Source organism: Hypanus sabinus, chromosome 7, assembly GCF_030144855.1.
Source record: "Hypanus sabinus isolate sHypSab1 chromosome 7, sHypSab1.hap1, whole genome shotgun sequence".
Taxonomy (NCBI): Eukaryota; Metazoa; Chordata; class Chondrichthyes; order Myliobatiformes; family Dasyatidae; genus Hypanus; species Hypanus sabinus.
In genome coordinates this window covers 164,993,476-165,048,368 of record NC_082712.1, presented here as the reverse complement: position 1 = coordinate 165,048,368, position 54,893 = coordinate 164,993,476, and the positions used below count along the sequence as shown (strand labels likewise).

The 54,893-nt window shown below is 41.3% G+C and overlaps 1 protein-coding gene and 1 long non-coding RNA gene across 4 annotated transcripts; one reads left to right on the top strand and one right to left on the bottom strand.

Annotated features, from left to right (window-relative positions):
- Nucleotides 1-19,618: 19,618 nt before the first annotated feature.
- On the bottom strand, nucleotides 19,619-43,197 carry LOC132397365 (L-lactate dehydrogenase A chain-like). Of its 2 annotated transcripts, XM_059976041.1 has the most exons (9): nucleotides 42,981-43,117; nucleotides 42,500-42,804; nucleotides 39,046-39,210; nucleotides 37,544-37,658; nucleotides 31,321-31,494; nucleotides 30,622-30,795; nucleotides 28,537-28,642; nucleotides 27,229-27,352; nucleotides 19,620-21,064 (listed from the first exon to the last, which is right to left on the bottom strand). In XM_059976041.1, exons 3-9 carry the CDS (start codon nucleotides 39,169-39,171, stop codon nucleotides 20,900-20,902), a joined length of 984 nt encoding a protein of 327 aa, XP_059832024.1. In that variant the 5' UTR covers nucleotides 39,172-39,210; nucleotides 42,500-42,804; nucleotides 42,981-43,117; the 3' UTR covers nucleotides 19,620-20,899. The 2 variants fall into 2 exon arrangements, with proteins under 2 accessions (XP_059832025.1, XP_059832024.1); XM_059976042.1 differs by lacking the exon at nucleotides 42,500-42,804 and having other exon boundaries at nucleotides 19,619-21,064; nucleotides 42,981-43,197.
- On the top strand, nucleotides 39,223-43,413 carry LOC132397366 (uncharacterized). 2 transcript variants are annotated; one of them, XR_009513345.1, is made up of 3 exons: nucleotides 39,223-41,731; nucleotides 42,011-42,102; nucleotides 42,970-43,413. It is a non-coding gene; the product is annotated as an uncharacterized LOC132397366 (long non-coding RNA). The 2 variants fall into 2 exon arrangements; XR_009513346.1 differs by having other exon boundaries at nucleotides 42,001-42,102.
- The last annotated feature ends 11,480 nt before the right edge of the window (nucleotides 43,414-54,893 follow it).

The following is a 54,893-nucleotide window of genomic DNA, read 5'->3' as shown; positions in this document are numbered from 1 at the left end:
ATAGGCTGAAAAAATCCATTTGATTTATATTATTCCTATCCTTCTAATTTGAAGATTGCATCTTCCGACCTTTGAACCTGTTATCTTTATTTGGAATTGTTTGCCTAAACCAATTCTGCCAATGTACTTAATAATCTTCCACCATAAATTGAAATCTTGAGTCAACAACTCAAACAAAAATTTGTGTTACATTTTATGACATAGATTAACAAGTTACTTTGCAAGTGTACTTTATTGCTAATAATATCCATGGAGACCAGAAGTACAACCAGTAATTTAGATGAAACCTGATGACTACCTCTAAAATAACATTGCCTTTATATTCAGTATTCAAGCACTCTGAAGTTGCAACACAGTGTAGTGTTTGTATATTCATTACAGCGGATTTGTTGACTTTGTGGTAGTTGTATTGATTTATCTACTCTAGCTTTTTTTCTGAGCAATTGTTTGAGAGTGCCCTCAGTGGATTTTTATTAACACTTAATCTAATTTTAACTATATTCAGCCACAAACACATGAATAGGAAAGGCGTAAATTTCTCCATTTCCCATTCTGGCTCCCTTCTTACCCCTTCTCCTCACATAGGTGTCCATTACTTCCCTCAGGTGCCTCTCCTCCTTCCTTTTCTCCCATGGTCCAATCTCTTCTCCTCTCAGATTCCCTTCTTCTTCAGCCCTTTACCTCTTCAACCTATCACATCTCAGCTTCTCACTTCAACACTCCCCTTCCTCCCCCTCACCCGATTTCACCCTGCCAGCTTGTTCTCTTTCACCTCCCTCCCCCCCACCCCAACTTCTTATTCTGTCTTCTTTCCCCCTTCCTCTCTTGTCCTGCTGAAGGGTCTAGGTCCGAAACATTGACTGTTCATTTCTCTGCATGGATGCCGCTTGACCTGCTGCGCTTCTCCATCATTTTGAGTTTGTTCCTTTGGATTCTGGCCGTCTGTGAAATCTTTTATGCATATAATTGAGAAGGAGCAGCTGATATCCTGGCAAGTATTAATTCCTCAATCGATAATACCAACATATTTTCTGGCCAATATTATGTTGCTTTTGAGAGCTTCCCATGCACCAACTGGCTGCTTTGTTCCCAGTATTTCAATCGGAACCACTTAAGTGATTTATCCCCTTCCTTTCCCGTCCTGAAGAAGGGTCACGGCCCGAAACATCAACTGTTCATTCTTTTCTATAGATGCTGAGTCCCTTCAGTATTTTGTATGTGTCGCAATTAAATGCAAGTCTTTCTTAATTAATTTTAATAAGTTCTGTGTACAATATACATAGTGAGCTTATTTTGGTGAGAGAACTCTGAACATGAAGCAAGCATGTCCGTACATTCAGATGGGATGATGTCATAGAGTGAACAAGAGCCCGCCAATGTGATGTACCTACCCTTGTCATGAAGCAACTAACCCTTCCAAAAATTAAAGCTAACATCGTTTAGTAAATTGAAATCTCAGTGATAAAAGTTGCAAATTGGATCATTGTTCTGTACTAATTTTCATTCTTCCTTCAGAATGCTTGGAACATCCTGCCAGGGGTGGTGGAGTGGCAGATACATCAGAGACATTTTAGAAGCTCTTAGATGGGCACATGGATGATAGAACAATGAAGGAAGGAATGGTTAGATTAAACTTAAAGTAGATTAAAATGTGAGCACAACATTGTGGGCTGAAGGACCTGTACTGTGCTGTAATGTTCTATGTTCTAGAGCAGAGGTTCCCAGACTGGAGTCCACAGACCTGTTGCTTAATGATATTGGTCCATTGTATTAAAAAGATTGGGAACCCCTGTTCTAGAGGCTATAGTTAATGACCAGTTCAATAACTAATGATGATTTTTGTGACCCTTCAGCCACCTTACTGAGGTGTCTTGGACAATGTTCACAAAGAAGCTCTTGTTATCCAGAGGCCAAAACTGGCAGACATATCAATTTCCTTTTGCTTGGCAATAGTTCCCAAACAAGCAAGAGATTTGTAAAGGTGTTCAGCAGCGCCCGGAGGTGGATCAATGTTCACAGTTTCTGAGTACCAGGTTAGACTGAAAAAGGCCAAAGGGCTATGAGATGCGATTTGAGGTCAAGATCGCTTAGAGCTGGCATGGGAGAATAGGACACAGGGAGATTGGGAGTATTTGAGGTGTGTGTGTGAATTGCTGAATAGTTGGGGTATGGAGGAGTGAACTCATGTAGAATTGCAGTAGCTGAAAGAATAGCTACATGTAGGTCACTTGCACTGTTTGGCTATTGTGGAGTTGCTTCAGCCGAGAAAGAGGTTGTCTTTGCTGTTCCAGATCCTGGAGGAGTAACCACTTTAGGGGTTCATTACCTCTGTTCACAATTCATCCATGACTAACGTTTCTGCTCTTGCACTTCAACAAACCGTAGACCCTGCACCTTCCTATCATGGCACGGAAAGTAACTCTTCACCTGCCAAGTCTGTAAGACGTAGGAGCAGAATTAGGCCATTCAGCCCATCGAGTCTGCTCTGCCATTCCATCATGATTGATTTATTATCTCCCTCAACCCCATTCTCCTGCCTTCTCCCATAACCTTTCATGCCCTTTCTAATCAAGAACCTATCAATTTCCACTTTAAATACAACTGCCTGTGGCAATAGATTCCACAGATTCACCACCCTCCAGCTAAAGAAATCCCTCCTCATCTCTGCTCTAAAGGAACAACCTGAGGCTGTGTCATTTGATACCAACCATCAAGGACCCATCTGTACCAGATCCATTTGCCAGCACCTGCTCCATAAACTTCCATGCCTTTTTGATTCAAGTGTGTTTCAAGGAACTAAATAGTTTGAAAAGGTCTGATGATTCAGTTGCTGAACCCAGTCGTACAGGCAAAAAAAAAAGCTATTATTGTCAGATAATCACTTAAGAACAGAACATACCAATTAACCTCATGCTTCAAGCCAATGATGATTAGACACAAGAGGTTTATTTTGGTTTGTGAGAAAGGGAGTGGTTTCCATTGTTATTTTTGAGACATTTCAACTGCTTGAGAGAATTGTGCAAGTTTTCTTTACCATATCTAGTTACTCATGATTATTATCCATTAAGATAATAAGAACATGAGAAATAGGAGCAGGAGTAGGCCGTCCAGCCCGTCGAGCCTGTTCTGCCATCAATTAGATCATGGTTGATCTGGCCATGGACTCATCTCCACCTACTTGCCTTTTCCCCATAATCCTTAATTGCTCTACTATGCAAAAATCTACCCAACCTTGTCTTAAATATATTTACTGAGGTAGCTTCCATTGCTTCACTGGGCAGAGAATTCCACAGTTACACGATTCTCTCAGATAAGCAATTTCTTCTTATCTCTGTCCTAAATCTACTCCCCCAAATCTTGAGGTTATGTCCCCTACTTCTAGACTCCATACCAGTGGAAACAACTTTTCTGCCTCTACCTTATCTATCCCTTTCATAGTTTTATGTTTCTATTAGATCCCCTCTCATTCTTCTGAATTTCAGCAAGTACAGTCCCAGGCGACTCAATCTTTCCATATAGTCTAACCCTCTCTCCTCAGTCTATTTCTCTGGATCTTTTATATTGAAGTAATTCTAATCCCAATCTCTAAATTGCCTACATGGGAAGATGCTACTGTTTTGGAAAATAAAAATGCAGTAAAACACTGAATGTACTTGGACCCAGCCGTGATTGGAGACTAATTTTCCTGAAGTGTCACTCAAAAAAAATACACAAAGGACTTTGAACACCAAAGTTATATTTAATGTTTTTGATTGTACTCAATCTTTTTTTCAATACAATTGTCTTTCTTTCCTCAAACACAAATGTAACTAATTTTTTTTGAAGGTTCACACACTCATTCCTGAAATGCATCAGCAAAGATTTATCTTCCCCATCCCTGAGTTTATGCAATTAACTGTGCAAGCACAAATCTGAAAAATGTACAATGCTAAGTTTTTTGACAGTAGGCCAAAATGAAACACCAGTTATCAATATCTAGTCATGATAAATGAAAACATTTTCATACAACATAGAAGAGCATAGCAGAGGAACAAGCACTTTGGCCCATAATATTGTACTGACCCAACTAAATGAATCCCTCTGGCTATTCTAAATGAATATCCCTTCGTTACCTGAGCATTCATCTCTCTAAGAGCCTCTTCAACAGCTGTATCATACTTGCCTTCACTACCATCCCGGCAACATATTCCAGGCACCCACTACACTCCCATCAACAAGTGGCTCATAGAATCACAGCAGCACTGAAACAAGCCCCACTGCCCACCACACCCATGCCGACCTTTTTACCTGCACTAATCCCACTTGCCCAGATTGGAAATATTCCTTTCCCATTTAAGTGTCCGTCTTAATGTTCAAAGTGCAAACTAAATTATCAAAGTTTGTAATATGTTCCCATTGTATCTAATTTCCAGCACCTCTTCTGACAGCACGTTCCCAATATCAGCCACAGTGTGCAAGAAAATACTTAACCCTTAGCTCCTCTTCGCCTCACCTTAAATCTGTGCCCTTCTGTTTTTGATACCCTTATCATGGGGGGAGAAAGACTTTGACCATCTCCCCTTCTGTTCCTCTTGGAATTTTGTATATCAGGTCACCTCTCAGTCTCCTTTGCTTCTGGGAAAGCCAGCTGAATCAATTTCTCTTCTTAACTCAAATCCCCCAAACCAGGTGGCATCTTGGTGAATCACATCTTTCCTTTCGTGTGATGACCAGAACTATACATAATGCTCAACATGTGGCCTTACCAGTGTTTTGTTAAGTTGCAACATAATGTTCCAACTCTTGTATTCAATGCCCTGACCTATGAAGGTAAACATTCTAATAATTAATTAGAAATGGACAGCATCAGAATTTAATTACTCTATAACCATTGGGTATATTATGAAAGTGCTCTAGAACGTCAGTCACCTATTAATTTAATTTTCACCCATGAAATATAATAGAAAACCAACATTGGTGATGTTGTTATTGACAAGGAAGGTTGGACAAGGATGTAGATCAAATGGAAAGTTGGGCAGAGCGTTGGCAGGTGGAATTTACCCTAGTCTAATATTAGATGATGCACGTTGGGAAGTTAAACAGACCCACCAACCTACACGATCATTAATGGCAACTATGGACTTGGACCGCATGTCTCTCTATTTATCTACATTCCTTAACATTCTAACTATACATGTCCTGGGCTCGAGAGGCACAATGCATTTTGTATTGGCATCACTTCCTGTACGCAGGTTTTTTAAAAATATCATTTCCTGCACAGGTAATTTGGATTTGAAGCACAGGGTGGAAAGGCATCCATCTGCACCATCTCTTTATTTGCCCTTGAAAGAGCAATGCCCTTTCACAAAAAGACCTGAAGGAAACTTCCACCTCAGGTGACTTTTGAGAAAGTACTAACTCACTGCATTGTTTTACACCTACACACTGCAAGTGCAGCAGAGTGAAAAGGTAACTCATCTTCTCTAAGGCACTGCCCGTGGACTGGAGACATGTCTGAATGCCATAGACCATTATGTGGGCTTGTGACCCAAGCAAAGTTGATTGCCAAGACCTGGAAGTGAGGTGAACCATGCTGTCACAATAGTCAAATGAGTGCACAGCATCTGGTAGGCAGCATCTGACAGCAGCCTCTCAGTCTAACCAAAGGCGCTTTATTCTTTGTTAAATCTGTTTTTTTAATCATAAGTCTATACTGGACTCCAATAACTGTGAGTACAGCAGGCCTACCAGAGCATTGAGCTGCTCATTGTTTGGAGTAGCTGGCTGACAGTTCAGAGAAGGTGAGGCCGGCCCCTGGCTGTGGGAGGACTGTGGCTGGGGCACGATGGGAGAGTGGCAATGGGATAGGTGCTGCGGCAGTCCAGGTGAGGAGGAGACAACGGAGGTAACTTAGTGTGGTGTCTGTGCCTGGTTGGGGTAGCCTCTCCCGCTGGTGCTGTCTTCCAGTGTTAGATCGGTAGGATTACAGGCTAGACTGCCGAGAATCATCAATTTGCGAGACTTAACACTCAGGGCCTCGGACTAAAAGTGTGTTTTCTTGTGTGACTATGTTCTTTTCTCCCCTCTCATTATTTTGAATGCGCGTGTACGTTTTTGCACCTTGGCCCCAGAGGAATGCTGTCGCATTCAGCTGTATCCATGAATGACAATTAATCAAAATTTAATTTCATTAACATAATTGCAGTATGAGCCCATGTGAGAGCTGAAGTGGGAAGAATGAAAGAGGCTTATGCTAAAGTCAAAGTTGAAATGCAAATAGAGAAAACTCGTATAGACATGGAGAGAGCATGTGTAGAGGCTATATTAAATGAACTCAAGGAAATACGTGAAGCTGAGGCAGCCTCAGCAGAGGTGTACGAAGCAGCAGCTGATTTAGACAGTGGTGAATCTATCAGTAGAATCAGTCATACTTTGCCATAACAACCGATGCATCTTACCAAAGAATACATCCAAGTACATTTTGGCTATAAAAGAGTGTTCCAGCTCTACAAGGAGAGGCTGTCCACACCACACAGTCAAAATACCTTCCACATAGTCCAGGTAATGACAATTAAGGTCACAGCAGCAAAGATCCACAACACCCCCATTTTGTAATTCTACCATGGTGAATTGCTACCTGCATCTATCTCAGGATACTCATTTGGCAAACCAGTTTCCACAATGCTCCCATTCAGGAGCTGCAGGTGCATGAGAGTGGGCTTGGTATCTGGCTAGTCGAGACCTGGTCACAGCAGGACTAAAAGCGTTCGACAGCCAGTCACCCAGTTATCAAGCTTTTGCAATGCCACGGAAGGACTACGTCTCAAACCTGGAGAAGAGCTGGACCTTCTCTGTAAGTGGCTTGATGGGAAGTCACTGAAAGAAGGGTTAGTGTAGTTGTTTGGGCTTTACGTTGAAATATAGTCTTGCCAACTTTTATTCTGATTGAGCTGCCAGCTTTAATTCTAATGGTGCCACCTTTAAATTTGAAAGTCAGTTGGACCATGTGAGAAGATCAGACATTTTGTTTCAACGGGGTTTTTCCAATCAGACTGAAGCAGATTTATACAATCCTGTGTTGGCTGGGCCAAATAGCCTAATTCTATTCCTATATCTTCGACTCCCATCCAATCCATAATGTACTGGTTAGGCACAGGAGTACATTCAGCCAGAGACTCATTCCACCGAGATGCAACACTGAGCGTCATAGGAAGTCATTCCTGCCTGTGGCCATCAAACTTTACAACTCCTCCCTCGGAGTGTCAGACACCCTGAGCCAATAGGCTGGTCCTGGACTTACTTCCACTTGGCATGATTAATTTATTATTATTTAATTATTTATGGTTTTCTATTGCTATATTTCTTCACTATTCTTGGTTGGTGTGGCTGTAACAAAACTCAATTTCCCTCAGTATCAATAAAGTATGTCTGTCTGTCTGTGTGTTTACCTCTCATACTCAGCCCTTTGGAAAAAGACAGCAACCAGTGTTAGTGTGGTGACCCACTTCCCAGTGAATACGTGCCCCCTACAGCATTCCCGCCCAGGGAGGGCAGGATCAGGAAGGCTTTAAAGCGACGCCGCAAAGTTTGAATAAATCTCTTTTGCAACTGCAACTCACCGACTGCGTGTCGTTATTTCAACCCTGTGTGTAGCACCCCGCTACAATTGGTGACCCCAACGGCCCAAACGATATTTGGGCCGAAGATGAACGACGCCACATCTGTTCATGCAGTTTCGTTAAAACTGCCAAGCTTCTGGACGCTGCGACCTCACCTATGGTTCCAGCAAGCAGAAGCCCAATTCCACATTCGGCAGATAACCTCGGAGGACACACATTGCTACTATGTGATGAGCTCCCTCAACCAGGAGACAGCCGCCCATGTTGAGTTTATACAGTCACCCCCGGTGGACGGCAAATACACAGAATTCAAAGCCCTGCTCATAAGGACTTTCGGACTCTCATGGCGCGAGTGAGCTGCCCGCTTACTGCACCTGGATGGCTTGGGGGACAGGCCACCATCGGCTTTGATGAACGAGATGCTCTCCCTGGCCAGAGGACACAAGCCCTGCTTCATATTTGAGCAGGCATTCTTGGAGCAGCTGCCCGAGAACATACGCCTGCTGCTGTCCGACGCGGATTTCAGCGACCACTGGAGGTGGTGGCCCAGGCGGACGTGCTGTGGAAAGCCAAGAAGGAGAGTGGGGCGTCCGTTGCACAGATCACCTGGCCACGCTCCCAGCAGCAGACCAGTCCAAGCCCGGCCGCAGAGCCCGCTATCCCCAGAGGCAAGGGTGAGGAGACCAACAAACAATGATGCATCTACCACCAGCGGTGGGGCGCAGAAGCCTGCCGCTGTCGCCCGCCCTGCAAGTTCCCAGGAAACGCCAGGGCCAGCTGCCACTAATGGCTACAGTGACTGGCCATCGGGATAGCCTCCTGTATGTGTGGGACAAGCAGTTGGGACGCCGCTTTTTGGTCGACACCGGAGCCGAGATCAGTGTCTTACCTCCGACGAGTTACGACACCCACAACAGAGAACCGAGTCCCACCCTGAGGGCCGCGAACGGCAGCACAGTAAGGACCTACGGTGCGGCTACAGTTCAGCTCCAGCCGGTTCACGTGGGACTTCACACTGGCTGCCGTAGCCCAACCGCTCCTGGGAGCGGATTATTTGCAAGCACACAGCCTGCTGGTCGACCTGCCCAGGAAGAGACTGGTCCACGCCGAGACCTTTCAAGTGTTCTCCCTGGGTGAAGCCCAGTTGCCGGCCCCACACCTAGACTCCATCACGCTGTCTGACAACGACTTCACCAGAGTCCTGGCGGATTTCCGATCGGTTCTGGCACCGCAGTTCACGGCAGCCATGCCCAGACACGGCATACAGCACCATAAGGACCACCCCTCCTCATAGCCAGCAGCAGTCGTCAGGATCATCTGTCCCACCTCCGTCAACTCTGTGCCTGACTGAGTGAATACGGTCTAACAATCAACCCGGCAAAATGCCAGTTTGGACTCGACACCATCGACTTCCTGGGCCACAGGATTACTAAAGACAGGGCAACCCCTCTTCCCACTAAGGTAGACGCGGTCCGCCATTTCCCGACCCAACACAATCAAAGGCCTTCAGGAATTGGTGAGTATGGTGAATTTCTACCACCGCTTCCTCCCTTCAGCTGCCCGAATCATGCGCCCCCTGTTCGCCCTGATATCGGGCAAGGGCAAGGACATTACCTGGGACGAGGAGTCTGCGACTGCTTTCATTAAAACCAAAGAAGCCTTAGCAAACGCCGTGATGCTGGCGCACCCCAGAACAGATGTCCCTACCGCCCTCATAGTGGACGCATCTAACACGGCATTCGTTGGGTTGCTGGAACAACTCATCTAGGGTCGCTGGCAACCCCTGGCGTTTTTCAGCAAACACCTACGACCACCCGAGCTCAAATACAGTGCTTTTGACCAGGAACTGTTGGTGCTATACCTGGCAATCTGGCATTTCAGGTACTTCTTAGAAGGTAGGCCCTTCACTGCGTTCAGGACCACAAACCTCTTACCTTTCGTTCACGAAAGCATCCGACCCCTGGTCGTCCCGCCAGCAGCGACATCTGTCCTACATCTCCGAATACACGACGGATGTCTGGCATGTCTCGGGAAAGGACAATGTCATGGCGGACATCCTCTCGCACCCTAACATCCAAGCCCTGTCCCAGGGGATAGACTATGAAGCACTGGCGGAGGCGCAGCTGGCAGATGAGGAGATTCCGAGTTACAGAACCACAGTCTCCGGTTTGCAGCTCCAGGACCTCCCCATAGGCCCAGGTGAGAGGACCCTGCTCTGTGACGTCACCACCGGCCAACCCCGTCCTGTCATGCCGGCAGCCTGGCGGCGGCACGTTTTCAACTCCATTCACAACTTAGAGCACCCCTCCATCAGGACAACCATCCGGATGGTGGCCAACAGGTTCGTTTCACACAGACTCTGCAAGCAGGTCAGTGAATGGGCCAAAACATGCATGCACTGCCAAACAGCCAAGGTGCAGCGGCACACCAAAGCCCTGCCGCAGCAGTTCCAACCCACCCGCCGGCGTTTCGACCACATTCATGTGGATATCGTGGGCCCCCTACCAGTGTCACGCGGAGCGCGGCACCTCCTCACTATCGTGGACCAGTTCACAAGATGGCCAGAGACAGTCCCGCTCACCGACACCACCTCCGAATCTTGCACCTGGGCACTGATTGCTACCTGGGTATCTTGCTTTGGTGTACCAGCCCACATTACCTCCGACAGAGGCGCCCAGTTCACCTCCAGCCTGTGGTCAGCTACGGCCAGCCTTTTGGGGACTCAGCTGCACCACACAACTGCCTACCACCCACAGTCGAATGGCCTGGAGGAGCGTTTCCACCATCACCTGAAGTCAGCTCTCATGGCCCGGCTCAAGGGGCCTAACTGGGTTGACGAGCTTCCCTGGGTCCTGCTCAGAATCCGCACGGCACCCAAAGAAGATCTGCACGCCTCGTCGGCCGAGTTGGTGTACGGTGCACCTCTGGTCGTCCCAGGAGAGTTCATACCAGCATCAGGGGGGCAAGAGGAAGAACCCGCAGCAGTCCTGGGCAGACTACACGAGAGGCTCGGTAACCTGGCCCCCATACCCACTTTGCAGCATGGGCAGAACCCGACCTGCGTACCCAAAGACCTGCAAAATTGTAAGTTCATTTTTAAATGACAGGGCAGACATCGGACACCGCTACAGCGGGCCTATGAGGGACCATTTACGGTGATCAGAAACAACGGGTCCACATTCGTGCTGGACATTGGGGGGAGAGAGGAAGTTTTCACGGTGGACCGACTCAAACCAGCCCATGTGGACTTGGCGCAGCCAGATGAGATTCCGGCACCGCGGAGCAGAGGCAGACCTCCCAAACAGAGTCCGACTGGGTGTATTGCTGGTTCTAGGGGGGAGGGTGGGTTATATGGCGACCCACTTCCCAGCACACTCGAACTGGCTCACAAAGTGGCGCGCGCCAGCACTGAGGCCTGTCCCAAAGAGGGGGCCAATGCTTCACCAGCAAGGGGAAAACCCCATGCGTGGGACGGGACTGTGAATACACGCCCGCTACAGCATTCCCGCCCGGGGAGGGCGGGATCAGGAAGGATTTAAAGCGAGGCCGCGAAGTTTGAATAAATCTCTTTTGCAACTGCAACTCACCGACTTTGTGTCGTTATTTCAGCGCTGCGTGTAGCACACCGCTACATTAGAGTGATTTTGGGGTTTAGGTCGCCTACATTTAGCAAATGGCTTTGGCCACCAGTCTTCTGTTCCTTGACAATGTACTGTGGATTGAGTTTGTAACAATGCATTTCCTAAAAGCTGTGAATACCAGTCCAGATGCTGCTAGTGCCTGCAGGATGGATGTGAACCAGGTGGTGTGAAGTTTGTACGTAGCTTCAAAAGAAAGCATTGTCTATACTTAGCAAATATGAAATTGTCCTTTGTGTTTAGCAAATATTGAGCCCCACACTGGGCCCGAAGACCTTTCCACCGAAAGTGCCTCCGTATGATGCCTGCCGAACCTTGTCTTGTCGAATAAAGAAGCTGCTTTGTATCTACCAGTAAATCTCTCTCCACTGATTTCATTCATGCAACAACATTTGGTGTCAGAAGTGGGATAACTTCATGACCAGCAATCGTGTGGCCAGCAATCTTAGCAGTCTAAGTGGGTGAGTATTTTCTAAAACAGCACTCACAATTGGATCTGTTTGGGTCAGTGATACACGAGAACACGAGGTATCACGAACGCAGAGAGCAGAACTGGTAGATATAAAAGTGGTGTGTGCTTGTGCATGTGTGTTTATGTAAGTGAGGAATCTTTGAGTGTTAACATGGTGAGATGGAGCCACCAGTTGCGAAAGGTGGTTACTGACGGTTCAGGACGCCAGAGTGTATACTTGTTCGGGGAGCTGCATCTTAGTGTAGTACATTTTGCAAGTGTGATGCAAAGGAATACAGCAGGCACCAGGAGTTCAGATGCTCAAAAGTGGCAGATTGCAGAGTACATACTCTGCGGTTTGAAGTATCTGCTGTTTAACTGGTACCCATCTTTTATATTTTGCGTAGTGTGGGAATTAGTGTAGAGAAATTTCAGGGAGAGGTTTTACCCAGATATACCTGTCAGGATGGCACCTATTGAGGTCAGGCAACGCCAGGGTGAGAGCCCTGATGATCCGAGCCAGCCCTTGACAATGATTACAGCCATTCATAAGCCCTTTACCCTCAGGGAGAAACAAAGCATTTTGTCAGAGTTGTTCTCACAAAGTCGCATGTGGGAATTCAGAATTCTGGTGTAATCGCGAGGAAAGGGTTGAAATTCACCAGATGCACCCTACAGATACACACGTGTTGGTAAAAGCAAAGTGCCCAAGGAATATGTGGGACAGGATGGCCCAGGGGGTGCAGGATGGTACCTGGGCAACTATCCGGAATGCCAGCAAAGAAGAAAGATATCGCTTTTTTAAAGGGGAAGTGAGGCAGTGACTGGGGGAGGTGAGAGTAACTGGGGAACAATAACGGCAGTAATTCAAAAGGCTGATGAGACGGCCATGGATTATGCAGAATGTAAATATCGAGCGTATGAGGAGTATTCAGTGTTGGATAATCCAGGGAGGGACGACCCCTATTCCTGAAAATGCTTAAGGAAGGCCTGAGCTCAGCCCACCAGGAAGTTTTAGATTTAGGCATAATGTTAGCATTGACCTGCTCTGCGATAGTTTCGTGGGCCAGTAAGATAGACCTGGGGTGAACTACATATACCTGTCTGGACACGCCCCCCCCCCCCCCCCGCTGACTGCTCCTGTGGCTCCTCCCATGGACCCCAGTATAAAGGCGATTGGAGGCACAGACCCTTCCTCAGTCTCCAGGATGTAGTGTGGTGGTCAATTGCTGCTTGTTCTTTCTTCCAGCCAATAAAAGCCTATATCTCGTCTCACGTCTCCGAGAGTTATTGATGGTGCATCAAGACCAAAGAAAGTGCAAGAGTATTAAGAGTCTTGATTCTGATTGCTCATAAAATGATAACTGTCAACTGGCTTAAATCTCATCCACCCACTTTGGAACAATCATGCAGAGAAAGAGAGAAGTGAACTGTGATGCACCATCAATAACTCACTCTGAGACGTAAAGGCGAGATATCAGCTTTTATTGACTGGAAGAAGGAACAAGCAGTGAGTGACCACCATACTACATCCTGGAGACTGAGGGCCGGCCTCAGGCCTCAATTGCCTTTATACCGGGGTCTGTGGGAGGAGCCACAGGAGCAGTCAGCAGGGGGGGCGTGTCCAGACAGGTATATGTAGTTCACCACAAACTGTATGGAAAATATCACTGCAAGTTCGCAGATGGAAATGGACTCTTACTTGGAGAGACGGAGCTCTGTTACAGTGTACCTGGCACAGTGAAAGGCCCACACAGGGGCCTGGTCAAATGTAAGGCTTGAGTTGATTACTGAGGACTCTGATTTTATTTAAAATAGATGTAAATCTACATTGACGGGTGATGTAAAGTATGTAGATCTTGTGTATGTTTGCGTTCGTATGTATGTGCTCTTTGTTTCTTTTTTCTCTTGCTCCTATTCTCTTCTACCCTCGGTATTGTTGATGCAGGTATTTACCATTGTGCAGTGAACTGTGGATTGATAGCCGATGCTTGTTTGTAGATATGTGCTTATTCAGTAAAGTTTTAAAAAAAACAAAGCAAGTGCAAGAGAGATCGTAAGTGGATGCAACTGCTGTGATGTCCCAGAGAGTTTGTTTTGTTTGCCAGCAGCCAGGGCACGAAGCAAGGAACTGCTGGATTAGAGGTGCGAGGGTAAAGGAGTTGATATGCTACAGGTGCGGCCTATTGGGACATGGTTGGGGGCAGTGTCCAAAACAGAGGAAAGAAAACAGGTGAATGTCACAGCAGGCACACAATTTCTCACCCCATCGGTGCCCAGTCTGACCGCTGATCAGATCAAAGAGCTAGTAAAGACGGCTCCAAGGTTAGAACAAGACGTGGCGGTGGGCCCCACTGTCAATGCTGGTAAACCACGGATGTACACAACAGCATTGTCGGGGGACGGCAATACAATATGTTAGTGGACACAGAGGCCTCGGTATCGATGACAGACCTACCCTTGCCAACAACCCGACAGGCCATTTATATTCAGGGTGTAGGAGGGAAAACAGTGAAAGCAGAGAGTCGCAAATACTCAATATTGGGGGAGTGCAGCTTCCAGTGTATTTCTGAGTATGTCCAAATATCGAGGACACTATCTTGGAATAGACACCCTAAGGGAAACAGGAGAAATAATATGGACAAATCAGGGGCACCGAACACATACAACCAACAGAATACACAACCTGGTTAGTATAGTCAGAGCTGCCCCGATGACCAGAGACTGGAGCCAGGATGGTGTCTATGGGTTACTCTGTCAGCGGTTCCCAGCAGTGTGAGCTAGACACAAGCGAGATTGTGGTCCAGCAAAGATAAACCCAGTTGGACTTCCGGGAAGATGGCGACTGCTTAGCTGCTTCGAACTTTTGTTCCGTTATTTTCGCTGTCTTTGCACTAAATGTCTCCATTTTTTAAACCTTAGTTAGGAACTTTATTTGGTTTCTTTCACTTGCCTGTGAACACATCTACCTTACAATGTCTAACAAGAGTTCTAAATCCGGGAGAAAGGAAAGATAAACCCAGTTAAAATAGAGAAGATTCTGTATAAACCCTATAAGCAGTACTCTATAAAAACTGACGCACTGACAGCTGTCCAGGTATAGTGAAGGGGTTGTTACTAAGTACTGACCATGCAGGGTGCCCAAACTTCTGCTTTGGGCCCTTTTCCCTTTTTGTTATTTTGAAACTGTAAAAGATGGAAATAATAAAGTAATCTTGCTTAAAATATTAAAGAAATATGTCATCTTTAACTTTATGCCTTCTGGAAATCAGGTCATCTTTTACTTGCTTAGCTATTCATAGTAACAGAAATTTTGGCTGGAGTGCCCAAACTTTTGCAAGCCTCTGTATACACAATGCTTCATGACCTGAGTGACACATCTTTAGCCCAGTCAGAGTTCTTTGGTCTGTTTGGCATCCATGGCAATTCATCATCCTACATCTTGAAGACCTGGGCTAGTGTAATGGGGAGATCAGGAAGAAGAGCGACAGGTTATCAGATTGAAGTATGAAAGGGTGGCATTACTCTTAAACTTCCAACACGGATTGAGTGTAATGACATTCCAGACAATTGCAAAGAAATACCAGCTCCTGAGGTTTCTCTCTCAATCTCACCTCAAGGGTCTTGCTGAACAGACCCCACCTCCAGATGATAAAGCAAAAATCCTTCTTCTTCTTGGGAGAGATATCCTCACAGCACATATGATCAGGAAGCTTATCAATGGTCCTACTAATGCACAGAAGCTGGACCTACAATGGGTCCCAGTTGATGATATGTGTTTAGGGAATATCCACAGGCCTTCTGTACACGGCTGTAAAACAAACGTTCTGGAAAATGGAGACCTTCCCTGTCCAGTAGAGACCATTTTAACCTTAAGGTAAACTCCAGTTCACAGCCTCAACAAGGTCTCTTGCAAAGCTTCAGTATCAATGGAATGTCCCAAAATAACCTGCCTCCTGAGAAGATGTGGCAGACACTGGACTTGGGCATAGAGAAGAATTAGGAAGGGAGGAAGGATTCAAGGAGTACCAGTCCTTAGTCTGGAGTGCAGGGACAAAGGATAGAAGATGTGGCTTTTCCCTGCAAAGATCGGTTCTGAAGATGGAGGCTGCAGTCTGCACTGGGCCTTGATGAAAAGAGCAAGAACCAAGCAGCTCACAGGATGTGGGAAGAGGCAGAGAGAGCCTCCTGCTGGATATGGAGAGGTGAGAGGCGTTGAGCTGGAAATTAGGAGCAGATCGGCAGTGACTTGGTCACCACTGCTGACCTAACAACTGCATAGTGTGGTTGGGTTAAGGTCTGAAACGCTGTGAGGGTTGGGTAACACCTGATAACATCTGCTCTTGGTCAAAGGCTGTGGTTACCTCATCAGGTAACAGAAAAGAGCACCCTGGCGTGTGTTGCAAGCTAAATGCAGTTTATCTAGCCAACAGCCAATTGCTAGGCAAATCCAGGGTATGGCAGAAAATCTCCAAAGACTAATGGAACTGGTCCCAGTTCCAGGCAGCCATAAAGAAGCAAACAGTATGTAGAAGAACAATGGTGTGATCAGATAGCAGTACACAGAGGCAGTGTCAACACAGTGTATTGTGTAGAGTGTGTGGCTCCCAATGAGCCAGCAGCTCTGCGAAATGCAGTGAAGGACTCTAAGATGCAGAGGTATATCAACAACCAAGACTACACTTGAAACCTTAATCTACCACACACCTCACATAAGGGCGATGCATGGGAGCACATGATTGTAGTGTCAAGGAGAATCTTGGCCTCTATGTGGATGCTCACAGAATTTTCCAGCTTGAGTCATTAAGTTCTGTGTATTCATGGTAGAAGTAACAGCAATCATCAATTTGACACCATTCGCTTGGGTCTCAGCAGATGCAGATTTACCTTTGATTCTTACTCCTGCTATACTTCTCACACTGAAACGCAGTGCGCCATTCCTAACTGGAAACTGTACAGTAAAGGACCTCTATGAATTGCAAAGGCTTCAAGTACAGAATTTAGCTGATCAATGCTGGAAACGATGGAAACAAGAATATCTGCAGTCAGTGCAAGTTTGCCACAAATGGGGGTAGGTTGTCCTTGATAATGTGGATGATTGTCGCAATGAACCGAAATTGTTTACAGAATTTCAATCTTGCCCGTCTCAAGTCCAAAAACAAGACATCCACGAGTTCCCTCATCGAGTTCCAATACACAGATGACAACAGTGTTGCAGTTCTTTCAGAAAACCACCTACAACAGATTCTGACTGCCTTCAACCCGTACATACACGAAACTTGGACTTACCATCAATTCCAAGACTCAGATCATCTACCAACTGTCACCAACTGAGATAAATCAGATTGAACCATCAATTCAACTTGGCAAAATAACCCTGGAAAATGTGGAACACTTTCCATATCTTGGAAGTCACCTCTCCTCCAATGTTGACCTTAATGATGAGATCCAACATCATCTTAAATGCGCTGGAACAGCTTTTGGACGTCTCCAAACAAGAGTCTTTCATGATCATGACATCTGAACAGACACCAAAATGTTAGCGTATAAAGCAGTGGTAATCCCAACGCTCCTGTATGTATCAAAAACCTGGACACATACTGCCGACATCTGAAGGCACTTGAAAAGTTCCATCAATGCTGTCTTCAAAACATCTTAAATATCAGCTAGGAAGATAGAAGAACCAACGCCAGCATGCTAAATGAAGCAAAAACAACAAGCATTGAAGCCTACGTCATTAAGAACCAACTAAGATGGAGCAGTCACATTGTTCAGATGAAAGACGAACATCTGCCGAAACAAATCTTCTACTCACAGCTTAAAGAAGGCAAACGTAAAAGAGGCGGACAACAGAAGAGATTCAAAGACGTCATAAAAGCCACCATGAAGAAATGTAATATCAACATCAGCAATTGGGAAACCAATGCCAAGGACAGGTAACTCCGGCAAGCCATCATCCGAGAAGGAACAGCAACTTTCGAAACCAACAGATGTGCAGAATTAGAAAAGAAGAAAATGGAAAGAGAGGCAGCAACAACCAAAGCCCGATCTTCCATCTGGAGCTACCTGTCCTGAATGCAGAAGAACTTTCAAAGCCAATATTGGACTCATAAGTCACTTGAGAACCCATAAATAGATCAACAGAATGAAGACCATCATCCTCGAACTCGAGGGATAGCCACGACGACGGCCACAAATGGCCAGAGTCATGCTCTAACATTGAGGAAGGAAGGTGATGTTGCACTCCTGAAGGACAGCAGAGTAGCCTGAATTTACCAGTATGAGGGAAAAGGTTCCAAGGCAAATCCTGCTCTAAAATGTGTCTAGCCAATATCTACCCAAAAGATCACCCTGAACAAAAAATAATGGCATGGGTGATATTGGATGATCTGAGCAATGTGTCCCTGGTACAATCAACATTCTTTTACATATTCAGTAGTCAAAGTTCTTATTCCCCATATGTTTTATAACATATGTAACATCAGAAGTTGCAAGAAGAGGAGCCAGTAGATTTGTCATGAAATTAAAGGGAGGGGAGCCCTACTTACACTTACCAACCCTAATTGAGTGTGACCAACTTCATAACAACAGGTATGAAATGTCAACTCCTGAAGCTGCACATGTTCATTCACATCTTAGGCCATAACTGAAAAGATTCCCCTACTTGCCTCTTCAGCAGATTCTCCAGTTGCTTGGCAAGAGACACCATTTCATCTACATAAGGTATGTAAGCAGCACAACGATAATCACCTTATGCCCAACAACCAGACCTGGGTTGAATTATAGTGGATGCAGTCTGCCTTCATGGTGCTCGTCCACCCATTGTCGGTATAATGCCACCCCAGACATTTTGGACCTTGTGAGAGTAGAATCCGTATGAAAGAGAAGATTGCAGGCAAGCAAACCAAGTGCCTTAACATACTTACCTCTGCTCAACCAGATTTAAGCACGTTGGTCTTCAGTCAATAAGTAGATGATTATAAGCTGGCACCTTTCATCGAAGATGAGGGCTTCCTTTGAATCATGAACGAAGAATTTAGCAAAGTCAAACAGTTGGGTAGCAGCCCTCCCTTTCCACTCTCCACAACAACTACTACGAAACAACAGAGAGCAGACTCTTCGCTGACTGACGTCCATCAGTTGCACATTGAGCAGGAAACCAGAAATGAAGGATCATTACATGGAGAGAGTCTTCAGGAACAATCATGCTGAGTTAGCGCCTCTACCAGATCCCAACTAAGAAAACTTTGGTGTTTAGCACCCCCAGAAACCTGCACAAATATGCAACGTCTTCAGTTCAAGTGCTTAGTTCAAAGGCATATTGCTGAATGATGTGCTCTTCCAGGGTCCAGATCTCAGAAATAGTCTCCTCGGGTCCTCATGCACTTCAGAACTGAGTCCGTTGCAGTGATGGCAGACATCGAACAAATATTCCACAGCTTCCTATTGAGAGAGAATCATGGAGACCACCTCAAATTCTTGTAGTTTCATCGCCATCAACTAGACAATGAGAGTCTGGAGTACTGCACAAGTGTTCATGCATTTGGTAACTGTCCCTCATCAACTGTACAATCTATGGCAGTAAAAGGGCAGATATCAAGGGAGAGAAGGAGAGCGGTAGATAGAGATATTTCTATGTGATAATGATCTTAAATAATTTTCTAGTGCACTAGAAGCAATCAGCATGCTGAAAACAGTGCAAGACATGTTGGCGCAGTCTAATCTCAGACTGCATACAATTGCATCCAACCATGCTGAGGTGATGCAACATTTCCCATCTGAAGCCCTGGCCAAAGGTCTACAAAATCTCAGACACGACCTCCCTCCTATGCAGCGCAAGTCAGGGCCTCGGAGGCAATTCACCTGATTACAATCGTCAATCAACGAGGGCAACATTAATCCTACATAACAGTTGACTAACACAGCCCGGACAATAATTATCATCTGATTTTAATGAACCAATAGTGGATTATGTAATTGGTAACCAATAGAAATGACACACACACACAAACTGACTAGAAACAGGACGCATAACAGACGAACAATGTAGATCACCAACACTTCACTTGAAGTTGCACTGATGATGTTGTCTAGCTGGGTAACAACATCTGTAAACCACTCAACAACAACATCCTCAACCTGAGCTACAAATCCTTTCTAACATCTTAAGGAGCTATGTTCTGACTGATCTTAGCCCGACTGATCACACCAAAGAGGGCTCCAAGCTAATCAGCTCACCCTTTCCTCAAGGTTAACAGGTCCAGCTGATCCCCACCAGGAATGACATCAAGGTCGATACTTTCAAAGTGATAATGGTTAAAGACTGTGTAAGTGTAGTAAGACTTTAAGACCAATCTCTGACACCATCCTTCTTTTACCAAAGATTTCATGAAATGATCATTTGACTTTCCATTTCAAAGGTTAAGTTTGACATCCTATGGATGCCAGGTGGGGAGTGTTCTGACCTCTAGAGGCGCAGTTGATTTTGTACAGACATAATCTTGGACATAAACAGTTTTTCTTTAATATACTGTGCATGTAGTTTGATATGACTCAAAGCACAGTATGGAAAGACATCCATCTTCATCTTCTCTTCATTTGGCCATGAAACAACAATATCTTTCACAAGTAAGATCTCATTAAAACCCTGTAGAAAGCTTCCTTCTCTGGTGATTCACGAGAATGTGTTTAGCTCACTACATAGCTTTGTACGTATGCACTCCGAGGGCAGTAAAATACATGTCTTAACACTATCTGACTTACCAAAATGCATCACCTTTGTTTTCATAATATATATCCTAACCTTTTCTGACACTGACCATTTCTAATTAATTTATTGTTTGCGCAGCTGTTGTTCTCCTCAGTTGGGAAATGTGCTTCTCCAGAGAGGAAGGAGGGAAATCTAATCACTGATCCAATGTTGTCCTTTGCTATTAACCCTTCATTCATTCATTCATTCATTCACCTTTGTCGCAATTATGACATGGATGATATCTTCAAGTGAGGGAATTCACAATACATTACCATACTTGTAATATTGATTTGCATTTTACTGTATCTGTTATTGGTTTCATTTAACTTTAGCAAGCAGCACTTAATTTTCATACAACTCAATCAACAAACCACTTGACTAATATGCATTAAATGAGACAATCATGTATGTTCCAAAAATGGTCTAATCGTGCAAAGAAAACCATCATTTGTCATTTTTTTCAAAGTACAATTTCTTGCTGGGCCTTCAAGAGATGTTCCACGTTACATCTCAGTTTTTTTGCCTCATCCTCCTCCAGGTTTTGTTTGATGATTCCGCATACTCCCGTGGCACCCATAAGGCAGGGAAGACTGAGAAACACGTCCGCTTTGATCTTGTGTTCATCCTGAAGTATGAGTGGAACAAATAACAATGCAGAAGACTTTAGTTGGTATAAAGATACAGGCCTGGATATGTGCAATATTCAACAAAAGGAAATCAGAAAAAGAGGTATCTTAATACATAATCATTCTGAGATTTTCCCTCATTTATCTGGAGTCGAACAAGAACTCTCACTGAAAGTTCACCTAATAGATAAATCCATTCTCTTCTCCTATCATACTCCTTCTTCATCAGCCCTTTACTTTTTCCACCTATTACCTCCCTCTCACTTCATTTTCTCCTCAACCCCACCTACCTTCACATATCACCTAGCTTCCCTCCCCTCCACTCCTTATTCTGGTTTCTTTCCCCTTCCTTTCCAGTCCTGATGAAGGGTCTCAGTCCAAAATATTCCTTTCTATTTATGCTGCCTGACCTGCTGAGTTCCTCCAGCACTTTTTATGTCATATGTTACATGCACTTACATTTTTGACGTTGGTAATTGTTAACATTTGGTAAACAGGCCCACCTGGTCACCTTGCTTCCTCCTTTAGTGATGGTATTTTAAACTATGATTTGATGTTGCCCTGTATTCTAAAACTCACTGAAGCAAAATTTATAGGTCTTGGTGGGGATACCATGATTACATCTTTCTAAAATGTTCCCAGCAGCAAAGACAGGAAGAGTTCTTTTACACCATTGTATTAGAAAGTGTGGTCCCTGTGACATTAGATCCCACCAGTAGAGCAGAACTACAGAAGATTTACATTTTTCATTTAATTACAATTATTAATACTAAGTATTTGTCATAAATATATGTGAAGGCTGTGGCTCGCACATTCTAAGCTAATACTGTTTTATCTTACTACAACTGTCTTGTGTTGCACATTCTTGCAAACACCAAGGAGGAATCCAAAATGACTTCTGGTGAATTTTAACTCTTTCCTTACAATATTTGGTTGAGAATGTTTTTTCTTCTTTAACTTTACCTCCATATAGGATATGTGTCAGCGTGTGGCCAAGTGATTAAGGCCTTCATCTAGTGATCTGAAGATCGCTAGTTTGAGCCTTGGCTGAGGCTGCGAGTGTGTCCTTGAGCAAGGCACTTAACCCACACATTGCTCTGCGACAACACCGTATGGGTTCTAATGTCCTTCCCTTGGACATCGGTGGCGTGGAGAGGGGAGACTTGCAGCTTGGGCAACTGCCAGTCTTCCATTAAAAAAACCCTGCCCAGGCTTGCGCCCTAGAAACTTTCCAATGCCCCCCTTTCCAAGGTGCAAATCCATGGTCTATCGAGACTAACAGAGGCCTACATATAGGAAATCTACCATGGGTTCCCAAGTGCCTCAGCCAGACTTGCTGTCACAAATTCTAACAGGGCTAGACAGACTGAATGGGGAGGGGGCAGGTATCATTGTCCTTGGTAAAGGATTTAATACAAGCTGGGGGATAGGGGAAGGTTACAGTCATAGACAGAGCAAGAAGAGCCTTCACTCAGAAGGGTGTGAATTGACAAAAATCACAATCAGAGGTTTACGGGGGTCAATTTGCCCACTGTACTTGAGAAGGAAAAGAATGCGAAAGACATAAAGGGGTAATGGAGAAAGTATGGGTATATAATTGGCTTCAATCACATTCAATGGTAGAGCAGGCTCAAAGAGGCAATGGCCCACTCCTCTTCTTATTTTCTATGGCACAATGAACACTGGCTGGTTCACCATAACTTCCTTGGATTAAATAACTCAAATAATAAAGCAATGGCTCCTAAATGATTTCCAGACAGATTTAACTTGTCTTGCCACTTTCCAGGATGCAAATATATTCATTTTTTCCCTTCTAATTGATGGGGTGTGACTTAAATAGTCTTTTGTCGTTTCTGTAATTACATTAATCACATGGCTGTATGGGGTGTCCAGGGAGGGGTAGCACCTCTAGTGCAGGGGCTTGTTGTATCCCCTCCAGGACAGTTCCTCCACCTTCAGCCCTCACCTGATACTCAGCTCTCACCTGTGACTCCAAGTAGCTGTTTACATGCAACAATGGCTACACCCTGGCACACCGCTTTGACAGGTGGGCTAAACTAAGTGGGTGGCCGGTTCGCCTCAAAACGCCGGCAAGACAGCAATATGCCTATCCCAGCATGCAAAGTTGGTTCCAGCGGACAAAGCAAATGAGATCCCCAGTGAGAGTAGACAGCCAGGAAAGGCAGTCCTGCAGCGTTCTGTGGAGAGCAAATGTCGTTCCAAACCTGCACAGAGGTCACCTGCAAACTCAAGTCATTCGGCTCTGATCCCAGGACAGCACAGGAGTACGACACATCCCGGGTTATTGAGCTTCCCTATTCAGGATCAACACTGCTCACCCTCAGGTGAGGCAGGCGACTAGGGAAGGTGTCGCAAACATTGCTTGTCCCAAAACAACTGGTCAGCATGTCGTGGCTGGCAGTTTTACCCATACAGCGGTTAAAAACTCATGAAAACCTAAATGATTTTTGGAGCTTGGAACATCCTAGCTCTGTTGGACAATGAGAATAGTGATACCTGAGTGAAGAATGGCCCTCATGGCATGAGAGCTGCCACCTTACAACATCGAAACTGCTTCGTTGAGCAAGGCCAGGCTTGCAGACCAAGGTTCTATTTCTGAGTCTAAGGGCAGTTAGGCAAACCAGTAAGTGATGATCAAATACATGGAGTAGGATTAGCTATCAGGATTTCACTCCTTCCTCATCTATCAACACTGTGTCAATAGGCGACTAATCACACTTTGCTTTCCGCTCAAGTCACATCACAGTTTACAGTACTAAAATATCGTAAAATGTAGGTGCAGAATTAGGCCATTTGGCCCATCATTCCCTGCCATTTCATCATAGCTGATCCATTTGCCCCTCAGCCCCCAATCTTTCACCTTCTCCCTGTACCCCTTCATGCCCCGGCTAATCAAGAATCTATCAACCTCTGCCTTAAATATCCTGCCTATGGCCAAGATTCATCAGTCTCCGGCGAGAGAAATTCAACAGCTCCATTCTAAATGGATGTCCTTGTACGCTGATGCTGTGCCTTCTGGTCTTAAACTCCCCCACCATAGGAAACATCCCCTCCACATCATTCGACAGGTTTCAATGAGATCAATTACACATCTGCTATGACATGCAATGATGAAATCGAAGAGAACGTTTAAGCTAATCTTGGTCAAATCATGAAAGCAACACATCCAAGTGACGAGTTCATCCTGATGAGCCACTTCAATGCCAAGGTAGGCAATTACCCCAATAACTGTAAAGAGCAACCAGGACATCACAGTGTTGGTAAACTCAAAACAATGGCTTACTGCTGCTCAGTTTCTATACCAAAACAACATGGCTATCACTTAACACTTTCTTTAGACAGGCCGACAAATACAAAATAACATGGATGCACCCCAGATCCAAGCAATGGCACTTGATCAATTTGGGACACTCGTGATTTTAAGATCACTACAGCCTTGCAAGCAGCAGAGTGCTGGACTGATTGTCACCTGGTTAAATTAATCCTCTCAATGCTCATCATCCACCTGCCACCAAAAGAAACCAAAAATAATCCGACAGGCTCTTAATACCAACAAGTTGCGGCGCTGAGGGCAACTTACAAACAGTTTTGTGACGCATTGGTGTCCTAGAGGCCCCTGAATGGAAGGGCAGCACAGAAGTGGGATCAATACAAGATGACAGCAATGAAATCAGCAAAATCAGCCCTTGGACCAAAAAAAGAAAATTAATCAGGATTGGTTTGATGAAAAATGATGACAATATCATCAGGTTACTTAAGAAGAAGTAGAAATCAACTCTCACATGGCTGAGTGCCATTTCTTCAATCCTAAAGGTTCAAAGTACATTTATTATCAAAGTATGTATACAGAATATAACTCTGAGATTTGTCATCCTGCAGGCAGCAACGAAACAAGGAAATACCATGGTAGCCATTCAAAGAAAAACATCGAACACCCACTGCATGAAAAAAAAAGAACAAATTGTGCAAACAGCAAAAATCAAGTGAACAACACATAGAATATCAGCATCGGACTAGGGCTTCAGGAGTATTCTGTTTAGTTCAGTTCTGCACTGATAGCCAACTGCAAGCCACAGAGCCAGTCTTCAGAGTCCACATCCATCATCCTGATCAAATCACTCAAAAATAGCAAAAAAATAACCAGAATCCAGAAACACACACACACACATCATGAACCTCAAAGTCCTCCAGAACGAGTCCACAACACAAGCCTCGTTGATCAATCCTTGCAACGTGGATCCCAACACTCCTGCACTTTGCTCTGACAGCGGCTAGCGGGAAGGAGAGGAAGACCGGTCAAACACAGGCAGATGAGGCGGAACACCAACCCATCCCCACTCTGGTCTTCGTTGACTTCAACCTTGCGCGACACCTCAGTTGGAGGGGAGCAATGAGTAAATCAGGCATGCCTGTAAATGGAGTGCCTGCATACAGGTTTCCAGGCCACACACTCTGCTCCCAGCCTCACCGAACTCCCTCAGAGACAACAAAGCACTAGATCACTCTATTGGCTCAAAATGTAAATCACAGGTTCAGCAGAATCATATTTGAAAGAAGTAAAAGTAGTTTCACGAACTGTCTTCAGGAAGTTGTCGCTAGTTGTGTAGTTCACTGGCACCATTTTGAACAATACCAATGAATTCAGAGACATTTCGATCATACCTCTTTTCAAGAATAAAGGGAGCAGAGCTTGCATCATTCTCAACTGCCTAATCCCAAAACACGATCACTTCAAACAGACTTACAGTCAAGCACAGACTGTACTACGCAGAATGTGAACTGAATGGTGGGAGAGGAAGGCAGGAATCAGTGCTATCCTGACACCAAAAACTTCAAGATGCTCTTCAGACCCATTAAAGTAAGCTATGGACTACACAAGCCATGCCGACATCCGCTCTGTCAGCAGATAGCACAGTCTTACTCAGATAGAAAAAGAGCATTAATGACAGGTAGAATGAGCACTTGAGCAACTTGCTCAACAGGCCCTCTACTGTAGACCAGGCTGCACCTGAGCAGATCCTCCAGAAACCCACTGCCAACAGCCTCGACCTCCATCCCACAATGGTTGAGGTCAAAGAAGCCATTCATTTAAATTCTGGAAAAGCCTCTGGTTTTGACTGAATCCCTGCCAAGATCTTCAAGTCAATGGATCCAGTCGCACTATAGGCCTTCCATAACATTCTAATGAGCATTCGGGAAGACGACGGCATTCCAATGAATTCAGGGACATTTCGATCATACCTCTTTTCAAGAACAAAGGCAGCAAAGCTGACTGCAGTAACTACCGGGACATCTCGCTGCTGTTGATGGCTGAAAAGATCCTAGTCCACACCATTCTCAACCACCTAATCAGCAAAGAACCTGCCCGAGACACAGTGTGGGTTCTGCCCTGGAAGAAGCACCTTTGATATGATAACCGCTGCCTGTCAGGTTCAAGAATAATATATCGAGCAGAACCTGGATATGTACTATAATCACATTTAAAATGTTTAGTGAGTAGATGCCTTTAAGTAAATACTTCATCCAAAAGATCTTCAGAATCAGAATCAGACTTTAATCGCCAAGTACCTGTACACATACAAGGAATTTACTTCCAGCAGATGTTGTCTCTCTGCTCATAACAGATGATAAATATAAATGAAAATATAGATTATACATACAGGTAGTGCAACCCAAGTAATAGGTAGCCGACAGTTAACAGGCAGTTAACTGTTCAGCAAAGTGACCGCAGTAGGGAAAAAACTTCTCCAGTGCCTATTAGTCTTAGTCTGGAGGGATCTGAAGTGCCTACCAGACAGAAGCAGTTCAAACAGTCTGTGCGCAGGATGGGAGGAGTCCTTTATGATGTTCCCCGCCCTCTTCTTCAACCTGGAAGAGTACAGGTCCACAATAGAGGGCAGGGAGGCTCCAATGATGCGCTCGGCAGTCCTCACTGTGCACTGTAGTCTGGTTCTATCCTTCTTCTGCAAGTACCTGAAATTTTTCTCTTCAACAGTAAATTTGGCTAATGCCTGATTTTTCTATCTCTTTTTTTTTTAAAAAGCGCAATTGGCACACACAGAACAGCTATACCTTGTGTGAGTTTCACCAATATTGAAACAATACATGGTCTTCACATGAATGACAGCTGGTTAAAACTTACCTTTGCATTAGTGGACACCAGTTGGACACTCTTGAGGTTTCTACAAATTGAAGTAACAATATTCGCCACACTTAAACCAATGGCCCAGGAAATGCATCCTTTCAGCTTTATAACTTCATTAGCACTATGGTAAGAAAACAAAAAAAAACCTTAAATCCCAACTGCTCCTTTGAAGTTTTAAATCATATCATTCTACTATCAACTGTCAGATGCCTTTTCGTGCTCTCCATAAATGTAAAGCACAAACATGGTGGGAGCTGAAACTCACTGAATGAAAAGGTAGTGGAATTTGTCCATCGGGCTTTCAAATAAAGGTAATTGTATAATGATTTGTAGGTCAATGAGAAAGAACAGGAGAATGCGATAGCCACATTTCAGTCCCTGAAGCCAGCAGTGACTTGATTCAAATGAGCTGAATGCCCTTTTCTGCTGTAACAATTTAGGATTTACTAATTACAATGGTACAATGTAAAACGGGGAATTTTTACAGTTCATTAAGGATCAAAATTCTCAGTTTACCTCATCTACAAATCACTTCTGCTTTTCCATCTCTAGATTCCATCTGAATCCCATGATGAGATTACTACACTACATTTTATAGGCAATTATAATGCTGTGTGAATGTGAAGTTGGGTAATCTGAAGGCAGTGTTCCCACATCAGTTTTACATAGTCATCCAGCACCAAATAGAAAACTCCTTGTAATGTTTAAGGTAGGGTTTAAAGTTAATGTTCTCCCAAAATCCTTGAAGAACCCTGGGTCCAGGAATACTGCGATGGCATTCTGGTCTAGAACTTCTCGGGTACAGCTACAAGATGATAGATTTGGTAGGACCCATTTCAGATGGAAGAGACAATGATCAGCATTCTGACATAGGTGTTTGTATTTTCTAGGTGATCTAAGGCCATCTGAAGAGCCATTGAGATTGTGCCCTTACGTCCTTTTAGAATGGAGATGAGAAGAAGTTTCTTTAACCAGAGAGTGGTGAATCTGTGGAATTCTTTGACACAGGTGGCCATGGAGGCCGTCATTGGGTATATTTAAGGCAGAGGATGATAGATTCTAGATTAGTCAGGGTACGAAGGGATATGGGGAAAAAGGCAGGAGATTGGGGCTGAGAGGGAAAATGGATCAACTATGATGAAAAGGTGGAGAAGAGAGAGCACAAGACTGCTTTACAACAAAGTTAAAAAACAAAAAAAATTTGTTGTTACCTTCCCCATTGTAAAGCAGAGCCCGATACCAGGGATATTCCTGCTATAATCTGTTGTTATGAGTAGGCTTTAACAAGAACCCACTAACACTTACCTGTCAATGACCATTTTATGAATTTCATTTACATCTTGCTTTGTATCTCCTCCAACCAAATTGCTTAGATTAATACCAGCCACATTTGTACCACTCCAAACAGCAACTACAGGTAAAAAGCACAGCATGAGGTAGCAGAAACACATTTTGTGCACCATTAAGCAATAAGTGCAGTAATTTAAATAAAGACAAAACTAATCACAGGGAGTATCAACAAGTTCTTGGACAATCAAAAATATATTTATCATCACATAATGTCAGGAAATAAATGATCAAGAGAAGTAATTTTTCCATGTAAGCACCTCCCTGCATTTACTCTGTCATCATCATTGAAACTGTTGCCATAGTTTTCCTTTATTATCTGCTGGAAAAAGCTGTTCTTGCAAAATAATTAAGTGCGAGAGGTAAACAATCAGTAATGTAAGAAAAACAGATTGCATTGTTTTCATGTTGTGAGAGCACTGTTAACAATATAGTGAAAGATATTTACAGAAGACTGTTCAGTAAATGAGCTTCTGTCACCAAATACTTTATTAGCAAGAGCACCAAGGGTCACCGTTGACAGGCACACGTGAAAATGATACTGTTACTTATCACAGCAGTAAGACGAAAGAAATGCAAGGCTGGGGCAACTCAATGTTTCTGGGTCTAGAATCTTCAGGTGTGACGGGGGGTGTAGGGAGAGATGTAGTTGAGGGGCCATTGCAGTTCACCTACCACACAAAGGTACAATGGCAAAGAGATTAAGATGGGTGAAGGCCAGGTTCTGCTGCACAGCAGGCTTGAGGTAGAGGAGCAGAATGATCATCCTCTGCCTTTCAAATCCTGTTTTTCCCCCTCATTTCCCATCTTCTCCCCATAAACTCAGTCTGCACCCCCCACACCCAGCCAAGGACCTATCAATCTCTACCTCAAAATAAATCTAATGACTTGGCCTCCACAGCCCTCGATGGTGATGAATTCCATGGACATTCACTTCAATCACAAACACAAATGTACACTGACAAATATTCTGCCACATCCTCTTACCTCAACATGTTTCCTTCCAAACCCTTTCAAGGTCTTCTAACCCTTAAGGGTACCCCTCTCTTTCCAGTCTCAGTTTCCTGCCAACAGGAAACTACTAACACAGGTTTACATGTGTGCAGAAAAGCAAATGCCTGATGTGCAATAGATTGAACCAAATGATCTTACAACCAAAAAATCAGATCCATCTTTTGTAACCCTACTATGTCCGGTGGTGAAAGATGGGGGACGGGGAGCCTCTGTGAACTGAAGGGCAGGCATGGAAAGACAGGACTGAAGTAGTCATGACCACATTCGGCCAACATGGCACATAGAAAATCCATGTCATAATCATCATGGTCACTAGTCTTCACACACGTGGTGGCATAATACTAGCTTCAACCCAGGTTCAAATCTGCCACTGTTTGTAAAGAGTTTGTATGTTTTTCCCCTTTGGCCACATGGGGTTTCTTCCAGGTGCTCTGGTTTCCTCTCACAGTCCAAAGGTGTACTGGTTAATAGATTAATTGGTCATGCGATTATAAATGGGTAGTGCTAGCTCATTAGGCTGGAAGGAATTCTAAGTAAAATAAATACATTTGATGTTGAGAAAGCATTTAATGTACGGAGTACTCTTTAGTCTATGGGAGAAAATATCTGAGCCCACATGTTCTCCAGAACCAGATATGCCTCTAATTGAACAGTTATAATAGTTACAACATCGGCATTTATGCTGAAAGAATGATATAAGCAAGCAAATGACTGGAATTCCTGTTTCTTTCAGTAGGTGCAATGGAAATGGGGAGATATTCTTCATCCATTGCTCTATTTCTTTTAAGCTGGAGACTTGTCCAGCTATGCCCTGTTCACAAAAATCTACCACGTTTCATGAGGCATCAATGACATGAACAATTTGATTTGAAGTTTTCCATTTGTTACTCTGATCATGTCACTTTGGAGGATTCATCTTGGAATGCAAAGTGATATTTCTGTTGCGGAATTGTGCATTTCATAGCCCAGCATAAAATATCTTTAACTATGTTTTATCAATGTTGACGAAATTGACAGATATTCACTCACCACTTCTATGTCCTTGTTCACCAATGACATAGGCATGAACATTCGCTGGATTAATTTTCAATTTTGCACCAAGTAAATAACGAAGTCTTGCGGTGTCCAAGTTAGTACCAGTACCAATAACACGGTTTTTTGGAAATCCACTGAGTTTCCAGGCAACGTAGGTCAATAGATCCACTACAAAGTAAACCAACCCAGGAGAAAGTAATCAAACACAATTAAAATTAAACTTCACTAGGTGAAATTGATTTTTTTTTGGTGTGGTTGATTGTTCTGTTATTTAAAGTGTTCTCAAGTTAAAATGTAAAATTGTTTTAATTAGAGAGGTTTACTCTACTTGGAACCTTCAGAGGTCTTTAGAAGATGCTCACAATTAAATACAAAAGAGTAAAAATTTTTTTGGAAGTTTAAATAGCAGTTTACTCTTTGTCAAAATTGGTCATTTCTCCAATGGTCCTGGAAATGGTGAACTCTATCACTTATATTGTTTTATCATACAAGTCTAACCACCTGGCTTTTTGATAAAAATCAGTCAATGGCTATTGTATTCAAATACAAACTACTAAGGTGGCATGGTAGTGTAGCAGCACGAGAGACCTGGGTTCAAATCCACCACTGCCTGGAAGTAGTTTTATGTTTTCCCCATGACTGCATAGATGGAGCTGGTGACATTCATTGAAATACTTAATCAATCAACTTTACCTGGCTGAGTAACAATAAGCAAAATTGCATTTGGACTATGCTTAGCCACTTGAGGGATAATTTCCTTGAAAATAGCAATATTCTTCTGCAGCAGACTTTTATCTGGTTTTTCATCTTTTGCCACCTCACCAGCACAGATGATACATATCTTAGAGTCTTGTGTTGCTTTATAATCTATAGAATGAACGATCATACAGAAAAGAAAGTCAGTCAGTTAAACCACTTTTTATAATGCTGCTTACATTGTAAATTACACTGATATTTGTGCACTTTTTATTCCATTCACATACTTTTATCTCTGTTTATATTTCACAAATTACTTTATAATTGTTGAAAGTTTCTGCTGCACATTGCACCAACACACCAAGCTAATTCCTAATATATGTAAATTTATATGACAAACAGAATTAATCCCTGATGAAAGGCAGGTATTTTAAGTTTATGAAATGCAGCCAAACTTGCACTATGCAAAGTCTTTACACCAATATTATCAGTACAACATCATTCCTCAGCACTGCAGCTTTGCATGGTATTGGACACCACTAATTAAGCTCGCACTGAAATGCAAACTCTGTTATACAACTCAAATTTGGTAATATTATTCCAATTGCCTGAGAACTGCTGAACTCAAGAGAAAGAACAGGACTGATGCTTACATAAACACAAGAGATTCTGTAGATGCTGGAAATCTAGAGCAGCAAACACAAAATGCTGGAGGAACTCAGCAGGTCAGGCAGCATCAATGGAAAAGAATAAATGATGTTTTGGGCTGAGACCATTCATTAGGGTTACAACATAAAACAATGTGAATGCATTTGACACAACTTGTTTACCAGTAAAGAAAAACTAGTAATGTTCTTGTTAAACAATCAGCAAGCTCTTTAGTAACTTGTTATATTTTAGGAGCTGTTACTTTTCAAACACTTTTGGAATTTAAAATAATTGCACAAGAGTCAGTATCTGTATACCTAGTTGAGCAATCTTTTTTCTAAATTATTGCAAGCAGCAAAAAGCAAGCATTGTAATCAGTTGCTTAACCAGCTGCCAAGAACAGCATTTGACTTAATACTATGTACTGTTTTTAAAAAGACCTGGGGCATTGGCTTCTAACTCAAAATATTCAGGCAACCAAGAAATAGCCTAATACATACTTGACAACCTTGCTTAGTGTTGCTTTTGTAACACATGCTGTACTGGCTGAGCTCTGCTGGTAAAATTCTTGCCCCCAAATCAAAACCACAAAACATAGGAGCAGAATTAGGCAATCTGGCTCATTGAATCTACTCCACCATTACATCATGGCTGATCCAATTTTCCTCTCAGCCCCAGTCTCCTGCCTTATTGCTGTATCCCTTCATGCTCTGACCAATCAAACTCTGCCTGAAATATACATAATGACTTGGCCTCCACAGCACCCTGTGGCAACAAATGCCACAGATTCACCACTCTCTGGCTAAGAGAATTCTTCCTCATCTCTGTTCTACATGGGGGTCATGTCCTCTGGTCAGACTCCACCACCAAATGAAATGTCCTCACCACATTCACTCTATTGTGACCTTTCACCATTTGATAGGTTTCAATGAGGTCATCCCTCATTCTTCTGAATTCGAGTGAACATAGGCCCAAAGCCATCAAACATTCTTCATGACAAGCTATTCAATCCTGGAATCATTTTAATGAACCTCCTTTGAATTCTCTCCAGCTTCAGCACACCCTTTCTAAGATAAGGGGCCCAAAATCGATAACAGCATTCCAAGTCTCACCCATGAGATATAAAGTTTCATCCTTGCTTTTATATTCTAGTCCTCTTGAAATCAATGCTAACATCACATTTGCCTTCCTCACCACAGACTCAACCTGCAAATTAACCTTTAGGAAATCCTGCAATAAGGACTCCCAAGTCCCTTTGCACCTCAGCTTTTTTAATTTTCTCTCCATTTAGAAAATAGTCAACCCTTTCACTTCTTCCACCAAGGTGTAAGACCATACACTTACTGACACTGTATTTCATCTGCTATTTCTTTGCCCAGTCTCCTAATCCATCTGATTCCTTCTATAGCCTCTCTACTTCCTCAAAACTACCTGCCCCTCCATCTATCTTCTTATCATCTGCAACCTTTGCAACAAAGCAATCAATTCCACCATCCAAATCACTGATATAAAACGTAAAAAGAATCAGTTCCAACACAGACCCCTGTGGAACACCACTAGTCACCAGCAGCCAGCCAGAATAGGCTCCCTTTATTCCCACTTTTTGCCTCCTACCAATCAGCCTCTGCTTTATCCATGGAAGAATCTTTCCTGTAATACTATGGGCTCATAGCTTGTTAAGGAGCTCCATGTGTGGCACCTTGTCAAAGTCCCTCTGAAAATCCAAGTACACAACATCAACTGATTCTTCTTTGACTCTCCTGCTTGTTATTTTTTCAAAGAATTCGTACGGATTTGTCAAGCAAGATTTTCCCTTGAGGAAACCATGCTGACTATGGCCTATTTTATTATGTGCCTTCAAGTACCCCAAGACCTCATCCTTAATAATTAAATCCAACATCTTCCCAACTACTGAGGGCAGATTAATTGGCCTATAGTTTCCTTTCCTCTGCCTTTCTCCCGTCCTGAAGAGTGGAGTGACATTTGCAATTTTCCAGTCTTCCAGAACCATTCCAGGATCTACTGATTCTTGAAAGATCATTAATGCTCCAACGATCTCCTTAGACACCGCTTTCAGAACTATGGTGTGTACCTGATCTGGTCCAGCTGACTTAGCTATCTTCAGACCATTCCGTTTCCCAAGGACCTTCTCTCTAGTTATGCACTTCATTACCCCTGACACATGGAGCTTCCACCATACAGCTAGTGCCTTCCACAGTGAACACTGATGCAAAATACTTATTCAGTTCATCTGCCATTTTGTTGTCCCCCATGACTACCTCTTCAACTTTGGTGAGTTGAAAATTAAAGTCTGCTTCCTGTACTTGCTGAGAGAGTGCTACATCATCAGAGATGCTGTGGTTTGAATGAACTCCAGGACGCACATATCAAACCCCACTAACTGACTGAAAGGAACCATCATCACCCTATGGGATGGATAGCCAGAGAGAGTAAACAGAAGCCCTGCCTCCCCTCTTCAATGAAAACAGAAGATCCTGGGGCACAGCTCATTGATATACAGGAAGTTCCTTCCAGTATTCATATTAACACTCCCTCTTCAAATGCATAACAAGCTACTAAAGAGCTTACTATCTGTTTAACAGAACATTGCTTGTTTTTCTTTCAGTTGAAAACAGGTTATTGTAAGGGAGGGGAAAATCTACCAGAAGGAGAAATCAAATCCAGGTTGGAGGCTACCTCGGTGAAACATTAAGAGTTGCTCCTCCATCCTGACAGTTGCCTCATCATGGCAAGTGGTGTCATGGACTGACGTGTCAGAACGGGAATTGAGATAGGAATTAAAATAGTTGACCAATGGGAAATCCCACTTTGTCGAGGTGCTCAGCAAAGCAGTCCCCCAATTTACATCGGGTTTCGCCAATGTGGAGGAGGCCGAATCACGAGCTCTGGATTACAACAGACGACCCAGCAGATTCACAGGTGAAATGTTGCCTCACCTGGAAGGACTGTTTGGGGCTCTGACTGGAGGTGATGGAGGAGGTGAATAGGCAGGTGTACCATTTCTCTCACTTGCAGGGATAAATGCCAGGAGGGCAATTAGTAAGGAAGGATAGATGGACAAGGGAATCCCTGCAGAAAGCAGAGAGTGGGTGTGGGGGAGTAAAGAATTCCAACATTGGCTGTGAGATCAGTGTTTATTGTCTGTATAAAAAAAACACAAAATGCTGGCAGAACTCAGCAGGCCAGACAGCATCTATGGGAGGAGGTAATAACGACGTTTCGGGCCGAAACGTTGTTATTACCTCCTCCCATAGATGCTGTCTGGCCTGCTGAGTTCTGCCAGCATTTTGCGTTTTTTATTTATTTCCAGCATCTGCAGATTCACTTGTGTTGTTATTGTCTGTATGTTTGTATACTCTCCCCCTGGACCACATGGATCTCCTCTGGGTGCTCTGTTTTCCTCCCATGTTCCACAAATGTACAGTTACAGTTCGTGAGTTGTGGGCACGCTATGTTGGCACTGGAAGCATGACAACACTTGTGAGCTGCCCAGCACAGGGAAAACTGATCTGATTTGTGCAACGATGCATTTCAGTGTAAGCTTCGATGTACAGACCATTCTTTATCTTTTAATCTTTTTTTTTTTACGGCTGTCATGTTTCCTGCATTAAAACCACATTTCTAATATACTATTATTGACGTAATAAGCTGTGAGCTATACTTAGGTTTTAAAATACACAGAACAAATGCTAATCTGTCTATTTTTTCCCTGCACAGTAGGCTAGTCTGGACAGTTAGATCACATGGGACCCAAGGTGTGCTAGACAACTGGATACAAATTTGGGCCGGTGGAAGGTGTCAGGGTGACATGGAAAGGTTGTTTCCCACTTTGGAGGCCAACTAACTGTGTTTGCTTTCCTTCAAGTCTAGTGCATTTTTTAATGGAGCGATTTTATTATTGTAGGAGCATCTGCAGTACAGCTAAACTGATTGCTTAGCATCATTGTGATGTGCCGCACTGATCAGTCTTGGCTTTCCAGCTATTTGTCAAACAATGATTTGGATGTGTGTCATGATTAGTAAGTTTGGAGTTAACAGAAATAAAATGGTTGTATGGTAGACAATGAAGATTATTTACATCAGGGTCAAGATCTGCTGGGAAAATGGACAAAGAAATGGCAGGTGGAATTTAACTCACAGGTTGAAGTGATGCATTTTGGGAAATTGAACCAGAGCAGTACGCACAGTGAATGGTAAGGCCCCAGGGAGTGTTGTAGAACAGATAGGTGAAAAAAACTTGGTACCCTTGCCTTCATCAGTCAGGGCACTGAGTACAAGAGTGGAACATCATGTTGCAGCTACACAAGTTGTTGGTGAGACGATATTTGAATTATTGTGTATAGTTATGAGTGGCATATTACAGAAGGATGTGATTAAGCTAGAGGGTGGGAGAAAAGATTCACAAGGATGTAGTAAGACTGGACCCTTTGAATTATAAGGAGAGACTGGATAGGCCAGGGCCAATTTCCCAAACTTGCAACTTTATAGAGGTTTACAAAATGAGGGGCATAGATAAGATGGACAGTGATAGTCTTTTTCCAAGAGTAGGGGATTTGAAATTGGAGGGTCTAGGTTTAAGCTGATGGGGAAAGATTTAAAAGAAATCTAAGGGGAAAGTTTGTTTTCCACACAGATGATGATAGGTTTACACAACAGGCTGTCAGAGGAAGTGGTAGAGGTGGAACACTTACAATGTTTAAACAATATTTGGACAGACTCATGGATAGGAAAGAGATAGAGGGATACAGAACCAACACAGGAAAATGGGATAAATTACGTATGCACAATTGTTGGCACAAATAAGTTGGGTCGAAGGGTGACCCTATTTCATTAGACTGGGAGCTTATGGAACAAGCTAAAATGAGCATTGTTGATCATATTCTATATAATTCCTCTTCTGGCAAATATTTTGTACAGTCAAAATATTTTATCAGCTATCCAGTGATCCAGAAAGGCAGTCAGTCCCAGGGCTACTGTAACCATTATGGAATCCTAGATACTAGCAGAATGCCTTGTATCAGAGATGAATCAAAGCAGAGTGACCCAGTGGCACCCCTCCCCTTTGCTGAATGCATCTAATATTACCAGAGGGCTTCTGTCAAAATAATAAGAATTGGGTCTATTTTGAAAATCCCCAAGTGATTTCCTTTTGAGTCTTCCTAGGTCCTAACATCACGGGGATTGGGTGCCTCCCTGTTCAGTTCAATGAACAAAGTTCAGGAATCAAGGAATATAAATGCTCTTTCATTAATTATTTTATTACATCTATTACATATATTATTTTATTACATTTATTAAGATATAAGGATAGAACTTTGACACTGAATAATGAATGCAAGACATTATATTCCGTACAATGAAAATGACACATGGCATATGAATGTGCTGCTAGGGATTTCAGTGTTAGCACTGTACTCTTTCTAATACATGATGCTTGTTAGAATTGCTAGCAGACAATTGATAAATAGGTGGATAGACAGCTTAAAATTTGATAATGCTTCAAATTTTTGATTAAATTATGTCATAATAAATCCCATAGCCTGTTACACACCTGTATCTGATGTTATCTTGGATTTTAGAAACAGGCTACCATGCAACAGATCCATCGCTTCCCCCTTAACTCTGTCTGCCATCTTATCGACAAGGACCAATTCATCAGCTAAACTCTGTAAAAGGAAAAATTGGAAAACACTGGCTTTAAGGTGATTCTAAGTGATCCAGTATTCAGAGCTTCCTTTAATCAGAAATATCCAAACATTGGCTCAAAGATGATGGGTATCATCCATCTATAGCACTTAAAGGTCATCACCAAACACTATTGTTTATCAACTTCTACATTTAAAATGCGCTATGAGTAGAATAATTGTTCTATATATAACTGTGCACATGCAGAGACTGGAAGTTGCTTTTATAGCTTTAGATAACAATGTCAGAGAGAATTTTAATATTAGTTTAATCAGATGTTCTGAGGCATTAAGTCGCATGAATAAAATTTGCTCACATGCTCCTATATACCAATCTACCTTGCTGAGAAACTTCCTCAACAGATTGACAATCAGACAACTCCTCACAACTAACACCACTAAAACGGGTTACTTACTGAGAAAAAGCCACTGTTGTCAGCAGGAAAGCTTATGTGTTAACAGTGTGCTATATTTTCGGACAATTCTGCAAGCATACTTAATTGGTTACACTGTTCTCTAGAAAGTCGGTCAGTCCCAAAGCCACAGTGACAATTGGGATATCTAAGATGCAGTATGCCTTGTATCAGAATGGTATCCTTCACCTTCATCGACTACATCAGATATTCCTATATACGTCATGTCAGAGGCTTGAGTCTATTGTGAAGACCGAAGTGATTTCACTTTGAGTCTACCTAGGATCAGGTGTTCCCTGATTAGTCTCAAGATACAAGATTCAGAAAGTTTCAATATAAATGCACTTTGCTTGCTGATTAATTTCTTTATTGGATCTGGGCTATGCCATCTTTTCACAACTATTATTGGATTGCTGCTAATTACTGTTTTCATAAGACTAACAGATACAGGAGCAGAATTAGGCCATTTAGGTCATCGAGTCTGCTCTGTCATTTCGTCAGGACTGATCCATCTCCATCTCAGCACTAATCTCTTGCCTTCTCCCAGTATCCCTTCATCCTCTGTCTAATCAAGAGTCTAGCAACCTCTGCCTTAAATATACGCAATGACTTGGCTTCCACAGCCACCTGTGGCAACAAATTCTACAGATTCACCACTCTCTGACTTCCCTTCAACAAGTCAGTTCTGGCAAAATCCTAATCACTTTACGTTAGCAACACGATGACCACTTTACACTAAAATGATCTTTATTTGTTCTAATTGTGTTTTCTTGTAAGAAGTGTGTACAACACATGTTCATGTTTTTCTTGTGATTGCTACTTGTATGATGTGTCTGTGATGTGGCTGCAAGTAAGGTTTTCACTACACCTCTCAACTTTGTCTTTACATATGGATCCTTATTAAAAAGGAAAGAAATATAGAATTTCAAAAATGAATAATAAAAGTGAGACATTACCTTCTCTAGAATGCAAATGGCACATGACATGCCAACTCTCCCAGTGCCCACTATTGAGATCTTTGAAGAAGATTTGACAGATATTATTGGGGCCATCTCTTCCATTAAATTTTCTTGCAGACTCATCGCCTTTATTTGTGCTGTCAATCTAGAATGGTAAGAAATCTAAAGAAAGAAAGACCTTGGTTTCTATAGGACAAAAGGTGAGCAACATTATTTTTTTTTAAAGATTACAATTAGTGATATTCCAGATCAAACTTCAAAGTAAGTTCATCAAAGTATGTACTGTATATGTCGACATATACTACCTTGAGATTCATTTTCTAGCAGCAATTACAGGAAAATAAAGAAATATAATAGAATTTATGAAAATCTAAAAGTAACTATAATGCATGTGCAGAAGACAAATAGTGCAAATAATAATTTAAGTAGTAAATAATTGATACTAAGTTGTAGAGTCCTTTAAACTGAGTGCACAGATAGTGGTGTCAGCTCAGTGCTGAGGTGGGTGAAGTTATCCATCCTGATTCAGCAGCCTGATGGTTGTGGAGTAATAACTATTCCTGAAACTGGTGTTTGTTTTTAACTGAACATGAGCCCGAGGGGAAATTTTAAAACTTCTGCTTTACATGTTAGATCATGTATTTTAACTCACATCATGGAGATGTGCATATTAGGAAATTCATTTATCCCGGAGTGGGAGAGCACATATAGTGAAAGGACACTGAGTAAAGTCCATGGATCAGGCTGGTTAAAAAATAACTGAAGGTAGTAGCGGGAATCAGAATCATGTTTAGTATCACTGGCATATGTCATGAAGTGTGCTGTTTTGTGGCAGCAGTACATTGCAATACAATAAAAATCTATAAGTTGTAATAAGAGATTATATTAAAAATATAAATTAAGTAGTGCAAAAAGAAAAAAAGCAAATAGTGAGCCAGTCTACATGGGTTCATTCTCCATTCAAAAATCTGATGGAGGAAGGGAGGAAGGAGTTCTAAACACTGAGTGCCAGCCTTTAGGCTCCTGTATCTCCTCCCTGATGGTAGCAAAGAGAAGAGGGTATATCTTTTGTGATGGGGGCCCTTAATGATGGATGCTGCCTTTTTGAAGCATTGATTGCCCTTTGAATATATGTCCTCAGTGCTGGGGAGGCTAGTGCCTGTAATGGAGCTCGCTGAATTTGCAACTTTCTGCAGCTTTTTCTATTCCTATGCAATAGTTCCTCCATATCAGACAGTACGCAAAATACATCGACCTAAGTAAATTGTTTTGTAAGTAAATTTTTTTTTTTATTTCACCATTCAAAAATAATTAGTTCACAAGTATCCTTAATATCAATAATGGATAAAGCAAAGATTAAAGTATCAGACTTCATTCCAGCTGCAATTTAAAAAAGCCTGCACTCAAAGTTCTGGTTTCTTCCCTCTTCCTTTGGACTCGACCCAAAAGGTCGACTGTTCATTTCCGTCCATAGATAATGCATGACCTGCTGATTTCTTCTAGCAGCTTGTGTGTATTGCTGGAGAACTAGTACTGGATGATAAAAAAAAAAATGAAGGGCCATGTAGGAGGTAAAGGTTAGAACAGAGGTACCCAACCCTTTTTATGCCATGGACCAATACCATTAAGCAAGGGGTCCTTGGACCCCAGGTTAGATTGATCTTAGAGTAGGTTAAAAGGTTGGCACAACATCCTGGGCTGAAGGGCTTTTTATGTTCTAATTGTGCTTTTGACAATGCTATTCCATATTTAAAATGCAGTCATCTTCCTGATGTGGAGGACTGATCAGGTACATCCTATTAATGTCTCTTCTTCGGATGTCCATTGATTTCCGATGATGACTGGGGCTTGGGCGGGGTTGCATGGAAGACCTGCAGTTGCCCATGCTGCAAGTCTCCCCTCTCCATGCCACTGATGTTGCCCAAGGGAAGGGCATTAGGACCCCTACAGCTTGACACCAGTGTCGTCCTATTAATCCTATTAATGAAAAGTAAATCAATTCCAACATCCATCATCAAAGACCTCCACAATCCAGGTCTTGCCCTCTTTCCCTCAACTACTGTTGGGCAGGAAGTACATAAGCCTAAGTGCTACAAGACCAGCTTCAGGAACAGTTATTACCCTTCAACCACCAGGCTCCTAAACCAGAGGGAATAACTTCAATCACGACCCTGAACTGATTCTATATCCTACAGCCTCACTTTCAAGGATTCTTTACAGATCATTTTGTCAGTATTATTTTTTTAAATTTGCACAATTTGTCTTCTTTTGCATATTGTCTTTATGTACAGTTTTTGCAAAAATTATATTTTTTATTTTCCTGTAAAGAAAATGAATTTCAAGCTCATATACATGGATAAATGTGAACATACCCACTTTGGTTCTAGAAACAGAGAGATGATAGTGGAAGATTGGGTAAGCAGGAGATGCAGTGAAATCTGTGTAGAAGCAATTATTAAAGATTAAACTGAACACTAAGAAAAATTAAAAGCAATCGGGCAAAGTCAATGCCACTTTTTCCAAAAAGGAAATCATGTTGACCAATTAATTAGCATACAACATACGTATAAGACGGAAAGGGGTGGGGGTGATCGCCAGAGGCTTTTTCCCAGGGTTGAAATAGCTAACACGAAGTGGCATAGTTTTAAGGTGCTTGGAGATGGATAGCGAGGGTATATCAGCGGTAAGTGGTGGGTGTGTGGAATGCACTGCCGGCGGTGGTAGTGGAAGCGGATACAATAGGGTCTTTTTAAGAGCCTCTCAAGTAGGTACATGGAGCTTAGAAAAATAGAGGGCTACAAGGTCGGGAAATTATAGGCAATTTCTAGAGTAGGTTACACGGTCGGCACAACATTTTGCACTGAAGGGCCTGTAATGTGCTGTAGATTTCTACCTTCTAACACAGTATACGTATTTTAATAATAAATTATATTTTCGACTTTGATTTTTGAGTCAACTACAGACTATTCCGTTTGAATTTTCCAAATCCACCATCTCCACTGACAAAGAAGATAAACATGCGGACACCAGCATTTGCAGAGTCCCCTATTAGAGGTACGCCATCCTAACCTGTATATCCATTGTCTAAATCGTCCAACTCAGATTTTACAGATCCATAGGGACTGTTTCAGTTCAAGAAGACAACTCACTACTCACCTCTTCGAGAGCAGTCAGGGGCGGGCAAGTAAATATGCGCTTTCCTGCGATTTCCAGAACCCCAAAAGTGACAAAAATGGAAAAGCTCTCTTTAAATTTACGTGGTATGATTTTAACCGTGGATATTTTTCCACAATCAACCCTGTTTTAACGAAGTTCCAATTCAGTTACACAAACCGTTCTGGAGTTAAGAACCAAGCTCTTTTCCGAGCTCCAAATTCTACCTTAATTTTCTCCTCTCCCAATTTGCTTCAACTCATTCAGTATCATCTCTATTACACCCAACACGACTGACCTCTTTTGACTAGTCGTCTCCTCCACCTTTCCGCGGTATTTATTTCCTTCCCAACGGGGGCTCCTTCTTGGTTTTCCCTCTCAAAACTTTGCAACCGAAGTTCGCTCTTAGCTCGTCCCCACTCCCACGTCAGTGACCGGCGATCAAATGTGAAACACGGAAGTAGAGAGCAGGTCACCGAACCAGTAACAGTAACCGCAGCAGTGGGACGAGTGCCGTCTACCTGCACTCTAACCGCCCCGATTGTCGCGACCAACCTACCACACCTTACGTAACAGTCGAGAAAAGCAATACACGGCGAGGCGCTGTAAGGCAAGAAATGCTGTAAATACTGAGCAGACCCGGCGGCTTTCAGGCAAAACTGGAGAAACGTCCAGAGTACAAATGTTTTATCTAAGTACATCGTTCGTTCGTTACGTGCGCGACGTGGGCGACCATGATTGTTCTTGGCAATTTTTTTCCCCCTACAGAAATGGTTTACCTTTGCCTTCTGGATAGTGTCTTTACGAGACGGGTGATCCCAGCGATTATCAATACTCTTCGGAGATTGTCTGCCCAGCGTCAGTGGTCGCGTAACTGTTCATACGGCCAGCCACCACCTGCTCCCGTGGCTTCACGTGACCCTGATGGGGGCGGTTTGTGCGAGGATGACTTGCAAGCTAGCAGAGGGAAGCGGCACCTGACATCTCCTTTGGTAAAGACATATCTTTACCCCGACACAAAAACGTACATGTATGTCACTATATGCTAACCTGAGATTCATCTTCCTGCAGACATTCACAGTAATTACAAAGAAACAATAGAATTAATAAAAAACTGCACACAAAGATTGACAACCAATATGCTAAAGACAACAAATGGTGCAAATACAAAAATTAAAAACAAAACAATAATAATAAAAATTGAGAACATGATTTGTAGAGTCCTTTAAAGTGAGTCCATTGGTTCTGGAATCAGTTCAGTGTTTGGCTGAATGAAGTTATCCCCTCTGGTTCCTGAACCTGGTGGTGTGGGACTGAAGGCTGTTGTTTCTCCTTCCTGAGAGCAACAGCCAGGAGAGAGCATGGTCTGGATGGTGGAGGTCCTTGATGATGGATGCTGCTTTCCTGTGAAACAGCGCTCCCTGTAGATGTGCTCAATAGAGGAGAAGACTTTATCTGTGATGGACGAGGCAGCACTCATTACATTTTGTAGGTTTTTACATTCAAGGGCATTGGTGTCTCCATGACACAACCTATGACACAACCAGTCAGTATACTCTCTGCCACGCATCTATAGAAGTTTGTCAATGTTTTAGATCACATGCCGAATCTTCACAAATTTCTAAGAAAGCTGAGGGGCTTCCATGCCTTCTTAGTAACGGTACTTATGTGCTAGACCCGGTGAAATGATAACACCGAGGAATTTAAAGTTGCTGACCCTCTCCACTCTGATCAATTGATGAGGACTGGTTCCTGGGCTTCTTTATCCTCCTGTAGTCAATAACTAACTCTTTGATTTTGCTGACATTAAATGAGAGGCTGTTGTTGTGGCACCATTCATCCAGATGTTTAAAGGTAGGGAAAGGTTAAGGGCAGAGCAGGGGAGAGGGTCAAAGGTGGAATGCGAGATATAATAATAGAACAAAGGAGAAGTCAAATGACAGATGTTCAAAGTAAACTTATTATCAAAATACATCTATGTCACCATATACTGCCCTGAGGTTCATTTTCTTGCAGGCATTCACAGTTGAACAAAGAAATACAATAGAATCAATGAAAAATTACAAAGACTGACAAACAACCAATGTGCAAAATAAGACAAACTGTACAAATATTTTTTAAAAATCAAGTAATAGTAATAATATTAAAATAAATAGGAAAATAAATAGACAAATAGATAGGTAAATAATTAAACAAATATATAACATTGAGAACATGAGTGGTCGAGTCCTTCTACGTGAGTCCATAGTTTGTGTTTACTGATCAGTTCAGTGTTGCGGTGGGTGATGATATTCACGCTGGTTCAGGACAATCAGGTAAGGGAAATGGAGAAAGAACCACCACTTTTGTCATTTAATGTACTTTGGATGTCACCTCCACACAGAATTGCTCAACCCCTTTCCCGGTATCTTAAAATCTTCACACAAAGGGTCATCAAACTGAAACATTAACTCATACTTCTTTCCACAGATGCTACCTGACATACTGAATATTTCCAGTGCATAGTGTTTTGTTTCAGATTTTCAGTACCTGCAGTCTTTTTGGTTGATTTTCACAAACTTTCCCCACCTGATTCTTGATTAGAAATGTAAACTCTTTCCTGGCCAGGTGCCCCTTGGTAGTGGTGGATCTGGAAGACATACTGTGGGTTTGGGTGTTGGACATGGCATGTTTGGGTAAGGATCACAAAGAGTTGAGCAGAGAGATAGGGGTGGTTTGTAAATGGCACAAATGCTGTTGGGAAAAGATGTTAGGGTTAACTGAATAAGAAGGTTCAGATATTTTATAATGGGAGGAGATTGCTGGACAGTTGGGGGAGGTTGCCTTATTTCAGAGAGTCAATTGGTGAGTGAAGAACAGTATTTGGTAGATAATTGGTAGATTGGAGGATGAGAGATCAGATCAGCTGATAGAGAAGGAATCAGGTTGGCATTTGGAGTGTAAAGGACACAGCATGGGGACAAGTGAGGATCTGAAAGTACATGTAAAGAGACCTGATTATGGTAGTCTCAGCACTGAACACAATGGGTTTGCAAAGCTTAGACAAGTCTCCTTTAAGTGATACTGAAGCTGAAGTCTCATACACTGTGCTCCGTTATTTTTGCTCCAGTAGCCCACATATTTATGTGAGTCTCCTGTTTTGCATTGCAGTTCATATTTTCTCTGAAATGGAATCCGTTTTTATCATGTGATAAAAACAGCCTGAATGAGTAGTACCAATTTCATGAACTTCAGTACTGCATTGTCTTTTCACTGATGTCTTTATGAAGGGCTTTGTCTGCGGTCCAAAGGTGAATATGACAGAGATTATTCTGTACTTCGGACCTAGAGGCGTAGTCACACAGCATGTGTACAAGTTTACAGACCACTGAATCAATGTCAATTGTCTCTCGCTCTTTTCTCACTGCTGCCATCTGGCAGAAGTTACAAGGGCCTCAGGACTCATACCATCAGTTCAAGAACAGCTAATACCCCTCAACCATCGGGCTCTTGAACAAAAGAAGATAATTATATTCATCTATTGAAATGTTCCCAAAATCAATTATCTCACTTTAAGGACTCTTCATCTTTTATTTCATGCTTTTGTCATTTATTCATTGCAGCATTTCAACAGTTTGTTGTCTTCTATGCTCTTGCTCTTTCATTGATCCTGCTGACAGTTACGATTCTGTAGATTTGCTGAGTATGCCCAGAAGAAGAAGTAGAATCTCAGGGTGGTAAATGGTGACATGTATGTACTCTGATAATAAATTTTACTTTGAGCTTTTAGACAAATTCCTACACTATCCTACACAAATCCTATTTTATTCCCATCAGTTTTCCCTGGATGTTACTTCACCTATACATGAGGTAACTTACAGTGGCTTGTCTTTCTTTTTACAATATTTTTATTCAGAAGAAAAAAAAAGATTTACAGAGTGAAACACATAGATACATCTCAACATAACTTGTGTATTCATATATTGTAAAAAAATTGATCAAAATGTTATAGCATAATACATAAAGGTATACCACTCTGTAATCAAAAATTTAAAGATAGGTCATACATCATAAAAGAAATTTTTTATATATAAAAAAAGTCAACCCCCTACCAACTACCAAAGAAAAAAGCTGATGAATGACAATGGATAATTAGAAAAAAAACATATTCACTTAAGAAGAGAAGATAAAAATATACATAAAAGTCTGTGCACTGTTAAACTTTATAAATTGGAAAAGTAATTTAGGAAAGGTCCCCAAATATCATAAAAAGATTGTTTCGAATTTAAGACTGAGCAGCGGATCTTTTCTAAATTTAAATACGACATAATATCACATAGCCATTGAAGATGTGTAGGAGGAGCAGACTCCTTCCATTTAAGCAAGATTGCTCTTCTTGCTAAAAGAGAGGTAAAAATTAAAATCTGTAGGTTAGGAGTATTTAAAGTTATATCTTCATTTGCAATAATACCAAACAAGGCAGTAAGGGGATTTGGGTCAAATTGGACCCTAAAAAGTTGTGAAAGGGTATGGAATACTTCCTGTCAAAACTTTTCAATTGTAGGGCAAAACCAAAGCATATGAATTAAAGAGGCATCAGCAGAGTTGCATTTATTACAAAGTGGAGAAACATCTGGGTAAAAACTGGAGAGCTTCTGTTTAGAAATGTAAGCTCTATGAACCACTTTAAATTGTAGAAGAGAATGACGAGCACAGAAAGATGATTTATTAACCCATTTAAGAATTTTATTCCATCTATCATCAGAAATCTGACAATTTAGGTCATCCTCTCAAGCTTTTTTTTATTTGATCTAAAAAGTCTTGTCTAGAATCAATCAACAAGTTATAGATACCGGTAATAGAACCATTAACAAAAGGTTTTAAATTTAAAAGATCGTCCAGTAGATTTTTATCAGGACCCATAAGGAAAAGTAGCTAATTGGAGACGTAGAAAATCTCTAATTTGAAGGTATCTGTAAAAATGTGATTTTGGGAGTGCAAATTTATTTGACAATTGGTCAAATGAAGCAAGAGATCCAGAGATAAACAGGTCCCAAAAACACATAATACCTAATTCATCCCAATCTTTAAAGACTTTATCAGTCATGGAAGGGATAAAAAAATAATTGAGGAGAATGGGAGATGATAATGAAAAATTCGCTAAACCAAAAAATTTTCTAAATTGAGAACAGATCCTTAAAGTTTGCTTAATAATTATGTTATCTGTTGTTTTATTTGCTGAAAAAGAAGAGTATGATCCAAGAAGAGAGACAATAGAGGAATTTTTTACAGAATTAACTTCTAAGGAGACCCATGATGGGTAATCTTTACGATAAATATAATAGGACCAGAAAGTAATATTCCTTATATTGGCAGCCCAATAGTAAAACCTAAAATTGGGTAGGGCTAGTCCACCCATCTCTTTATTTCTTTGTAAGTAAACTTTACTTAAACAAGCTTGTTTATTATTCCAAATATAAGAGGTTAAAATTGAATCTAAAGAATCAAAGTACGTTTTAGGAATAAAAATAGGTAAGGTCTGAAAAAGATAAAAATTTAGGAAGAATCTTCATTTTAATCGAATTAATTCGGCCAATCAGGGATAAAGAAAGAGGGGACCATTTAGAAAGCATCTTTTTCACATAATTCAATAAGGGATTTAAGTTTTCTTTGAATAAATTCTTGATGTTTTTAGTAATTGTTACACCTGAATATGTAAATTGACTTGTAACAACTTTGAATGGAAATTTGGCATTTGATGATTTTAGGTCATTTAAAGGAAATAGCTCACTTTTATGTAGGTTCAGCTTATATCCTGAAAAAGAACTAAACAAGGAGATTAAAGAAAGAACCAAAGGTAAAGAAGTTTCAGTGTTAGAGATAAAAAGTAAAATATCATCAGCGTACAATGAAATTTTATGATAAATACCTTCCCTTAGTATACCAGAAATGTCCTTAGCTTCTCGAAGTGCTATTGCTAAGGGTTCTATAGCTAAAGCAAAAAATAAAGGACTAAGAGGACATCCTTGTCTAGTTCCCCGCTGTAATTTAAAGGGCTTAGAAATTTGGGAGTTAGTCATAACCTAAGCAGTAGGAGACAAGTAGATTAATTTAACCCAATGAATAAAATTAGGCCCAAAATTAAACTTTTCTAAGGTCTTAAAAAGATAATTCCACTCAATCCTATCAAAGGCTTTTTCTGCATCTAAGGATAATATACACTGATATTTTTTTGGATGGTGAATATATCACATTCAATAACTGACGTATATTAAAATGTGAGTAACGATTTTTAATAAATCCTGTCTGGTCATGTGATATAATAGATGGTAGAATATTTTCAAGTCTTCGAGCTAAGATTTTGGCTAAAATTTTTGCATCAACATTTAATAAAGAAATCGGTCTGTATGAAGAACATTCAGCTGGATTTTTATTTTTTTTAAGAATAAGAGAAATAAAAGCTTCATAAAAAGATTGAGGGAGTTTACCTGATTTAAAGGACTCTGATAAAACAGAGGATGAATAAGGTGTAAGTAACATAGTGAAAGTTTAATACTCCCCAGGAAAACCATCAGGTCCTGGGGTCTTACCAGAATGTAAAGCACATATAGCCTCAGCCACTTCTTCATTGGAAATAGGCTGATCTAACTGTGTTAGACTATCAGCAGACAATGTAGGAATGTTGATATTACTGAAAAAAGCATTCATATAGGTATCATCTGAAGAAGAGTCAGACTGATACAACTTACGGTAAAAGTCTTTAAATACGTTGTTAATTTCAGAATGGTCGGATGTCTTTGTTCCATTATCGTTAAAAATTTCTGTAATTTGACAATTAACTAAAAGATTTTAAGTGATTGGTTAATAAACTACCAGTTCTATCCCCGTGAATGTAAAATTGAGTTTTATCTCTCAACAGCTGTCATTCAATTGGGTAAGTCAGCAGAAGTTTATACTTGGATTGGATTTCAATACGCTTATTATATATACTTGGATCTGGAGATAGGGCATACTTTCGATCAAGATCTTTTAATATCGCTGCTAGGTCAGACCCTTCTTTGGCAGCTTTCTTCTTTATATAGGTAGAGTAAGAGATAAATTCTCCACGAATATATGCTTTAAAAGTATCCCAGACTATATTACCAGCAGTATCTCCTTTAAAATTTTCTTTAAAGAAAAAAGTAATATGGTTTTCCAAAAACTTTAGAAAATTTTTATCAGATAGCAATGATAAGTTAAAACGCCAACTTCTATTTGGTACAGAGTAAACAGGTAATCTTAAAGCCAGAAGCACAGGTGCATGATCAGATAAAGCAATCTCCTTATAATCACAGGATCGTACCAGTGGAAGCAAGTTTCTACCTATAAAAAAAATCAATCCGAGAGTACATATGATGAACCTAAGAGAAATATGAATATTCTTTTTCTTGGGGGTGTAAAAAACGCCACACATCAAGAATACCACATGAGATAAAAAAGATTTAAAAAGTAAGACTCTTTTATTAGTGACAGGGGTTTTACTTGAAGAGCGGTCTAATATAGGGTCACGCCAAAAATTAAAATCTCCACCCATCACTAAGGAATACCGATTCAAATCAGGCAGAAAAGAGAAAAGACGTTCAAAGAACAAGGAGTCATCTGTATTTGGAGCGTATACATTTGCAAATACGATTAGTTTATTCCCAAGACTACCCGAAACAGTAACAAAGCGCCCATTTGTATCAGAAATTACATTATGTTGAATAAAGGATAAATTCTGATCAAACAGGATAGAGATGCCTCTCGATCTAGATTGAGAGGGTGAGTGAAAATGTATACCCTTTCATCCTTTGAAAGAACGTGAAATATCATCTTTACGAGTATAGGTTTCTTGGAGAAAGATTATATGAATTTTAAGTTTCTGGATATAAGAGAAAATCTTATTTTGTTTAACAGGGTTATTTAGACCTTTCACATTAAAACTGAGTATATTAATAAAAGAATCCATCGAGTATCCTTTAGTAATGTATAAAAGGTAATCACAGACATGTAGATAGTGAATAAGTAAAACAGTAAAAACATCCAATCAGCTTTATAGAAGAAACCATTTCCCCCCTCCCTCCTCCAAAGAGAGAAATCAGCCAAAGGAGGCTGAAGACTAATTCTAACGTTCCCAACCCAAAACTCAGGTGGCTCCAGAAAAAATATATATGTATAGCTGCGTTGAATAAACGATTGTAAATATATATATAAAAAATCGAAGTAAATAAGTTTGCTAATTACGATTAAAAAAAACCATGGGAAAATATAAGTATTAGTCTCGGTAAAAAAGGAAAGACCGATAAGGAAAATCAAATATGGAAAATCAATAAGTAAAACAACATAGACTTGTGAGTGCAAAAAAAGAGTAAAGAAACAAATTGAAGATAATTAAAAAGGGAAGTGGTTGAGATAGCCTCCTACATAACACTGAGAATATAACGTATTGTTTAAAAAGACCTATTAAAAACAGCAAAAGAGAAAATGGATGCAGTCTGCCTGCGTGTTTTGCATAGTTTGAAAGATAACACGGTGCCAGTTACTTCGTCAAACAAATGATTAAGACTTCGTAAAACCAAGAAACCTTGTTATCAACAAAACGCCAATTACTTGATTGAACACCTGAAATTAAAACATTTAACATAAAACAACTCAAAGTTATAATTTATACTTATAATTTATAAGTTATAACTTATAATTTAAGAGATAAATATGAAACATTTTTGAAAATTTGGAGCCCTTATTTACAAAAGACAGGATTAAATATATAGATGCTTTTAAGATGAAACAATTGGTTATTAGGGGAAAGAAATAAATATACATATTAAAATTATTACGAACTCCATGGAGCATGTGGAGATCTTCCAACCACCAGGCATTCTTTCTTTCTTTCTTTCTTTCTTTTTTTTTTCTATGGGGCAGTTAGGGGGGAGGGGTTAAGGGGAGGGGGTATGGGTTATATACATTGTTTTTTCATACTTTGTAATCATTTAAAAATGCAATAAAAAATTATTAAAAAAAAAAAAAGTTGAATTTAAGGATGGAGACTTTGTAAAAGTTTCTTAACTTCTTTAGGCTTCGTAAACCAAGAAACCTTATTATCAGAAGTAGTAACCTTGAGTTTACACGGATCTCTGAGAGAAAGGCGACAGCCAAGCTTAAAAAGATCAGACATGACCTCTTTAAAAGCCTGTCCAGCTCCTAGAATTTCCGGTGGATAATCCTGAACGATCTGAAACTATTGATAACATAATTGTAATATACGTTTCTTCCTTGATTCACGAAGGATCTGTTCTTTAATCTGATAGTCATAAAAGCGAATGATAATAGAGCAAGGTTTGGCAGGATCCCAAGTAGGCGGGCTAACTCGGTGAACGCTCAAATTTTGGTAGTTCCGATAATATATCAGGGAATAAATCTTTCAGCATTTGAGCACAAAAATTGATAGGTTGATTACCCTCCAGTTTTTCAGGAAGTCCAAGAATTCTGATATTGCACCTTCGGTTCCTGGTCTCCAAATCTGTAAGTTTCTTCAGTAACGCGTCGTATTTTTAAAGTTGTTCCTTAGAAATTCTCTTGAAACCTTCGATATCCTTCGGCAACACTGGCAGAGATTCTTCATGTAGCTTAATACGAATTTCGTGGTCATTCACAGTCTGCTGTAGACTTCCAAGTTTCCGATTAAGCGTTTTCAGTTCAGATTTAACCAGTGATGCACCATCAATAACTCTCTGAGACGTGAGGCGAGATATCGAAGCAGCAATTGACCACCATACTACATCCTGGAGACTGAGAGGCAGGGCTCAGGCCCCAATCGCCTTTATACCGGGGTCTGTGCGAGGAGCCACAGGAGCAGTCAGCGGGGGGGGGGGGGGGGGCATGTCCAGACAGGTATATGTAGTTCACCACAACCAGGTCGAAGGAATTCTGTAACAGATCAAACTTGGATTCCAAGTCATCCAGTTTATCCAATTTTTCGAGTTTCTCTGACATTTGTTGAATCATTTCAGTCAAAGTCTCTAAAGTAGTCTCTTTTTTTGACAGCTTTCTACTCATGGTGCTCTCACCGAGATAGGTTTAAACAGCAAAGTAAGCAAATAATTTCGGAGCATGTAGCTAGTGCAATCTACTTCATTACAGCCACCAGAAGTCCCCCACAGTGGCTTGTCAATTCACCAACCTTTCATCCGTGGTTTCTGGGAGAAAGCTTTGAGTGCCTGTCGGAAATCCATATAACTGTCCAGCCAGAGGGAAAATATGCAAGCTCCACATATACACCACCAGAGGTCATGAGTGATCAGATACACAACTGTCTCCTGCCCCTGACAAAGTGATTGATGGATCCTCCTCAGAAACTACAGCACCACGTTGTTAGGTTGGGAATTCTAATATTTTGACCCAGCAGTAACAAAGGAACACCACTCCTCACTTCTGGTGATACAGAATATTTAGAAGGCACTGCCTCAAGAAGGCAACAAAGATCCTCGCAACCCGAACCATGCCATCTTCTCACAGTTACCATTGAACACAAGGTATGGAAGCCTGAAGTCCTACATCACTAGGGTCAAGAGCAGGTACTTACATTCAACCATTTGGTTCTTAGGACAGCCTGTACACCCCTAAACTCCAGAGCTTAGCAATACCCAATTTACTTTGATCTGACACTAGTGATTTTGCAGAAGCCGGTAATCTTGAGCAACAAACATAAAATGCTGGAAGAGTATTAGCTCTTAGATAGCTACATGGAGCTTAGAAAAATAGAGGGCTATGCGGTAGGGTAATTCTAGACAGTTTCTAGAGTAGGTTACATGGTCAGCACAACGTTGCGGGCCGAAGGACCTGTAATGTGCTATAGATTTCTATGTTCCATGAGCTCAGCAGGTCAGCAGCATCTATGGAGGAGTTGACAGATGAAGATCATAGCTTGTTCGATGCTCCTACCTTTATGGTCGAAATAGGAGAGGCTATCTCATCAATGAATTCAGGGAAAGCTCCTGGTCCTGATGGTTATATTATAGAATTTTTAAAAACTTTTTCTTCTTTGCTTTCCCCTTGGTTATGTGAAATCTTTAATGATGCATTTGCTAAGAAGAGATTACCTCAATCTTTTTATGAAGCTACTATCTCTCTAATTCTTAAAAAAGATAAGGATCCTACTTTATGTGCATCTTATCGCCCTATATCACTATTAATTGTAGACTCTAAGATTCTTACAAAAATTTTAGCCATTAGGTTAGAAAAGGTACTATCACAGATTATTTCAGAAGACCAAACTGGTTTTATTAGGAATCGGTATTCCTTTTTTAATGTCAGAAAATTGATTCATATAATTTATACTTCATCACCCATAATCCCAGAATGTGTTATTTCATTAGATGCTGAAAAAGCTTTTGATAGAGTTGAATGGACATACTTATTTAACGCTTTGAGATATTTTAATTTTAGTCCTAATTTTATATCATGGATCAAACTAATATATTATAAATCTGTTGCTTCTGTTCTTACAAATAATTACAGATCCTCTTTTTTTCAATTATCTCGTGGTACGAGACAAGGTTGTCCCTTAAGTCCTTTAGTATTTAATATCACTTTAGAACCTTTAGCCATTGCTATTCGTGAATTTCCTAATATTTTTGGTATTACCCGTAATGAGAAGTTATACAAGTTATCACTTTATGCTGATGACTTGTTGTTATATATTTCTGATCCTGACAGGTCTATTCCCGCTATTTTATCCTTGTTGGCTCAATTTGGTAGTTTTTCTGGTTATAAACTAAACTTGGATAAGAGTGATTTATTCCCTTTAAACGCGCAAACTTTATTTAATGATAGGATACCATTTAAAGTTGTTACTGATAATTTTATCTATTTAGGTATAAAATTACCAAGAAATATAAAGATTTATTTAGACTGAATTTTTTACCTATGCTCCATCAAATTCAACAACTTACTACAAGATGGTCTCCCCTATCCTTATCATTAGTTGGTCGGATTAATGCTATTAAAATGATGATTTTACCGAAATTTTTATATTTATTTCAAGCTTTACCAATTTTTATTCCTAAATCTTTTTTTGATAACATTGATTCAAAAATTTCCTCATTTGTGTGGCAAAATAAAAACCCCAGGTTAAATAAAAGGCAATTACAAAAATCTAAAAAAGATGGTGGTTTAGCTTTACCTAACTTTAGATTTTACTATTGGGTGAATAACATTCGTAACCTAATATATTGGAAATTAGATTTGGATTCACCATTGTGCCCACAGTGGATAAATTTAGAATGCAATGAGGCACAGGGATATTCTCTATTCTCCGTTCTTGTTTCTTCTCTTCCTGCTGATTTAGTTAAATTCAAAAAACAGATATCTAATCCTGTTGTCAAACATACATTACGAATTTGGTTTCAATTTCGTAAGTTTTTTACTCTGAAAAACTTTGTTCTTGATAGCCCTATTTTACTTAATTTTTTTTTCAAACCTTCTTTGACAGATCAAGCTTTTAGCATATGGAAAAGGAAAGGTATAAAATGTTTTCGTGATCTTTTTTTTGAAGGTAGTTTGATGTCTTTCGACCAACTTTCCAACAAATCTAAGTTACCGAAATCTAATTTTTTTAGATATTTACAAATCAGAAATTTTTTACATAAAGTTCTACCATCTTTCCCCAATTCAACTTCAATGGATTTCTCAGATTT

Bases quoted from the DNA above. Each gene is read 5' to 3' on its own strand.
- LOC132397365 (XM_059976042.1), bottom strand. From the start codon at position 39,171: ATGAGTCTGCAAGAAAATTTAATGGAAGAGATGGCCCCAATAATATCT. The intron at 27,353-28,536 runs GTAAGTGTTAGT...TTCTTACCATAG, and splicing joins CATAAAATGGTCATTGACAG to TGCTAATGAAGTTATAAAGC. The intron at 21,065-27,228 runs GTAAGTTTTAAC...CTCATACTTCAG, and splicing joins TGGTGTCCACTAATGCAAAG to GATGAACACAAGATCAAAGC.